Here is a 72089-nt window from a genome sequence, read left to right as displayed (position 1 = left end):
GGACTGCATAGGGCACTCTCCCCGGGTCCCCACGCCAAAAGCCTCCAGGCCTCTGCCCGGGCTGCACCTGCGACCTGAGCCACATTCTTGACTCCTTCTCCTGGCTGACTCTTACTCTGTCCTCACAACTGAATGTAGAGCCCATTTCTTCCAGGAAGTCCTCTCTGATAATGTCCTTTAGGTCTTGTCTGGGCTCTATCTATAGCAGCAGTACATGGTGACCAACTGGGTGTTTGCCCGCTCCTTTGAGACCACGAACCCTTGGGGACCACGTGGGAAGGAGTGAGAGATTACAAGACGGTTGAGGGAAGCAAAAAGCAGAAATCACAGTCCAAGTCCCAAATTCAAGGATACTTTCTCATAAAAAAGTATAAACTATTTCACACGTGTGCAATTTGGCTACTATTTTTGTGGCATGTGGACAGCAAGAACTTGGTGTTCTAGTCCAAAACCCAGGTTATATGCAAAGAAATGTATATATTCATATCCAAAGGAAACAAGAGCTGCTCAACAACAGTTTGCAGTTAGAACTGAAAGGAATTTTGATAAAGGCAACCTCTCTCTCTCTCTTCTTTCTTTTCTGGAATCATATAATTTTAGAAGTATTTGCGTGACCAACAGATGGCTACAGCCCGTGATTCTGCACTGGAGTGTTTGGGGCTGAGGAAGACCAGATTACATTCACTCTGTAAGTGCAATCACACCAACACACTGATAGGTGCCGTGGTCGTGCAGCTGATGTTCCAAAGCAGGCAACCTTATACGGTAAGAGAACTCTAAATAGAAAGGAAGAAATGCAATGTCCTTTACTGAATTTCATTTGCTATATGGGCCATTAACTGATAGTATATCTTGACTAATGAAACCCAAAAATAAATTGTCAAGTCGGGTTTCTTCATCTGACCGTTTTATGCTAACATCGGATATTAAATCCTCACTCCATATGGAAAGCTCAGGCCTACGCTGCAGCACGGTTACATCCCGTGGAAGAAAGCCAACCAAGGGAGAATTGGAGAGTTCCCTGTAAAAGCTGCGAAGTGTGGTTTTGAACCTATACATCATTTGCAACCACGTCATCTTCAATGGAGTTAGACGTTACCTCTGTGGGGCGAAAAGCACTGCATGCTTCAGAACCATCAAAGAACGCTGAGCTTTGTGAAACAGTCCTGAGGCACTTAAATCATACTTTTTCTGAAAGGCTCCTAATCTGACCCACTTCACCATTCCAGGTATAACAGGGAAGTACTGGAAACAGTAGAGAGAACATGCCCTTGAAGTCTGACAAGGTCCTGCTTGAATCCTGCTACAGCATTTACCAACCGCTAAACAGACCAATTCCTTAAACCCTCTGAGAAGGCTTCCCAATCTGCAAAAGGGGGCTGCCACCGCCCACCTGGGAGTCATGGATGTGAATGAAATACGCAAGTAGGGCGGCCGACTGGTACCTGACACGGGGCCTGGCTAGATTCCCTCCGCTGCCCTTCTCCCCCTTTAAACTAGCACTGATCCCCCTGGTAAGGATCAAGTCCCCGGAACAGACTGCCCCTATCTTCTGTGTATCCCTGGATACATGCCTTACCCTTAGGAGGCCAGAAAAACATCTGCCTCCTCCCAAGTCACTAATAATATTCTTAAGATTCTGGGTATTTTTAACTCTATTTTTCAGGGAGACTATTCCAGAACTTTCCAAGCACCATTCTCCAGGTTGGCTCCCCTCCCAGTGCCCATCCTTCTCACCTCAGATCCTCTGTCTGACTGCCTTCTGTTCATGGGAAAGCGAGTCCGGTAGGGTGGGGACTCCCTAGGCCTCCCTCCCTCCCTCACAGGTGACTGTGACTACCTTCTCCCCACTCCAACTCCAGCTTCTGAGGATTCTAACCTCCGGTATCCTGCAGCCTCTACATCTTCCCAAGACGCACAAGTGGCCAAGAATCTCCCTTCAGATTTCTTTCTGGCTGGCCCTGCCGACCCCCAGGCCCCTTAAGGATAAATGGCATTGCTCTGAAAATGGCAAACGCCGCTGACTGACACACCAAAGCTGCATGGTCTGGGCTTTCCTCCAACCCAGGCACAGCCCTGCCCCCCTCAGCCTCAGTCTGCAGCCCTCAAGAAGATCTAATTCACATGCAAGGCTGTGAACACTAGCTAAGAATGACGACTCCCAACGTGTATCTCTAGTCCGGCTCCTTCACTTGAGCCCCAGTCTCATAGAGCCGAGTGCCTCTTTGAAGTCCTAACTTGGATGACAATTGGCATCTTAAAAATGCCTCATGTCCACCATTTACTCTGGAATTTGATTCCTGGCAGGTACCTCCCAGACTCTTCATTTTAGTTACAGCCCCAGCACCCACCTAGATGTCTGAGGTCACATTCAATTTCCACTGTTCCCTACCCCCGTCCCTGCCCTGGAATCAGTCCTGTTATTTCCGACAATAAGCCCATCTCAAGTGTGGTTCTGCAGGGACCATGGCCAGAACCCCACAAGCTCACAGCATGGTGCACTGACTAACAGTCCTCCGTAGGGTGCTCCCTGGAGGGGGAGGCATCTCCTGCCGCTGGTCACCTCAGAAGGCATGGATTCTCACACAGGAGGCCCAGGAGAAGGGACTCAAGGTTTTCCCGTGGTCTGAGCTTTGAAGGGCCTGAGGTCTGGGGGAGCTCCTAATTAGCAGACACACTTGCCAGTGAGCAGATGAGGATGGGGGAACCCAGGCAAGGCTGTTCTCACTCCAACTCCTGGGCTCTCGGGAGCCATGGGAAAGGCCTGTGTCCAGGGTACAGCCCGGCCATCATAGATCCCAGCCTGCATTTTCCAACCCGGACAGCCTAGACTCCATCTACTTGAGACACTTATTTCTGTTCTGTTCCCCACCCAGAATGTGATGGACTCATTCAGATATTCTGGCCTGTCTCAAGCGAGACAAATTCAGTGAAAAATGAAGTGTCCACATTTGGACCAGAGCATGAAAGGAGAAACAAGGCCTCATGGTCAGCATGATGGTGGTGGCCAAACCCTTTCACCGGGTGAGATGAACTATGGTGAGGGTGAGAATCCAAGGTCCTAGGTCGGCCAAATCATCTTCCTTCACGGTTGTCTGGGGTGTTGGAGACTGACTAACACAAACTAACGACACCGCTATCAGTGGTGGACGTCAGCTGCAACAGAAACGGTTTCAGCTCTTTACTGCCAACATGGGTTAAAAGTAAATGCTGGGGCAGGGAGGTCTGCACGGCTGCTGGGGCAAACCACAGACCCAGCTCTGAATGCCCACTGACTGGAGCAGAGAGGAAGCTACGGCCCTTTTAGCAGTCCCTGTGTCCAACAGATCCAGGTGAGCCAGCTACTTAGGAGAAGGCCATGTATTCCTGATACTCAGAAAAACCAGCCTCGTAAAGGGAAAAAATAGTGGCATGGATTTTAGAACCTATTCTGCCCCTTTATGTAGGCAAAGTAAAGTAAATGGCACGGGGAAGTTGAATGCAAAAAGAAAAAAATTAAAGAACCAAACGGTGACTGCTTCCTCCAACAGCATCCCCTGCAGCTGCTCACCCCCGAGACGGCCACTTCCTCACCAGTGACCGCCAGCCAGGAAGCGACGTCACGCACTTCACACAGAGACAGCCAGGAATAGCGGGCCGAGCACGTTTCTGTAAAAGCAAGAATCGAGCAAGATGCTGCAGAATTTGACTTAACAAGTTTAAATACTCCATGAAAAGAATCCCTCAGCAGCCGCCTAATTCAATTCGCATCTCACTTCTTCAAAACAATCAAATTTAATAAGGACGCATTTGTCACCAAATAAAAGTAGGACCAAACAGGTTCCTCAAAGCAAGGATTTTAACAGGTATCAAACACCAGTGGGTAATGTGCTAACAAAGTAAATATTCCAAAATATTAGAAAATAAAAATTACTAGGATAATACATGGATCAAGACAGCTGTTAAGTTTTTGCTTTTAAAAGCGATTGAGACAGCACGGATGGTAATCTGTCTATTTCCAATGCAGGGTGTGCACAGCCCACATTTCCAGATGCAACAACATGCTCACTGGGCAGTACAAGTGAAAAAGGAATAAAGAAAAAGGAAAAGAGGAACAAGAGAAAATTAGAAACACACAAGAACAAAAATGATTTTGACAGCATGTACAAGAATTTACGTGAGTGTGTGAGGCCAGGAACGTGGGGATGGTGAGACTCAACCACACCTCCTGCTCCAGGGAAAGCAGGGGCCTGAGGGGAGCAGCGCTGCCCGTGTACCCCAACGTGTTCAGTGCCCCTAACCAAAATTCCACCTACAAGAGTCTAGGCAGATTTTGAGCTACAAATTGTGGTCGCATTTCAGTCTGGACCGTTTTACTCACTTCCACCAAGAGTAGCAGGAGAGAATTAGGCTCTGCTCCTGCAACATATCATTGTTTAAAAAACTAATGACTGTGGAATACTAAAAGCAACAATGGGGTAAAAGTGACTGGAGGAGAATGTGCTTGACCCGAGCTCACTGGCCGCATTATCTCACTGACGTTCAGATGCTGGCTGAGCTCTTATGGTACCAGAACAGACAGACCCAAGAGGAGGGAGGTTTAATGCGCTGCTGTATTTTGATGCCGGGAGCCATGCCTGGAACACGAGGTTCTGGGTAATCAATGGTGACAGTGTCAATCACTGTGGGCTAAGTACACATCCGGCTAATCCGCCAAGTCCCAAGGGCAGACTTCAAAAGACAAAAACAAGGTGGCATTCTCTGGTGGGTCTGCAGACTCAGAGACAAGCATTTGTTGAGCAAAAATGTCACCAGTGCCTCCTATGACAACAGAGGAGGCACTGGCGTGGGGGCTGGAGCAGGGTTCCAGGCTTCCACTGCTCACTCACCAGTCTGTCCAGGGGGAGAAGGTGGTCTCTGCTTACGTTGCACCGATGCACCTACCTTCACTAATGCCTGGGGCCTCAGCAGGGGTTGACAGGTGAGGGGAACGGAGCCAGACTCTGTGTAGCACGGTGCTGGCAGCTATGCCCTCAGCAGTGCCCAGGCTCCTAAACATGCTAGCTCATCCCCAAGAAGCAGATGGGGAGTGCAGGCATGTAGATCACAGGGCCCTGAGAGGACAAGTACAGATCATGGCCACGACATGCCTCTCCCCTTCCTTAAGCCATTGAGGTATTACTGGGAGGAACAGAAAATTCATCCAGAACCCGCTAGGTTGTCTCTCGCAGGTGGGACTCGTGTCCCCTGTGCTTCTCACTCACAGGGCTGGTCTAGACATTCTTTTTATCAATTCTCTAGCATCTTCTCCTCCAACTTATCAACAACCAGAAAGTAGGATCTGATCTTAGGTAATTTCAAGAATCACAGAGCACTTCCTTCACGGCGGGCCCAGCAGCATGTGCCAGGTTCTGCGACAGTTACCTGTGGGACCACCATGAGCCCTCTACAGACTCAAGGACAGAGGCCGTAGGCCGGGGTGACACAGCTTTCCTCACTCTCCCCAGCAAATGTGTCCATGTCTCGGCAAAGACATCTCACCCTCTTCTGCCCGAGGGACAACACGATAGATACACCGGGAAACAGAGCAGAAGGTGGGGGGGTAGGCAGCCCAGAAGAGCTCAGCTGTATTTCCGAGGCAAAGTGGGGCCTTTGACTTAATCACAGGAACAAACTGAGAATGAACATTTCCCTGCTCTGTCCCAAACACCGTGATACGTCTTTCCCTGCATAAGGAGTTCATTCGGAAGTCCCTGGCGGTGTTTCTGATGTCCTAACTTGACATGGTGGCTGTCGAGCAGGAAGAGAGGGTTTGAGCAGAACAGGTGATGGTCCTGGGAGGCAGGAGACACCGGCTCCAGCCCCAGCTCAACCAGCGCCTCGTTCCGCCTCTCGGGGTTCAGCATCTCATCTATAAGCAAAGGGATGAGACTGTCCCAGGACAGGCTGCCCAACAGAAATGAAATGAGAGCCATGTAAAGAAAGTTTCCCAGTTGCCACGTTTAAAATGGTAAACAAAGTAACAAACCAACAAACAAAAACCAATACGAGAAACTGATTTTAGGAACAGATCTTACTTAATCTACTGTATGTTAAATACTATCATTTTGACATGTAATCAATATAGGAAGTAAAGAGATAGTTTATATACTTTTACTAGACAAGCCTCAGCGTCTGATGTGCATTTGACCTACAGCACATCTCAGCTCAGTCCAGCCTCCTACCCAGTGCTCCTAGCATCCATGGATTTTGCTACTCTATTGGACAGCAACTCCAGGGTTCTCACCATGGTCCTGGCTGTGAAGCGGGAGTAAGCGTCCACACTAACCCTAAAAGGATCTCTCTGAAACAAAGGCGGATTCACTTTGAAATGTCTGTAAACCGGCGGGCTGCACCTCTCTCCCCCCTTGGCTACAAGACAGACTTCTTTCTTGCTGATCCCTTTCTGGATGTAGGGAAGCAATCCGGCACACAGCCAGGGTGGACTGTCCTCCAGGTAAACTTACCTGCTCTCTGTGTCCAGTCTCATGAATTCCTCCTTCTCAAACGGGATGCAGAGGAGGGGGATCTTGTCCCCAGAGTTCTTGGGGCCACCAGCCAGCCACTTGGACTTGAGCAAGATAAAGAGTGACTCAGTGAAGTTCTCGAACTTCTTCTCCACCACCCTGCAGTCCTCGTAGTTTGAAGGCAACGTCGGTGCGCGGCTGCTCGACTACCTCCACATGCAGTACAAAGACAAAAAGCTGAGAGTCATTATCGAGGTGCCATACAGCTCCTCTGCACGTGGAGCTTCTCGAAGGCCTTGGTAGAGAGACAGTTGGTAATGGTGACAAGGCCCACAACATAAAGCGGTGTGTCTGGAAGATGCTCCACCCAATGTTGGGCACATAGTGGTGCCTTTAGTGGATACAGAGTGTCCACTGGGAGCCGCATGGGCTGATATGGCTCACCAAGGTGAGTAGCTGATAGATGCAAAAGAAATTCTCCTCTGACATGATCTCTAAGTATTGGACCAAAACGGGACGAGTCTGGTGGTCCTCAGCACACTGCACGTAGTCAGGGATGCTCATGTTGCAGGCCCTGCCGAGAGGGGAGAGGAGATCGAGGTACATAATCTGCTGTGTGCTAAGGGCCCATCTGGGTTGCGGTGACCTGGTGTGTACCAGCCAGAAGGCAAGGGAAGCCAAAGCAAATCCGGGGGTACAGTTTGTCCTCAGAGTCTGCACATGGCTACTGTAGCTCGGATCACATTACCCAGCTTTTGCTCTAGGCTTCCTGCCTCTGCAGAGAAGGGTCACTTCTTATTTTATATTTCCAAGCACCTAGCAAGGCCCTGATACAAAGTCACTGCTCAAAAATGCTGAATAAAGAAATGAACAAAGGAAATGCTTTCCCCAACCCCCTTCAGCAGAATATAAAGAAAAGGACCACAGTAGGATCAAAAGATCTGGATTTCTATCCAATTTATTTGAACTCCTAAGCTTCATAATAATGGATAAGAAAACTTGCCTTGGGGAAGAGTGTACAGTTCAGTGGTAGAGCACATCCTTAGCATGTACGACGTCCTGGGTTCAAACCCCAGTACCTCATTTTAAAAAAATGACACAAATAAATACACCTAATTACCCAGCTGAAAAAGTATTTTTTAATTCAAAACTCAAAAAAAACCTTGCAATTGACACAACATTGTGAACTTGACTATACTTCAATTAAAAAAAAATCCTTGCCTTACAAGAATATATCTGGATTACGGATGTTTGAAAATGTAATATGCCTAGGGTACCACCTGCATAAAAGGAGGTGACTGTACAAATGTTCTATCCCTCCTTTATGAGCTATACTTCCTTTGGGGGGTTATAACCTCTCAGAGCTAATTTTCTCAGATTAAAAATATAAATATTACCTGATTCTCAGTAGTGCTGAAGAATCAGATAACCCTAAGAAAGCATCTGACCCACAGAGTTTACTCAATTAGTGTTTGTTGAATGAATGAATAAACAAGCAAAGTGAATGCTGCTCCCTGACACAAACCATAATGGTACTGCCTGGAATTCCCAAGCCCACGTACACCCCACTCTGCACTAACAAAGTGGGTGACCTGGGCAGGCCTGTGTTCTTCTCTAATCCCCAGTTTAATCATGAATAGAAATAAGGGCAATAACACAAACCTCAAATTGTTAGTGAGCCAGTAATGAATTGTACCCCAACACTGCAAGATGGAACCGTTAAGAAACCTGGGCAAAGGGTCCATATGCCCTCTCCATATAATCTCTTACTACCACATGGGAATATACATTACATCTCAAAATAAGATTTCTAATATTTTAAAGAGGTCATTGAGGTTAGGTGAGCTCACTGTCTCAAATAAGGAACACACAGTACAAATAGGATAATGCCCAGCCCATGAGATACACTCAGTTAACATTCCCACTGAACCCACTAGTCCCTCCAAGTTCACAGCAAGAGGATGGGTCCTCGTGGCAACAGGCCACAGCACCTGAATCTAACAAAGCTAATGGTGTCCACTTCCAAGAGCCCCTGTCACCACCATTGTTCTAATTTTCTATTTGTAAAGTAAAAACTTTTCATTAAATTGAAACTCCCAATTGCATACAATTCTTACCAGATATCATGATGGCAGCCCTTCAAAGCCTGACCACAGAGATCATGATGGCAGCCCTTCTTGGTGAAACAATAAAATGAAAAGCCATTTCCACAAGACCTCTGTGTAAATCTACTAGGAAACTTCATCCTGGACTGAGGAAGAGGACTGGGGAGTAGCGGGTAAACTGGGGTACGGAGAACTATGGGCCACCTGTCCCACGATGGACTTTAGACTCACCCTCACCCTACAGGAACTTCAAAATACACAGACAGAGTGCTATGGACAATAATTTTTTTTTAATCAAATTCCTGTATCCCTAGCTGATCTTGTTTCTACCGAGACACAAATGGCTAATGTGTATAATGTTTCACAAAAGCCTTAAAATATTATCACCCCAACTTGACCCATCAAGAAACTGAGGTAGAGAAGTTTATCACATTCTACAAGATTAGAGAGAGGCCACGTCAGACACCGTATTTAAATCCAAGTCCCTGCTCGAGTGCTCACACTAGAAAGTGTGACATAATGCCCCTTTCCTGCCCTCTCCCTGCAATCAATCTCTGAAGAGTCTTTTCTGTGTCACCTGGAATCAAAATCACATCAATTTTTCACAAAGAGCTATGTCACTCCTTGGAGGACTTATCAAAATCTAAAGGGTTGGGTTGAGAGGAGAGATTTGCAATTTCTGTTTCTCAAAGGAAACATGGTTTTAAAAGAAACTGAAAAGTACTTATCTAGTCTAAGCCCTCATTGTGCAGAGAAAGAAACGGAGGCTCAGAGGAGAAGATGAAACGGTGTTATTAACAAATATTGCCTCAGCGCAGCACCAAGCCAGCCCTGGGCACTTCTGGGGGAGGATCTGGAAGGCCCAGGAGAATGAGTGTTAGAAAATAGAAAGAGAAGAAGCATATAAGGCCCCGTCTCTACACCACCATACCATGAATTTCCACCAAATTAACCAGTGTGGGTGCAGCCAATATTAAGGTTGTCTAAACAGGTTATTGAAACCTGGAATTCTCAACTATAGTGGAAATTCCAGCATTTACTGTGCTTTTTTCCCAGTCCAACCATCAATTCTGTGGACACTCTGTACCAGGGACTACACGAGGCCTGGAGTTCTCCCAATTACAGATCTCTATTACCACGTGTGCAAACCACATAAAGGCTACCAGAAGAAAAGCGCCCACAGATAAGATGGAATTACTGAAACCTAAAGCATCCAAAGGGCATATATTACTAGGAAAAACGGTGCTCCTAGAAATGGACTCATGGACATAGAAAGCAAACTGTGTTTAGCAGGCAGGAAAGGGGGGATTAACAGATACAAATTAGTAAATATAAACTAAATGACAAGGACCTGCTATATAACGCAGGGAAATATATTCAATTTCTTGTAATGAGTTATACTAAAAACAATCTAAAACATATGTATATACATATGCATATGTTTATAACTGAATCTCTGCTGTACACCTGAAACTAACATTGTAAATTGACTACACTTAAATAAAAAATAATTTAAAAAATAAGTAAAAATAAAAGCAACGGCATTAAGAAAAAATAAAAGAACACTCTAATCCCCTTAGCTGTAGGTGGTGGAGAATTCTGGTTGTAAGCACCAAGTCCACTGGATCACTCCAGCACTAGCTGTCTCTCTTTCTGAACATCAGGGAGTCACTTGCTTCACTGAGGTTTCTTTTCTCTTCTGTGAAAGGCTACAGTTGCAACTAACGATGTATAGAATCTCATCATTCACAAGTATAACAAATAGTGAAGGCTTCCCATGGGCCAGGCACTGTACAGATGAGAAGATAGGGTCCCAGATATATTCATGAGTAGAAGAAGTTTATGCCATAAAGACATTAAATCTTCCTGTTTTGATAGACAGATTCATTGTAATTCTGATTAGAATTCCTTCAAGATTTTTCTTGGAATGTAACAAGTGAATTTATGGTCAGGAATAGCCAAGAAATTTCTTTAGAACCACCACTGGGGAGGTGTGGATGGGTCATTCATTTCCACTGCTCTTTCTGAAGTGATAAAAACGTTCTGGAATAATAATGGTTGCACCACTGTGAATATGCTAAAAGCTGCTGAATTGTACCATTTAAATGGAAGGACTTCATGGTGTGTGAACTATATCACAATAACGCTGTTATATGAAAAAATATTTCTTGACAAATATTTTTCTGTTTATACCACGAGTGTGTCCCACAATTTAAGAAAAATAAAAAACCAAAACAAACCAAACTGTGCCAGGAGCTTTTTAGGACTTCAATATCCCTGGGTCTCCAAGGCCTCTGGTGGTGCTGTTCCTGTTAACACACACTAGCTGGGCTGGGCTAGTTAGGGATTGTAACTATCTTTTTAAAATCGACGATCACTCCTTTCATCCTGGTAGAGGGAAGGAAGGAGGATGTCTCAGCCTCATACCTTCAGCTCATTTTTAACAGAACCAAGCGCTGCTTTCACCACGGTAATACCTCTCACTATAAAAACACGTGACATCAACAAGCACCGCCATCATAACTCCTGAAAGTGTTCAAAGTACTTACATGCAGCAGAAATACTGAGGGAGGAGACAGAAGCTCGCTCAGCACTGAGACTCCCTTTTCCCAAATCCAACTGGAGAAGCAGGGCGTTACAGCCTGAGGCTCTCAGCCCAGGGAGCAGTGCCTGCGCCACTGAGCTGGTCCTCCGGGAGCGGGAAAGGGAGAGAAGGGCAGCCCCGGGGTGGAGGGAAAGAGGGGGGGACGCGGGCTGCAGGCCCGCTCAGAGGCCAGCCCGAGACCCAGCCCCAGCCCCCCGCCCCGTCCGGGTCCGCAGTCCCCGCCCGCCCAGACACAGCCCTCCCAGGGGCGTGAACGGGCCTGCGGCCTAGGAGAGGAAGCCTGGGAGGAGAGGACTCGCGGGTGGGAGATAAGAAGGGGACGCCAGCCGCGGACTGAGGGGATCCCGGCTGGGTGAGAGGTGGCAGGTGCACACCTGGCCCTGGACAGCTGTGGCCTGGGCGCCGGGGCAGGTGGCGCTGTGAGAGGGGCTGGCCTTGGCAATTCAGCTGAACACACGCTGACTGGCGCCCTGGGGGACTGTGACAGGCTGACTGCCCTCCCGCAGCCGCCTGATCCCTTTCCCGGGAGCCCCCCTCCTTGCACTTCCACAGTCAGAGGCCCCGGCCCCAGGCAGGAACCAAAGGCCTAATGGGCCACAGAGTTGAGAAGCCTTTGGGCCCGATCCCCGGCTCGGATATGGAGCTTCCAACAAGCGGACCACCTGGCACTCCTGCGCATGTGCAGGAGGGCCAGCGATCCTCTCTGAGTTCTGCGAGAGAAGGTGGGACAGCGAGGGAGGGAGAAGATGGGAGTGGGTGGAGCAGAGGTGAAAAGTGGAGGGATACAGATGGACAGGATGAGCAGAGAGTAGGAAGGGATATGGAGAGGGGAGGGTGGTAGCGGTGTTGGAGAGAAAAAGCTTTACCTCTGGGGCACCCAGAGGTGGCAGACCTGCCTCTGTACCATTCTGTAACCCTTCAAGTCCCGCAGCTCAAGTTTTACCTCCCTGATCCAGCCCTCCAACCGATGCTTCTGCAGAAGCCCTATGGGGATCACACCCATTGCCCCCACGCGGACCTGGGTTTTCTCTTGCTCTGAGAACCAAGCACCCGCAGGTGTTGTCGCTCAGAACTACCTTGGGAAAGGTACATAATCCCCTTTTACACGCTGGGAAACAGGCAGGCAGGATCACTGCCTTAGCTCCACTGTCCCAGGTGTTGGGCTGGCGGGGAGCGGGATGGTACAAGATCAGAGCCCCAGAGAGAGCAGACTGCCTGAGTGTTGGTGCATAGTCCCCATCCCTCCTGGGTAAACCATACCCAACCCTAGTGGAAACATCAAGGGCTCGCAGTAGTTCCCTGGGTGTGGGAGAGCTGTCCTCATGTGAAGGAAAAGTCCAGCTGGGCTAACAAGCTAAGTCACAAATCTAAGTGTGATAAGTGTCGGTTTACTGATCTAAATTCTGCTGGGCTATCTCATATATCTGAAGTTTAGTGTCAGTTTATTGGGCTAACAACCTAACTCGTAATTCCAAGCACAACAGGTGTCAGTAATGTGATCTATTACAAATTGGTAAGCTCCAGTGTACTGATTCCTTGCTTTTTGTTCTTTGAGCCTTATTGGCTAATTCCCCCTTACTTGTAATTAAGCCTTTAAAACCTCATGTGCACGTCTTGGAGGTGCTCAGAACTTCGGAGCAGGAGCCCCTCTGAGCCCACCGGCATAATACTTCTGAGTACACCAACACCCCGATTGGTGCTTTTCTTGGCTGGCCTGTTTCCATAACACTCAGCTCCAGTGCCCAGCTTTCTAGGTAGATAGGAGTGTTACCAAGTCGAAATTCTTTCTCCTCAGTGAAGGACAGGACAATAAGTTGGGAGACCAGATGTTGGGGCACGGAATAGCAAGTTTCTTTAGACCTCGATGGCAATCTAATGTCCTGGAAAACCATCTCCCCAAGTCACAATTCAGGCTCCTTTCGTATGTGCTTGGTTGTTGCAAACTTCTTAGTGTAGGAATTCCTTCTTATTAGAATCCTTTGTTCTTGCAGCTATCTGCGTAGGTCAGATCCCTGCAATCCTCAAACAAAACAAAAGTTATTTTCTATTATGCAATTTGCTATCTTTTAATGAATGAAAAAGTGTTAAATATCCTTAAAGGTCAGAGCCTTCAGAATAGGATCTCCTGTTTATTTCAGGCTCTAGGCAACATTGTTTTAAAAGCAAGATGAAGCCTAGGAGACAGAGCATAGGGTTAAATTCAAAGGAACAGATCTAATATGGAGTCAGATTTGTTCTTTTCTATTACACGGCCAGAAGCCACTTGAGGATTTAAATCCCTTTAAGTTAAAAATAACTAAAATTTTAAACTAATTTAAATACATAGGTGGGAATGTGCAAAGCATATCTGGAAAAGCACCCAAAGGATAGTAAACAGTGGCATCTCCAGAGAAGGCTGAAAGAACAGAGGATGAGGGAAATCTTCTTTCACTTGTGTATTTTTGTGCTCTGTTTGAGTTTTTTTTTTTTAACCATTTGCTTGTATTTCTTTTTCAGTTAAAAAAATGTGTAATGGAGCAAAGAGTAACTAGCTTAGCAAATAGAGCAGCCATGGAATCACTGAGTCATCACTTTTGATTTAAGCCAGAAAGCATTTATTGACTCTCTCCAATGTGCTCAGTCCTGTTTTAAGACTTCTTTTAATATTATTATTATTATTATTACTACTACTACTACTACTAATATCACAATTACTCTTATTACTATTATTTTATGACATAATAACACTGTTTACCTCACCCCTGCCCATGGCTGGTGGAAAACCAACTGAGTTTTTATTGAGTTGTTTTCCAAGTAGTAGTGATGAGTTTATAAACAGAACACATCTTCAGGGTAAAACAGGCAGAGTGCTTTTCCAGCAGGCCAGACAACTATGAAGGGTTTTCTACAGAGGCGCCCAGAAGCTGAGAGAGAATGCCTCCAGGACACTACAAAAAGCTGACCAAACTGTCTTCTCCATGGCACTACTGAAATAGGAAAATACAAATCTGACTCCATATTTGATCTGTACCTTTGACTTTAACAAAGCCAAGTTAATATGCTCCGGTCTTTTCATGGGTTATGATGTCACAGAGGAGATGGACAGGTCAACAAGGAACCACTCTGCCGTGATTACGGAGCTGGGGAAAGGGATGGGCTGCAAGATGTATGACGCAGCGGCAACTGTGCCCGTGCTTCTAGGCAGGTATCCAAAATCACCTCGACAAGGTGTCAAACAATTGTGCCCACGTCCTCATCAACAGACATGTATTAAAGACAAATGGAAACATATAAAAGGCCAATACCCTTGATGGGTACACCGTCCAAAGAGCAAAGTCTCAGTTTGACAACTGGCCATCTCGGTTCCCTGGGATTCATTCTTGAAGAACCTTAAAAACCACTCCTCTGTCCTCAAGAAGTGCTGCATATTTGTCCTATCTTTGGCTCAGGGATGGAGCACGTTCAAGTGAACTTTAATGTCTGCACAGATTTGACAGTCTTTCTCCAGGTTCCCTTGTCCATTCCAAAGAGGCCTGAGCTAAGTCCATCCTCCGTAAGATCTATTCCCTCCAGGGACAGCTCATTGAGCCTGCAATTAAAAGCCAAGTGAACAAGACTGTCCTCAGCTAAAATGTTCACCCACCCTTCACTGTTTTCTTAATCTCCTCTCCTGGCTAATTGCAACAGACTAACACCTCCCTCCACCAAGATACCCAACTATGTCATTTTGTCTCCCCAAAGAGAAAGTAAGGTCCGTAAAAGAGGAGACAACTACATAGTCACCTCTGAATTCCTAGCATATAGTAATGTCAATAAATAGAACTCAGATTATTGATAGTTTCCTTTAAAACCTTTCTGGTTATTTGAATGAGACCTTGGAAGAGAGGTGTTTGCTGTCCAGTATCTTGATCCACAAGACTCTGGAGGCCTTTTTCGGAATGGCTGTTCACTGATTCATTCAAAACACAACTTATCAATCAAGGAGTAGCTGTGGTTTTCTGCCAGGAGGTTGTGGTCACTCTAATGCCAGAACAGCTTTAAACTATATCCTTACTTTGGATTTGTTATTTTTCCCTACTTCCAACAAAATTGACTTTCCTTACTTTCTTGCCTTGAGGAATTTTTTTTCCTCTTTCACCCTTTAGTAAACCAAGATACTCAGGATTGGCTAGGCCCATAATATGATCACCCATCCAACTCCTATTTTGAGAGGCCTGGGGCTCATCTCCTGTCCTCCTGTCAAGGCAACTGAAAATAAGTCCAGAAGCCAAGCAGCACCCCACGGCTTCTAACGCTCACATATCTCCCAGAATCCCTGCTTTCTCGTTTGTCTTGGCTTCTGAGAATTTCCCCTCACTTTCTTGACAATTAGTTGTGCAGGTTGAAAGATGAGGAAGGAAGGTTTTATTTGTTAATCAGCATTTTATAACACTTGTCTAATGAAGGTTTCTAAGAGTTTCTAGAACCCTCCATTGCCGAGACAGAAACCACACTAGACATTTTCTAAATTTAGCTCTCATGTGCATTTTTTCTTTGCTTTTGTTTTCTTAACTGCTAACAGACATTATTTAATTAAAAAAATATAAGGCCCCACAAAGGATATAACACTGAAGGGGCAAACAAAATTAAAGGGCAAAGACAGAAAATTGGTAACTACTCTACAAAGTTAATATAATACATACACTATGTATCAGATCAGCACTTCTCAGTAACAGCTAATAGAAACATGACCATGTGGTAAAATTACTCTCCTGTCAGGACATGGCCAACAGAAAATACAATTAAACCAACACACTAATATCCTAAGTCTGGCAAGGTACAGAACGCTACAATCTAAATGTGTCTACTTCTTGAAATGAGGGAGACTCACCAGCTCTTCTCTGTGGAGCCTGATCGCACGGGAGGACGGTGAAGTGAGCTCTGTAAGTACCCAATTAGCAAACTGAGTGATGAATAAATAGACGTGAGCTTTGATGACAGAGATGATACTACTATTCATTTGTCCTTTAAAGTATGACTTCACTTTCAGTGATCAATACTTCGGCGTCTTCAGGACTTGAGATTTTAGGAAAATGCACAGCCTGGGCCAAGACCTCATATTTAAGCTCATGACACTGCACGTAGATGTTTCAAGGGCACCTCCAACTCCACCTGCAAAGAGCTGTCTTCACGGTGCCCCTCCCATAGCCGTCCTGCCCAGGGCCTCTGGTCGGGGGGTAAGGTCTCCCTGCGTTTACCAACTCAGGCCCATCACTCACAGATGCGAATGGACCCCTCCTTCAAGGACCAGATATCCTCAGTCACCGAGTCCCACCACCTTAAACTGACCTACCAGATACTCACTGGCACTCACTCAGCACTGACTCTGTGCTGGAAACCATGCTGCACACTGCAAAGTGTATCTCACTGGATCTCCACAACAGTCCTGGGAATTGGGTACATCACTGCTTCAATTGACTAGATAAATTGTTTCACTTCCTTGCCTGTGTCATTCAAACTGACACGGCTACTAAGCCATAAGCCTGGGCCTGAAAACCACTTGAAAATTGAACACTGCTACACCTCGCAGCCACCCTACACTGACTCATCACATCACCTCCTGCCAAGCCTTCTAAATGTTTCCAAGCATTCTACAAGACAAATCTGAACTACGAGAGCACCCCACTCTCCTACTTAAAATCTGTCAATGATGGTCCACTGCCTTTAGGAGAAAGCCCCACCGGGCTTGAGCACAGCCTAAGGCCCCAGCATCCGCGTTCCCTGCGTGGCCGCGCTGCCTCACCCACCACGCAGCCCTACACATACCGTGTCCAGGACAGGGATGCTGACTCCGCACAACCCAGGGCTTGTCTCACTCGAACAAAGATCACTTTCTTCAGTGTTCATCTTCTTCATTGCTGACTCTCACAAAAATATTTTCTCATGATGAATCAATATCTTTTTCCTTACAAATTCTCATCATTGATAATGAGCTCCCCCCAAAAGAGAGAAGACATAATTCTCAGTCTCCTTATTTGTAAAGTGAGAATAACAAGGAAATATGAGAGGTTTTAAGAGAAATAATATTCATGTGAGGCTGAGGGACAATTCCATCATACAGTAAGCACTCAATATGTACTTACTTAATATTAATAAGAATATATTGCATTCCAGCAACCTTCAATCAATGTTTTATGACATTGTCTAACAGACTACTGACAAACTGTTGGACGAGCCCCTTAGAGCAGATCACCACAAGCATACTGGGAGAGGTAAGCGCTGACTCAGTTACAGCTGCAGCCACCCAGCACTACGGGGCGGGGGCAGTTTGCTCAAACTCTTACATATTGCTTGAGCATTTAGTTCTCGTTATTGAATAAAGACAGGTGTTCTTTAGTCAAATCTCCTGAAACATAAATCTTCAAAGATTGAGGCAAATTAGGTTTCAAGTACAACACTCTCACTAGAATTTATCTGAAAATTATAGTCTTAGCTACTCCACACATCAAAAGGGCATTTTCTTAATGTATCTGACTAAATACACTGAAAGGGTTGTTTAAAAGAAATTAAGAAAAAGCCATTCTGAATAAGCTCTCAGTACCATCTGCACAAAGCCCCACCCAAGGGTCTCATTTCTCACTTCCACATATGTGTTTTCAGGTAGCTTAACTTGGGTCTTGGTTTCTTATATCATGGGGCGGGGAATAGTTGTGGATAGATTTATGTAGCAAATATATACCTAGGGTATTTGCTGTGAAGGACTTCTAGAAATAAGAAGATGGATATATAGTCCCACCCATAAGAAACTCAGCCTTTGCATTAAAAATAAAGTGAGAGATACATTTAACAAAAATTTACAAGATTTGTACATTGAACTTTTTGAAGTATCACCAAAATAAATTTTAAAAGATCTACATATATGGAAGACATTCCATTTTCTTGGAATGATTGACAAAATTATTATAAATGTTAAGACTCCTCAAAGTGATCTATATATTCAGTGGAATCCCTATCAAAATTCCAGCTAACTTCTTTGCAAAAATTGAAAAACTGATCCCAAAATTCACATGGACGTGCAAGGGGCCCAGGACAGCAAAAACAACCTTGAAAAAGAAGAGTAAAGTTGGAGGACTCACTTTAAAGTGTACTAAAATGCTATAGTACTAAGTCAGTATGATACTGGCATAAGTTTGGATAAATATATCTAAGAGACACAATAAAAACCCACGGGGAAAACTTACATTTACAGACAGTTTTCCACTAGGGGGCCAAAAACACTCCATTGAAAGAATAGTCTATTCAACAAATGGTTCAGGGACAGCTGGGTGTCTGCAGGTAAAAGAATCAATCTGGAATCTGAACACCCATATTTTATATAACAAATAAAATGAATTCAAAATAGATCACAGACAGAAATGTAAAAATTAAACCTATACACTTTCTAAAAGAAAACACAGTATAAATTTTTGTGGGCCTAGGATAGGCTTTTGGTTCATAGATACAAAGCCAAGAGCACAAATGATAGAAGAAAAAAGCAGATAAACTGGACTTCATCAAAATTAAAACCTTTTCCTTACAAAGGACATCATCAAGAAAGTGAAATGACAGGGAAAATGGGTATCTCAAGTGAGAGAGTGCATGCTTAACAAGAAAAATAAAATAAATCATTACATAACTACCTCCCCTGTAAAGAAATTGTTTTAATGTTTAAAAAAAATATAGTGAAAGGACAATGTGCAGAATAGATGAAAAATTTTGTAAAGCATTTATCTAATAAGAGAGTAGTATCCAGGATATATAACGAATGCTTTCAACTGAACAATACAAGGAAATAGGCCCAATTTTTAAATTTACCACGAATTTAAATAGATATACAAATGGCCAATAAGCATATGAAAAGATGCTCAGCATCACTAGGGAAATCAAAAACAAAATGAGATCTCATTTTACACCCACTAGGATGGTTATAACCAAAACATGGACAATAACAAATGTCATTCAGGAGGCAGAGTAACCTCTTATGCGGCCAGAGGAAAGGGGCAATGGTGCAGCTTCTTTGGAGAAGTCTGGTATTTCCTCAAAAGCTTAGAGTTATATGGCTCAGCAATTCCACTCCTATATGTAGAGTCATCCCTCAATACCCTTGGGTGGTTGGTTTCAGGAACCCCACACCCTGGATACCATAATCCAGGGATGTTCGAGTCCCTTTACAATCAGTCATCTGGATCCATGTAGTGGAAACTACAGATATGGCGGGCCAAATATACAGCCAACAGAATGAAATCATATTCTCATAAAAAATTTCACATCAATATTCATAGCAGTATCATTTAGAGTAGCCAAAAGTTACTAACAATATCCACCCATCAATGAACGGATAAACAAAATTATCAAGAATAGGCCCACAAGCTTTTGGTCATTGAAACTTTGACAAAGGAGGTCAGAGCATAGAATGGAGTAAAGACAGCCTCTTCAGCAAGTGGTGTAGGGAAAACTGAACAGCTGAATGTAAATCATTGAAGTTAGACTACTTCCTCACAGCATGCACAAAAATGAATTCAAAATGTGTTAAAGACTTAAACATGTAGACAAGATAGTATAAACCTCTTAGAAACAACCATAGGCAAAACATCTGACATACATCTCAGCAATGTTTTCCTAGAGAAGTCTACTCAAGCAATAGAAAAACAACCAAAAATATACAAGAGGGATCTAATTAAACTTACAAACTTTTACACAGCTAAGAAAACAGTAAGCAAAACAAAAAGACAACCAACCTATGGAATGGGAGAAAATATTTGCAATAAATGAAACTGCTAGGGGCTTAATTCCCAGAATATGTAAACAGCTTTTATACTTCATAAGAAAAACAAAAAAACAATTCAATTCAAAAATTTACGGAAATCCTAAAGCAACATTTCTCCAATGAAGACGTACAAGTGGCCAGTAGGCACATGAAAAAATGTTCAATATCATTATCAGAGAAATGCAAATCAAAACTGCAATCAAGTGTCACCTCTCACCAGACAGAATAGCCATCTTTCAGAAGTTCACTGACAATAAATACTGGAGAGGCTGCGGAAAATTGGGAACCCTCCTACACTGTGGTGGGAATGCAGTTTGGTGGAGCCATTGTGGAAACCTGTATAGATGTTCCTCTAAAGACAAAACATTGACCTCCCATATGAACTAGCAATTCCACTCCTGGGCATATATCCAGAAGGAACCCTAATTCAAAAAGACACCTACACCCCAATCTTCACAGCAGCACTATTTACAATAGCAAGACATGGAAACAACCGAAATGTCCACTGACAGATGGCTGGATAAAGAGGTTGTAGCATATTTGTCCAATAGACTACTATTCAGCCATAAAATAATAATAAAATAATGCAATTTGTAGCAACATCAATGGACATGGAAAATGTCATTCTAAGTGAAGTAAGCCAGAAAGAGAAAGGAAAATACCATATGAGATTGCTCACATGTGGAATCTAAAAAAAAAGAAAGAAAGAAAAAAAAAATATCTACAGAACAGAAACAGAAACAGAGACTTAGAAACCAAATTATGGTAACCAGTGGGGAGAGGGTTTGGGAAGGAATAAATTGGGAGTTCAAGATTTGCAGATACTGAGTATGTAAAGAATAAACAGCAAGTTTATACTGTATAGCACAGGAGAATATATTTAATATCTTATAGTAACTTATGTTTAAAAAGAGTATGAAAATGACTACAGGTATGTTCCTATTTAACTGAAGTGTTGTGCTGTACACAAGAAACTGACAAAACATTATAAACTAACAAGACTTCAATGAAAATATTTTTAAATAGACCAAAAACGAAAAAAAATGGAAAATGATAATATCAAACAAAAAGAATAAAGAACTGATTCAGGCTACAATATGGATGAACCTTGAAACTTAATGCTAAAATAAACCAGACACAGAAAGCCAAATAGTGCCCTTTAAAGTGAACTCTATCTAAGCATTTATTTTACTACTCCTGTAAATTTTCCAGAGGTTTGAAATCTATCAATATCAAAATAAAAAGTATTATACATTGAAAACTTAAAACGCTTCCTCACAGGAGGGCTTTTATTATTAAATGCAGAAACGCATATAAAGCTCTTGGAAAAACACTTTGCACCCCCACACAAATTCACTGCTGTCACTGCCACTCAGAGGGTGGTGCCAGCACTGATGAGAGCTGCCTCCACTCGCTCCCGTGCAGACAGTTGTGAAGGCCTGAGCTCTGACAGGCAGGATGAGCGTGAACCTGGGTCAGACACAGCCACGTCCCAGGCTCTGCGTTACCCAACTTTCTTATACAAACTGCAACATGTAATGTAAACACGCTAGATGGATGTATCTTACAACACAGGGAATACAGACAATGTTTTACAGTAACTATAAATGGAGCATCTATTGTACACCTGAAACTAATATCATATTTTAAATCAGCTATATTTTTATAAAAAATTAAAAAATATTTTTTAAATGCTATTACTTTAATATTTAATTCAGTTTTTAAGTAACTACTAAACAGCTCAGAATGTATAAAAGCATTTAATTGTGCTGTTTGTTTACATATTTATTTACATTCAGCCTCTTGCTAAAAGAGAATTTAAACAATTCTTTTATAAACAGCTTAAGAACCATAACAACAAAAAGGCAAAACGGAGAGTGAAGAGAAAATGGATATTCAATACTTAAATGAAACCAGGGGGAGATAAACTCATAAAAATGGATTCCATGAAGTCAGGGCAAGTGTTAAAGGCTGACTAGAAATTCAGCTGTAGGATTCTTGGCAGCTAAACCAAAAAGAAAAGATGATGGGGCGGGTGGTAGAGCGTGTGCTTAGCGTGCACGGGGTCCTGGGTTGAAGCCCCAGGGCTTCCACTAACAGATAAATACATCTAATTACCTGCCCCCCAAAAGAGCCCCAAAGAAAAGAAAAAGAGAAATTTCTTTCCCAAAAATCCCTGATATTAAATTTGGATTAAATATTTAAAAAAAGAAAAAAAGAAAAATACAAAAGATAAGTGACACTGTGAAGGAAAACCACAGCTGGTCTAACAAGCTAAGTCACAAATCTAAGTGTGATAAGTGTCGGTTTAGTGATGTAAGTTTTGCTGGGCTACCTGGTAAATCTGAAGTTTAGTGTCAGTTTACTGGGCTAATAAGCTAACCCGAAAATCCAAGGTCAACATTTGTCAGTAACGTGATCTGTTCCAAATTGATAAGCTTCAGTGTACTGATTCCTTGCTTTTTGTTGTTTGAGCCTTATTGGCTAATAGCCCCATACTTGTAATTAATCCTATAAAACCTCATGTGCACATCTTGGAGGTGCTCAGAGCTTTGGAAAAGAAACCTCTCTGAGCCTGCCAGCGTAATAAATCTCAGTACTCCAACCCTCTGTGTGATTCTTGTTTCTTGGCTGGCCTGTTGTTTCCATAACAACACAAGGGATAATGCCCGTGAGATAAATCTGGGGAGGCTGCTGGCAGATCCCCATGTCTCATGTGAGAAAATCTGAAACATCCTTCTCACCACTCAGAGTCATCATAAGCCCACCCCACACTTCCCGCCGTTAAATGCAGAAGCACGGTTAGGGCCCAGCCTTTACTGTCTTTGTGTCATCACAGTGATACAGGATGGAAGGGGGAAGAGCACATCCATTCAAGGAAGGCCACAGCAATTGACATCAAAATGGTGAAGGATTCAACCCCCAAAAGGCCTTGAGGCTCAGGATGAAGAGATTTAACTTCTAGCAGATCTTGAGATTCAGTAAACACCCATTGTAATAGTAACGTGGTGAATAACATGCCCCAGGCACATGGCAGTCCCAAAGATAGCCACAAAAGGTCAAAGGGTGGGAAATGGCCAACTCCCTGGGAATCCCAGCCCCTTGCCCTAGGGCTGGTCCTTCTACTTATTAGCATATGAAACCACCAAGCCCAAGAAAACAAGCAACACAGCGCCACCTCGCGGTCACCACTCTCTCTCCCTCTTTGGAGAAGGCCCACACTCTGTCTGTGGAGTGTGTACCTACTTCTAATCTGTGCATCAAACCCCCACACCTCGTGACGTTTCTCTTGCATTTCAATGTATCTCTCTGAATATATATACCTTTACTCAACACTGGCTTGCTCTTGAATTCTTTACTGCATGAAGTCAAAGAACAAAATCTGTTGGGGCACATCCCAGGGGCTAAACGTAAGCGTGGGGCACAGCCCTTCTCATGCCCAACGCTTTTTATTCTTGTATCAACAGGACTGGGCTGTGAAGCGAGGTCTGAGTCCCCAGCTAAGGGACAGAACCAGCCTCCAGGGCTCCAATTTGCGGGCAGCCTCTCGCCAGCTTGGGCCTTGGGGTCTGCCAGGATCTCTGTGTTTCTCTGTTGTGCTGACTCCCCAGCCAGACAGCGTAATCCTAGGCCTGTCCCCACAAAACCCTTCTCTCCAAAATACAAGCACATCATGTCACAATCCTCTTGTTCAACCAGGAAATGTTCAGCCCACTTTTTTCTCCCCAATAAAGTACCCAGCTGTCCTCCCTCCCATCACATCACTTCTTTATTTGTGAGAACTCTGCACTCGCCACACCCCATCCTGAACACAGGTGTCTTGTTGGCTGTGACCGAGATGTTTCTTTCTCAAACAGCCTGCGTCCTTTCACTTTCCCCTTGTTACCTTAAAAAAGCCTTTCCTGAGTCACCCACCCCTCTGATTATGAACTCACATTGTGCTGAGGTTGCAGTCACTGTGCATACATCCCAGTTTTGGTTAGGTTTCCATCGCAAGATCTTCATTAAGGAGCTGCATCAAGAAGTTTAAAGAGGCTATTCTTACATCTGAGTGGAGGAGCCTGCAAAAAATTTAAATGGCTTTGAAGAGAGAGTTAACCAGGGACAGAGATGTCGTGGGTCCTAGTCAAAAGTGTCATGAGGAAAAATGTTCTCCCAAGGCTCAGAGTGGCTTCTGAACACGGAGTCGGCAGGGAGGAGGTGACAGGCAGTGAGTAGGGTGAATGATACAGGTTACGCTCCCCCAGCTGGGGAAGAATAAGTTTTTCCCAGTTTTCCAAACAATTTCTTACTACCTTTTTCTATTATTGCCACATACCATTTCCAACGAATTAAGCATATCAATGTCAGTCATTTGGGCCACTTGGGAGAAGCTACACGATGCCATTCACAGGGCTGGGGCATGACAGCCACACCAGTCTAGATTGAAAGAACAGTTGGGGTATTTGCAAGGTAATCACGGGCATGCAGCAAACTCCCCGGGTTCAATGACCTCATCTCAAAGCTGGGGCAAATAAAACTTCCAAGCAATGTGCGTGATGATTATGGCCCACATCTGTTTACTAGGTAAGTGCCCGTGAAAGCTGCCACTTAATGGGGAATGAGTACGATCAATAAGGCCCTGTCTACCTACCCACACGCGCCCTGCCTTCCTACCTTGCTGCAACAGCAGAGCTTGTTTAGCTGAGATGAACGCACCCAGACCAGCCCAGAAGGGAAAGCTCCCAGCTCTGCACGGCGAGATGTGTTCCTTTCCTTCTCAGGGCTGATCAGTTTGCTGTCGTCTGTTTTTATGTTTATCCCTTTTGTAACTGCCTCTCCTCCGGAGTTTTTGCTCAAGCAGCACAGGGCCAGGGGTGTCTTGCGGCCTGCTGGATATTCTGGGCAGGGAAACAGCCAACTCCATATCTGGCTCTGGTGCTGAACGGAGAGAGCAGAAGGCCCAGGGGCCCATGCTGAACCGAGGCCACTGAACCCAAAATTATGGTCTGAATTTGGGCAAATTACACAGTCTTCTTTACCCTGAGATTCCTCATCTGTCCATGAAAATAACTGCCCATGTCACACAGAGTTACAAGTATTAAAGGAAATCAGCAAATTCACAACCTAGCCAAGGGGCTACAAGTGCATCCTCAACAGACAAATGCTGCCTTTACGGCTCTGACACACGCTAAGCGGGGCGGCCCCACACAGTGAACACTGCTAAGTGCCAGTGTGTTAAATGCTTCATGTGTACTATAATACTCTTTAGATCTTACAACAATCCCAGGATGAAACGAATATTATCATGCCAATTTCACAGATTCACCAACAGGTTAAGAGAGTATGCATTCTGTTCCAAGGCCCTATGTTGAAGAAATGGCGATTTAAACCAGAATCTGGGCCCAGGCCTTGGCTCCATCTCTCTCCCATCCACCTGACCACTTGCCTATGAATTCCACCTGTCCAATATACAAGTTTGCAGCCGGCCATCTCTTAAATGCAATGTGTGCCACCATTTGTCAATGTTGTTTAATTACCATAAAATGTTCTCAGAAACCACTACAGTAAAGAAAGGTGGACTTAAGGAATTCTGCATTGCGTTCTCCTGTAATGTGCAGAATCCCTTCCCTACACCTCCAAATCCAAGTATATGCTTCCTCCATGTTTATGTTTGCACACGGCTTATTAAAGCAGAAGGTATCTGCAGTAATTCCATCTCGGTTGCTTTCCAAGGTTGCAGATTATCCATAATCGGTCTGTGAACGAAAATACTACAATGTGATTGAGAATACTGCAACCATGTCAGTAAACAAAGAATACTGATACCAAGTCATTAAAGGCTGCTGTCACCCCCCAGCGAGGACAGGCCTGGAGCCCAGCCACAGCAGCAAATCACAATGGTGCCCTCTGAGCAGACTCAGAATAAGAAAGGACGGGCTACTGGCCTGAGATAGCTAGGTGCTTGTCTAAAAAATGAATTCAGTGAGTCCTAATATTTGCTTCCTCCCATTCATACAAAATCACTAAATTCGTGAACTTGAGACACCTGGCTTTCTTTAGATAACAAGTAATCTTTTATTGTTCCAACAACCTGGTCTTTGTTGTAAAGCTCCTATGTATCCTAGCTCTTCCTCAACCTCTTGGGAGCAGTCCCTCAGAGAGTTCTGAAAGGCTGTCATCCCGGCTCGAGTCCTCCCGCCAAATAAAACAAAACTCTTAACTTTTAAGCTGCACATGTATTTCAGTCAACAGTTTTGGACACCATGAAGGGACCCACAGCAGATTTCTCTCCACCTGAACTCTCCGAGTAACCGAAGCCTTGCTACCAGCACTGGCCCTTTGTGCCCATCCGCCTCCTCGGGGAGTCCAGATGAATTTTGCTGAGTCTCTCCTGGTTCTCAGATCTCACATATTGGTTGATGATCCTAAGTTTTATCTGGCGGTGTATCCAGGTGCGTGGCCCTCCAGTTGAAAGAAACTGAGGTGAATTACCCACCCAGTGGAGACATACTGGGTGGGGCCTGTTTGAAAGATAACAGGAAATACCCACCTTGAGGATATGTCCAAAGTGGGGCTGGTGGAAACATATGAGGAAAATACTCACCCAGTGGAGACATCCCGAGTGGGTCCAAGTTGAAAGACACTGGGTTCAGGACTGAGTGGTTAGGTAAGTGGCTGGTCTAATATTTTCCTCAATTTGGTTACCTCCATTGAATTTTTCAGGATAAAAGTAAAACTCTTATGAGGAAATTTTCAACTCCAAAATTCGGACCATCCTCCTGGCTGGTAACAGCATTCTCGGGTGACAGAGAATCTTCCAGGAGTGGTAGAGACAAAGGCTTCATGCCACAGAGTTGTCCCTGTGGGAAATCTTACTAGCAAATTTATTCTGAGAACCCGACCTTACAATGGGGAATAGAACTTTCAAAAAAAATAAAGAACAAAAAAGAAAAGAAAAAGAAATGACAGATTGCCAGTCTCCAACTATTACCCCAGCCAGATTTATGTACATACAAAACTTACAACATTAATCGGGAATAAGAAAAAAAAAAAACTCACTCTGAAAATAACCAGGCCTGATAAAAACATTTTTTGGAATTCTGAACTTATAAAAACAAAATCCCCTTTAGGGGGAACTTGGATTTCTCTTCCTGTGTCCTTGAAATGTAAATGTTTTATCTTTCTCTGGGTGTTTTAAGTGTGTGTATGTAAGTATATATATGTTTAGTTTAGTTTTTAAAGGAAACCTTGGACTCTGCCGTACAAAAGTTTCAAGTATTGTGTACATATGGTGGCCACACAAATAAATTGGGATTCTAAGCAATTCTTTGATTGTACCAATTTTCAGATATTTTGCCATCTTAAACTTTGCTGCATCAGCCTGGACCACGAAGGCTTTAAGCTTTTGGAGAGTAAACCTTTGAATTTTATTTAGGCAACACCCCGACTCTCATGTGGAAGGGCCTCTTCATCTTATTGGTTTAAAATCACTATATATATATATATATATATATATATATTTGTATATAATTTGATGGCCATATGATGGATTTTTTAATTTGGAAAAACTTTTTAATTGGTGAAAGTTTAAAGAGATCTCATTATAAACAGCTGTTTTATTGGTACCTATTAAAATAAAGTTTAAATGCAGAAAAATATATCTAATGGTTAACCTAAGAACTCAGATAAAAAAATATAACTGGTTTGAAAAGCTACATTTGTGTTTTTCCTTTCTGATAAATGTTTCTAGGGATGCTAATAAAAACTTAGAATAATTAATGTTATGTAGGTTGAATAACTGGAAAATTGATTGTAAAAATGTCGAAAAAACAGATAAGTAGCTTATCCCAAAACGATAAATATTTTTATATGGTTATTTTGAATGAGATAAATAAAATGGACATTTTTGGATTTACATACAGGGTTTTGATACTACACTATGTAAAGTTAAAAAAAAAAGGGCCAAAGAGATCACCTACTCCCCCCCAACAATAAACTTTAAACAAGTCCGTTTTATTTACCACAGTTTAAAATATATTTATATGTAGACTGAAATACTTGATCAATGATTGGGACAACAGACCAATTAATGAAATTAAAAATCGAGAAGGGCCTAAGCTCTTTGGCTGAAACTTGGGCATCCTAGAGACTTCTATAAAATTATATATAATGCAAACACACAAAAAAAAGTTTTCTGGCACTCCTTCTAGAAATAAGAATTATTGATTAAACTTAATAAATATAAAAATTAAAGTTATAAGATTTAATAAAATTGAGATAAAAGTTTGTGAAATTGGTATATTTAAATGGTCTTTGTATAAACCTTTTGCTTATGTTGTGGGATAGATATGTTTCAGTGGAAAAACGCTTCCCCTTCTTGGTATTATAAGGCTGGGCATATATCTGTCCCTCTGAAAATATTAATTGAACAAATTAAAGGAAACCAATATAGTTACATGAGCCATCCAATATAACGTAAAACTAAAAGCTAATTTGAGTGGCTAATAAAAAAATATAGGTTTACCCTGGGTTTAACTTATAACTCAAGGAAAAGAGACCTTAATAAATGCCTTATGCAAGCTTTGGAAGACATAATAAAGAAAACCTTAAAGTTTTATTACATGGAATTCTTTGTTTACAGCTCTTCTCACTGATACAAAAATGCCAATTAAGGAGATAAAATTGGGTCTGGGTGACAGAGCAGTTCTCTGGGGACATGGAAGAGAGTGTCTTTGTCTTGAAGATCAGAAATATAAATACAACAAACAGTGACCTAGGACTGAGCTTAATTAGCTCAACGAAATAAAACTTGAGGCCAAGAAATTTTTGGCATTTTAGAACTCAGAACTCTGACGGGTCCTTCAGACTTTGTGAAGAAATCTTAACTATCTGTTTCATAAATAGTAAGCCTTAGTGATTTGAGCAAGCAAATTCAGCTTACTCCAACTATTATTATAAATATCTTATAAGTAAGTTTTTAAGTGAATCTATGAGATCTCTAGCTTTTGTCTTTTTATAAGCCTGCGTACAGATTATAGAAGTGAGATATTTCTACTGCTAAAAAAAAAATTCAAAGTCAAAGAGCTCTGCTTAATTGATGTAAAAATATACGAGCTTAAAAATGAAGTATTTTTATAATAAAAACTTAACAAATTGACTTTCAGCGTCATGTGAATTGGAAAATATTCAATATTAAGATAATATTTGTTATTGTTTAGTTTAAGTATGTTCTAATTAATATAGACATCTTTAAAGTCATCAATATTATGTATAATACCTTTACTGTACCTAGGTTTAATGAAAGTCAAATAAGATCCTGTTATATCTGTTGCAGATTTGTCAAAAAAAATAACAGTAATGTGCTGTGGTAAAATTTTAAGTAAATTAAATGCAAATGAGATGAGAGCTTTGGGTAAATATTTAAAATATATTTTTAAAATGTATGCTTAAATAATCTCTAAATGTTTGATATCTTTAAATTCTAGAGTTGTGCTAAATTAAGTTAAATGACAAGATTTTATTAAATATCTATGCCATTGTCAGATAAAATAAGATTGAAATATGAATTACTTAACATTTAACTTCCTCTTACAGTGAAACTAAAGGTGTTTAGAAATATTAATCAATGGTTGGTGCCACACAGAAATGGTCTCTATTAGTAAGGGAATGATCTCAGTATCCTAGGAAAGTAATATAAATGTGTAAAGGAAGATGTAAGAATGGAATTATACTTTGTTAATGAAAAATAGTGAATTTCTCCTGAAGCTGGTTACTTCTGAATGGAAGACAAAATAAGGGACACACTAATATAAGTATAGAAAGCTGTGGAAGGCTTGTGGAAAAGGAACCCTGAGGAAAGTTTTGTATGAGGTCAGAATTGGCTAAGTTTAGAATCAAATTGGGCAACGTAAATGAATCTTAGAAGTAAGCTGGTACAAGATTAGATTTGGTTTTCTCTCTGTTAAGAGGAAAAAATTTTCTTAAAATATTAATCCACCTTCAGTAACAGATTGTAAAACTTCTTATACCTCTTAGCTGACCTGTTCTGCCTTTACCTTTGACATATTTTCTTGTTAATGAATTAGTACTACTTTACAGTGATCTATATGTTTATCTGATCAAGTGTTCTGAAATCTTTCAAAAAGCTCCCCAAATATAAAATTATAATTAATTACATTAAAATTAATTTAATTAATTAAAATTCTTTTAATCTCTAGTTAAGTTTGGGATGCTACAGAAGGCCCCTGAAACATCCCAAAGAGAGATTTTTAACTATAAAGTTTCATTTGGCATTTTAAATAACATGGAATTGTCAAATGAATCATAAAACTTCTAAGGTTATATTGAATGAGAAATATTATTAATATAGGTATTGTAGAAATTATATGGACTCCCTAAAATTCTGGTTTATCTGAAATGTTACCAGTGATAATTATGGGTATAGTGAACAGGTTTCTTTATTGATTATAGTGTAACGGTGTTTAACCATGCTTTTAAATATTTTATCATTTATAGACAGTTAATTGTTTTCTTCTGATGGTTTTGCAAAATGCTTTCTCTTCAAGGAGATTTACTGATTTCTAATAAATTTCAAACTACAGCACTGAACTAAACTGGGTAAGAAATTTTAAAGTTCTAATGAAAACTCTCATTAAAAGAATTAGTTACATGGGACTGAGTAACCTGGTGAATATGGTTATAATTTTTGATTTTGTTTCAAATACTACTGGCTTTTAACCTGTTTCCAAGACATAAAGAATCTCTTCTCCTTAAGCTAGTTATGGTTCACAGCAATTTGATAAATTATACCTATGTATACAGACTTGGAACAGTTATCTTTTCTCTCTATCTGATCCCTCAAAAGACTAAAAATACTTAGGTCCCCAGTGGCTCTATCAGACAAATTAGAGAGATCATCTCCTAAGAGATATAGGAGTATAAAGGTATTTTAAGGATTTTAAAGAGAAAAGAATTTACCTAAATCTGTAAGGCAAAAATTCATGAAAAGCCTTGACGTGGCTTTCTTGGTCTTAGAAAACCTCATTAACATTCTACCCTGAGACTCCGTATTAAAACTTCCAACACAGTCAATTTAAAAAGCCTATATGATCAAATAATCAGATTTAACTTGTAAAGAAATTAATCTTGATTTGGCTATATTTGAGAAAACTGAGGGCAACTTTAGAGAGAAAAAAATTATATTTTAGTGGATATTAAATTCTAGTTTTTTTAATTGAGGTCCATATTTACTAAGACACTTCCCAGATCATTCCTTGCTGTTATGTCACTTTACTGTACAGTTTAATTGAATTATGAAAAGAATACTCTAGGTTTGTTTCTGAAGCTCAGTAATCTATCCTTGGGTAAAGTTCCAATGCCCCATGTCCTGCAGCCAGGGGATTATACATACTGCAACAGGCATGACTTAAAGAACTGTCTCCAACCTGAATGGAAAGACCCTTTTTCAGGTACTCTTAACTAGACCATACAAACCAAAGCTGAAGGAAACGGAGTCTCGGATTAATTTCCTATCTGAAACATCCCCTGCAGTGCACTGGCCTATAGAGCGCTGCTCACCTTAAAACAATGCCCAAATGGAGAAAAAGCTTCCAGACCAGGATGAGAAGAAGACGACATCTGAGCCAGACAGCTGTCCCAAGACACCGGACCAGGACTGTATAAAAATTACTTTGATAATTTCTCCAACCTTTGATTATGAACTACTCCACTTGTTAAGTTTATGATAAATTACCTATGTCTAGTACTTCTGTGTTACCTTGGTGGGTTTCCCTACTCCAAGGCTCTAACTAGATAGCCCTCAGAAACGTTATTCTAAAAAGAAATTATAGTTCTGTTTAGGCCACTGTTGATCTTACAAGGTGGGAGATTTCACCTGGCCAATTAATACCTGCCCTGACCCTGACCATAAATATGAACTTTCTCATAGGATCAAACTCAGAAACACAAGCAAAATTTTAACCCAAAAATACAACTTCTCGACTATTAAATTCTTACTCATGACTTTATTAACGTTACTAGCTTTATTACTTATATCCTGTCTATTTTATAAAATTGTTGTCTGTTACATTTCCCAATGTGTAACTAGGCCCACAAGATTGATGATGGCTAAACATCTTGAAGAAACAGATAAAATTTATAACCCTGAATAAAATAAATATAATAGTGTGATTCTAGGTATGGAAATGAGCAAAGAAGGTTAAACACTTCCTGGATCATAATAGACTAGTAAGACAGGTGATCCAGAGAACTTTTAGTATCAACAGGGCCTGATAAAAAAACTAACACCTTGAATGGCAACTCAGAAGATTTTTCACCTGAACTTGGAATGAGCCATCCTAGCACCGTGGGACAAAATTCGTCATGAAATGTCTCTCAAAATATTGGTCGAATTTAGGACCAAGGGGGAACACTGTGAATGAAAATACTACAATGTGCATGAAAATACTGCAACCATGTCAGTAAACAAAGAATGCTGAATCCAAGTCAAAAGCGGCTGCTGCCAACCCCCAGCGAACATGCCTGCAGCCCGGCCTCTCAACCACTCAAAGTGGTGCCCTCCGAGCAGACTCAGAGCAAGAAAGGACAGGATACTGGCCCTAGATAGCCAGGTGCTTGCCAAAGGAATGAATTCAATGACCCAAATGTTTGCTTCCCACCATACATAGAAAAGCAGTAAATACTTGAACTTGAGATATCTGGTTTTCTTTAGATAACAAGCAAAATTTTATTGTTCCAATTACCTGGTCTTTGTTGTAAAGATTCTATATATCCTAGCTCCTCCCCTACCTCCTGGGGGCAGTCCCTCAGAGTGATCTGAGATGCTGTCATCCCGGCTCGAGTCCTCCAGCCAAATAAATCAAAGCCCTTAACATTTAGGCTGAACGTTTATTTCAATGACGTTCCAGAATAGACACAACTCATCAATTCTGTAATGGAACACACTGAATCAGGAACCAAAAGCGTGTTTTAGTCCGGAAAATCTCCAGGTTCCTATTTCTTCCTGTCATTATACAATCCCTCCAGAACTCATTACTTTGCTGTCTGCTCCTCTGGCAACCAAACTCAGAGAAGAGTCAACTCAGCAGAGCACCATGCTGGGGAGAACCCCCCGCAGAAACACTGCAGTCTGCCTTCCCTCCCGCATGCTCTGCTGATCCTTGGTGTCCTCCATGGAGACCAGGCCAACAGAGCTGTTCCCAACAGCTGCAAAGTCGCACACGTTAAATAAATCATTTTATTTTATATGATATTTTACGTATATACCCATCTCTGAAAACAGCTTTGCCAGAAGCCCAAATCTTCAACAATAATCTGCAAAGGCAAATCAGGTCCCCAAGGGAAAACATGTCTTAAGTCGATGCAAAGGCCTCCAAAGTCCTCTCCAAGAATATAAACCAAACTGCCTGCAGGTCTGCAGCTGCAGGAGGCTACATGTCTGCTTTTAAAGCAACCCCTTCCTGCCCTCGGGTGCTACAATGCCCTTTTATGCCCTCCCATCGCAGGGCAAGAGCAGCCGCTGCAGAACCTTGCAGGGCAGCACTGACAGGACTGGACAAAGGGGATCAGAGCTAAACTAAGCATTCTGATGACACGAGCTTGTCACTGTGTCACTTTACAGATGTAGATATATATACAGAGAGGTGGGGTGATATTGCTCAAAGTCACACAGCTAATAAGTGACACAGTATATAACTCTGCTCCTCCCTCCTGTGTGACGCCCAACTGGGACACCCACAGGGTTCTCTCGTGGCTGCCTGAACAGTCTTTTCCTATCACTCATGACACACCACAGTGTCTGAACTTAGCATGCTTTTGCAGCCTCTTTTCCCTCCAGTTTCTCAGGAACAAGGCTGTTCGGGCCTGTATGAATTCCGGCTTCCTGAAATCTCCATGCTCAGGCTGGTCTTGCCTGTGCATCTGGCATGCTGCTCAGAGGCTCTTCCTCCCCTGCAGGAGGACGTTTCTAATCTTCACAGGGACACAACCTCAGGAGAGCTCTCCTCTCGCCCTCAGCACGGCAGGTGTCCCAGACCTCATCCCGAGCAGCCCCATTAGGACGGTGTCTGCCCAGCTCTGCTAGTCAGAACAGCAGCCTCAATGCCAGAGATTATGCCCAGGTCACACTGCAAACCTACTGCCCGACTCACAGCCCCCAGCCAGCAGGTCACCTGGAAGTCACAGCAAGTGCCCCACCCAATCCAGAAGTCTCTTCTTTTGCCAGCACCACTGATGACTGGTTTCCAACCTTTGGTCAGTTTCTCACAAAACAGCACCTTCTACAGTGAAGCGGGTGGTTTTTCTTCTGCGCCTCATCCTTACTGGAAACGTAAAGGGAAACCAAAAGGCCTTTTCTCAACCCTTTTCTGATGAAACCCTCCCACCCACAATACTCATATGCTCAAGAGCTTTGGATCCACATGATTTTCTTTCCCTTACGCTAAGTGGCTCAAAAAACTGAGGGATTCTTTCTCCTTTGAGGGTATTAGCACTCAGTTTCTCGGCTTTAATCTGTTTTTGTCTCTCTCTTCAGTGACCCTAGCAGTTGCCACCTCTTACTCCCTTCAGCAGCCTCCCTCCCAACATCTAGTCTAGGAAATCAGCTGTGATGAGGGGCCCGGGGCCCGTCACAGAAGATGCAACTAAGGCAGATAGAGGCTACATAATTTGCCTAAGAAATCACCTTGAACCACCAACAGAGTGTGTCACGTCCCTCTGTTTAACTCTTATGCTAAGCAAGTTAACTTTTTGTAGATTATGTTTATAAACAGATGAGGTATGAAAATACATACAAGGGCACACATCAACTCTAAGATATTCATTAACTCCACTATTTTGTTTCTATTTATTTTATTTCTATTAAAAAATTAAGAACCCCTGCAGTCAATATAGCAAAATGTTACTGGCTTTTAAATCCAGAATATAGAGGGGTTGTGTCATTACTCATTCTTATATGTATATTCACAAGACAAAATGATTTGAAAGTCTCTCTCCCCCCCACCCCCTACTCACTATTGGCTCTTACCAGAGCTCCCAGACCACGCATCTAAGAGCCTTTCACTTTACCAACAGCTGAACTCATCAGTTTTCCCCCAGAACTCCCTCTGCAGCTTTCCCTCCTCAGAACACAGCAGGACCATTATTTAACTCATTAATCCACCCAGAAACCTGGGCCTTACTCCATCCTACCTTCACAGAAAGCATTGACCCTTTCCTCTTTACCATCTAAACATGCCTTCAATATGTTCGCTTTTACACACTGACCGTCCCACCGCTCAAGTGGAAGCCAACAACACTGCCCACCAGGACTCATGAGTCTCCCAAGTGGCCCCACAGCCACTCTCCCCTCCTTGAGACAAATGGGATTGTGTCACTCCCACGCTTTTTGGACTCTTTTCAGACCCACTGTTCTTAGAAGAAACTTCAATTTCTTCACCTGGTGAAGGTCTTTGCCATGAAAATATCAGCTCAGGAAGGGCAGGGCACGCCCTCGTTCCTCGGCCCCACCATCTGGCAGAGCATCAGCTTGGGAGGATTGAGTTCTTAGCAAACTAATTCACTTATCCATACAAATCCATGGTACATTAGAAAGATTTTAGATGTTGCGCTCGACTATTAATTTGGGGATTTTGCACTGGCAACCTGCAAGTATATATTCTAAAGTTTGTGTCTTCTTAAAACCACACCCAGATTAAAGGAGTATTTGTGGAATGTCTTCGGAGTAAAAGGGACTGTACTTTTACAGATTTTATGTTTTATACTATGAACAACCCGGACAGGGTCACAAATGGAACCGCCTCACAAGTGACAGAAGACAGGTGAGACGCATATAGCAACAGGTAACAAAGATGGTAAGAGCAAAGTTGTTTCTCCAACCCCCGAAAAAATTCCTCCAAGAACTGAAAACTAAGAATTTTGAAAGTAAAATACTATCATCTAAAGAAAGAAAATAAATAATCCTCTTCATCAGGGTTTCTAGATCTGACTGCAGAGTTATAAGCAGGCCATACTGAATCCTAGCACAGAAAAATCTGATGGGCTAGTGGTAAGTTCCAGGAAAACGGCAGTAATTCCTCCACTTGAAAGAGGACACACACTCACTTGTTGAAGGTGATTGTAAACCACATTCTGCAGAAATTCAGAAGATTCAGGCACCGCTTCTAGATGGTGATGACACGGAAGGATGGCTTGGATGCATGCTTCTAACTGAGTCACCGGCATTCTTACACTGCAGGGGGAAATGGAGGCCGTCAGCCAAGAGCACAGATGTTCCTGTCATGTATCCCAGGCCGTGCCTCGGGGACTCAGTGTCCTGTAGCAGTCCGTCCCCAGGCGAGGACCCGCAGCGTGGCCCAAGCAAGCAGGAGGGGCACTGTGCTTGAGAAATCCCATCCCCCATGGGGGCAAGAGGGGCTGGTGGGGTTGTGTGAACCTATAAATGCTCATAGAAATACACCTGCATACATTCAAGTGATAAAATTAAAAGTAGCAGGCTATTTAACAAAATTTCAATTGTCAGTGTTAATTTTACCATTCCATTCCGCTTGTCCCCTGCACTCTGAGACAGGCTTAGGCTCTCTCACACCTGCAGCTCTGATGCAATAGTTGTGAATTTATTTTACTTTGCTGCAAGTGACTTCCCTCCCAGTGTCACTGTGACTGTCGTCTCTTAACACAGTCAGATATCTTCCTGGATCTCTCCCTGAGTTCCTTGCTTCTGCTTCTCAGATCCTGAGATAAAGAACAGGTGAAGGCACATGACTGGAAAAGTCAATGTGGACTTGAACAAATTCCTCAGTGAATCCCTAGGTGAGTGCTGCCCACCCCTTACCTTCGATTCTCAAGGTTCTGCCCAGAGTGACATCCAGACAGGAGAGAGTCCTGGGCCCTATTAAAAGCTGTGTGGCTTGGGTGCAGGGAAAGCAGCAGGAGCTGGTTCCGTAGCCGGTCCCATCCACACCTCTGCTCCTCTCTCCCCTGAGGCCCCGCTGCCAAGCCCCCAGGCTCCCTGAGCTTCTGTCCTTCTCTTCTACTCTACTTCAAGCCCATTTCCTCTTCCTTTATTCCCTGATTATCCCCAGCTGGAGTGATTTTTCTATCATAGAATCTGAAAAAATTTCCTGCAGCTGAAAAAGAGGTGCCAGAGTTCAACGCCCATATGGTGGTTCCTGAAGAGAGCCCCTGGTTAGGGGGACCCTCACCAACACTCACGGGGCATCAGGCATGTTGCAGGGTCGACCACCCCCAATAAGAGTTTGCTGTGACCCCAAAGCACGCACAGCATCAGTGCTCACTAAAATATAGTTGTAGTCCTTTATTAAGAAGCAAAAATAAAAAAATTACTCATGTTTCTTAGTAAAATTATTTATGAGGGAGAAAAAGAAATTGTAATAGAAAGAACAAATTTCACTCCATGTTAGATGTGTTCGTTTGGCTTTAATCCTGTACCTTGTTTTCTAGGCTCAGACTTGATATTTCTGCACCTTTTGTAAAAGAAAGTTGCCTTTAGCCTGAAATATAAAGGAGGGCCTATTCTCCGGGCTCTGATCTTTAAGAATATTTGCTCTTCTACACTTATGTATAGATGGCAAGTTGTAAAATACTGAATAACCTTTCTTTTTTTTGGAGGTTATACGGGGGCACCATAATTTGACCCACATGGACAGCTGCAGGAACAAAGGATTTCAAGGACAAACAATTCATACAACAAGAAGTTTGCAACAACCAGCCACATCCCCGCCCCTTTTTGGTATAAAAGGAGACTGAATTCTGCCCTGGGGAAGAGAGTTCTACTGGATAACAATATGCCATTTTCTGGGCCTGCCAGCTTTTCAAATAAAGTCTCTTTTCCTTACTCCAACATCTCATCTCCCGATTTATTGGCCTGTCATGCAGCAAGCAGAATGAGTTTGGACTTGGTAACAAATTGACTGCCTTAGAGGTAGTATGTCTCCCCTGTTTCCTCATTTCCAGTATGTCACAACCTATCAATTTTATATGCTTTTTAACAACACGAACAAAAAACCTATTATAAGGAATTGATTCCACAGAAATAAAATTATTTCTACTCCTTCAAAACTTTTTTCTTTTCTATTTTATTTTGTTTTGCTTATTCAAAAGAAAATAAATTCAAATCATTTTATTTCACGTATTTTTATAGCTAGATATTGTAAATACTACAAAGATATTTAAATTGCAATAAAAATTGTTCATATATTTGTATAAAGATATATACACAATCAATGCAGATTAGGAAAGGAGTAGATATTTACTAAAAATCCACTGCACATCCAGTCTTTTACAAGCGTATCCTGGAATATAAGCTCTATTATCCAGGGTCCCCCACCCCCAATCTCACTGTGGAGTCCCTTAGTAATCAACTACCAAGGCACCAGCATAGAACCATGAGATCACTATTTTAGGTATAAATGAGAGTACTAGCTCATTCAATTCTAAAACAGAAACCTTAAAATAAATACTGAACTTATTTACAGATAAACAAATTTGGACACAAAAAAGTACAGTTTCTCCCCAAATTCACAAAGATAATAACTGGTAAAGGCAAGATTTGAACTCATCTGCCTTGAATATAAAGCTAAGGTGGTAATCCCCTTCGACTGTGGAGAAACAGCAGCACAACCTGTCACCCTATCTTTGTTCGGATCTGGCTTTAGACAGCCTGAGACAGCACCCCATTCCTATGGAACTCGAGGGCAAACAATAACAATAAGTATTTTATATTCAGTAATTTCTTAGGTCTCAATTATATAAAGTGTCAGCAGGTCAGCAGAAAACTCTGGGAAATATGAGTGGCTCCAGAGCTTTTTGCTGATAAGAAACTCAATCTATCAGGACAGAGTGACCTTCCCATGAGAGGCCTCATGGACATAAACTAAAGGCAGCTGAGCAATGAAAACTAGCAAGAACATGGAACTCAAGCAAGAAGGATCCCTACCATTCCCTGCCCAGTTGCCTCTTCACCCTTGTGGACAAGATGGCAGAAGGTCCAGGTTCTTGTCCAAGTTACAACATCATGGATTCTCACCCATAAAATATTACGACTCTATTCTGTCTTAAGTCCTTTCCAACTAAAATATGATGACACCAATATCTCAGCAGAATGTCTATGTCTCCACTTTCTCTCTTCTATTAGGAGACTATATCTATGGCTACAAAGCAGAAATTCAATTAAAAACACCATGCACGAAGCCTGGTGAACGTCTGTGTAAGAGACACTGTTCTCACGCTCAGTGAGTGAAAACTCAGAAAAAGTGATCCTTCTCCCTCTGCAAGTGGGAGGGAGGCTGATTGTGTGTGTGTGTGTGTGCACGCGTGTGTGTGTAAATCAAATACAATGTATTCTGGGATGTGCACAGATTTCCTTTATGTTACTATCATTTCATGAGGATGAGCCAACCTTTAAATTAATTTGAATCTAGTATTCTGAGAGAGTCTCAGGCTCTTTTGTTGGAGGACGGCAAAGGGGAAAGGAAAGGAGGAAAGAAGTAAATGAAGCAAAGCTGTAAGAGTACTGCTAGGGAAAGGCAAGTCATTAATTCTGTTCCTACTTGCATCACACACAAATTAGGGACTGGCTTTCCCCCATGTCTTGTCAAGCACTGAGTTGCAGAAGAACAGCCGACAGCCCATTTCTCACTGAGCTTGTGACTGTACGTGGCATCTTATAGACACTAATTATTTAACCTAACCAAACAATCTAGCAGCAGGCTGTAATTCTCCTATTTTGAGAGATAAGAAAACAGGAAGTGAAAGAGGGTATATAGCTTGAACAAAGTCAGAGGACAAGTAAACTAAAGAGGATGAATTCAAACTCAGATCTGAATGCAGAGTCTGATCTTCCCACTCCCAGGGCTGGAAAATCCTTAACACACAGGGTCCCCAGCTCCTCTGCATTGTTCCTGGCACCAAGCATTTCCCATGGTGATATTCTCCAGTTCTCAGACACAGCGCTCTGTGCAGCCAATAACCTCCATTCGACCTTGATCATCTACCTGCCATGCCCACCAGGCTTCACCAGGCAGGAAAGCTGGCTTTCAACTGCATACAAAGCCACCCCTGGTTTATCCTGGACTCTTCAGCAGCTTTTCCAGCATAAAGGCAGCCATGAAAGTGCTCACAGTTTGTACATGAGCCACACTACCTCTCTCCATCTGTCTCCTCACCTATACTACTTAGCTATGACCATTTTGAGAATCTTGGAAACAAATTTTTAAAAACAGAAAAGAAAGGATTCTGTAACAAGTACTTAAAACTTACAATTTTAAATGAGAAGTCACAAAGTGAGTATTTACAAACCGAATCTTCCTTCCTAGGTGTCAGTTTTAACAGTTAAAAAATATAATAGCAAAAAATTCTCACGTAAAAAATTAACAAAATCATCAACAATAATCTGGAATAAACTCAAAAACAATGCCCATGTTGTACATGGAGAAAGTACAGGACTGTACTGAGGGGTAAAGTAAGAGGTGTGAAAGTAGAGACATCAACATTTTGTATGGAGGAAAGCAGTTTTGAAAAAATGTACGTTCTCCTAAAGATAATTCAAAATTACTAAAAAATCCCATGACAACACTTCTTTTTTTTTTAACTTGAAAAATTATATTAGAATTCTTCAGGAATAATAAAGTCATAATACTAGCCAAGAAAATTTGGGATGGTAAAGAGAATCAAAAAAATCGCACTGTCAGATATTAAATAAATTTTTACAATATGTAAGATATAGTGCTAGAGTAAGAAAGTAAGATTGACAGAAATAAACCATGAGCTCAAAAAGAGACTCTAGTGTACATAAGTATTCTTTACAGGTGGGATTTCAAGTTAAAAAGCAAAGTATGAATTCAATAATTGTCTTGGGACAATCAGAGAATCCCCTGGAAAGAACAAATTCTATTCCAGTCATATTGACCGCAAGAAAAATTACAGAAAGTGATGTGAATATTAGAAAGTACTAATAACAGCGAATATAATTCTTTGCTCATATTAATTCAACTTCTCCTCACTATAACAAGTACCATTATCATCTCCATCTTAGAGATTAAAAAAACCTACCGAAGAAATTTATACCATTATAAGAAAGCATTTCTAAGAATAATATCAAGGATAAAACCCAAAAAGAAGACATTTACTCTCTTAAGATTATTTTGGGCCACAACAAAAATGAACCTACTGAACAAAATGAAAGGCAAAAAATTACAAGGAAAAGCTCTCTGATACATCTTGATGAAGACAAGGGGTTAATGTTCATAATATACATAGAGCTGTCACAAAACAACAAGAAGCTCCCTCACTTAAATGTGTTCAACGGACAAAAGAGATCATTCACTTTTTAAAAGTCAGATGGCTAATGAGTGAAAAATGCTCAATACCTCACTGGTCATCAAGTGTAAATTAAAACAATGAAAAAGCATTTTGCTCATCATATTGGCACATATGTTTAAAAGATATTCTAGCTAGTGTCCATCTTTGAGAGAACAAACTGTGAGCGATCTTTTGGAGGACGACATGTCAATGGATATGTAAACTCTGAAAAACGTGTGTACACACAGGCTGAACTCCACTTTTAGGAATTGTTTCATTTAGAAAAAATCAGTTCAAATAGATGTACTCATCAGAGCATTTACACAGCACTGTTTAAAATGGTGAGAAGAAAAGCTGAAGTGAAATCATATCCAGCGATAGAGAATTGGTTACATAAGTTATTCTACATCTTTTCATTCCCCACAGGAGAAGGAATTTCTAGATTCACTTGAAAGGAGCCTGTGATTTATGTAGTTGTCACATCCAAGGACTAAATTTCCAGAAACTTTAACTAAAGAAATACTCATACAAGATCACAGGAATGTTTGTATAAGAAGGATTCCAGTCAAACACCCTTTCTGACAGTGGAAGATGGAGAAAACTTAAGTGTCTACCATCAAGACAATGATGCGGTAAATCACGGCGAGCTGTGGGCACTTAAGTTCCGGCGTTTCGGCGTGGTCCAAGGCCTTGTCCACAGTACTCTCCCACGAAAGGTGTCCTTACACAAGAGAATAAACCTGCACATCAGGAAAACCCTCTACTCTATCTGAAAGGACCGGGTGAGTCTAGAGGGGGAAGAAGTCAATGATATATACCTGAGTGAATAAACCGAGCTGCAGAAAACATATAGTATGGCCTTATTTTTCAATAAAGCATATATACACTCACATATACATAGATTTCTCATATTCGTGATATATATATGACATAGGCATAAAGGTCATGAAATACATACTCCACATTGTCAGCAGTTTTTACTCTCTGGAAATAAGGGGAAGGGAAGTAGGGGACTTTCGGTACCACCACAGTTCTCTTTTCAGTATTTCAGTTAAGTATACTTGGAGTTTAAAAGTTTATTTAAGTCCAAAGTAAAATGGACGATGCCTCCACAAGACAGAATGCTATACTGGTCATTAAAAATCATGCCAGTGGAGATAGAATATTGTAGAAAAATGTGTAATAAGCCGAATGGAAAATGGAGGTCTCCATACAGTAAACAGGCACACAGTGCTCGCTGGATTTTATGACAGAGGTAATACACACTGATGAAAAGAACAGAAAATAGATTTTAAAGTGTTAATTATTATCTCTGAGTACTGGGAACAAGATAGACACTTTTGACACTTCTTTCAGACTTTTATATTAAATACACACTATTTTTCACCTGAAAAAAGCATTTTTTGATGTCTAGTACCACACATTGGAAAAAACACACGAGTACTTACAGAAACAAATAACTAGGAGACACCACAGCACCGTCACGCAGTGTAGAAAGGGCGATCCTGAATAACACCACGCAGTTACATAAGGACCCACAAAGTGACAGCACCCCCTGTAACAGGGCGCCCCCCCTTCTATTTGTCAGTTGTGTCTTCAGGGCTGAGGCAATTAATTCTGAGCACGGCCAGTGTCAGTGCTGATGTCTGGATGGATGCCACTGGAGGTGAAGGCACCTGCAAGCCGAGAGGAAGAATAGAAATCATCCTCTGCTTTTTCTGTCTTGTTTCTTTGTTACTTTTAAAGAGAGGCGTAAATAAGATAAACTGAATCTTCCCTACTGAAATTTCAGTAATGAAACCGTTTTTAAAGTGTTCACAACTTATATTCTGCCTATGACTGTCTTTTCAACAAAGCATCATATTTATTAAATGTTAATTAACTCAGTTAATTAACTACTTGTTGAAACCAATTAAAGAACATGAAATGCACTACGTGAAAGCACCAAGCCTGCAGTGACTAGCTCAGCTGTCTTCACGTCAGTGCAGTCAAACCCCACCATCCCGTAGCCCTGAGCTTCTGATGCTGGTAAGAGAGCACGCTGCTTCCTCAGATGGAGAGAAACGGTGAAAGCATTTTCTGAAATCTACAGCACTGAAAAAACATAACTGATAAATCCCAGGCTCCTTTGAGGCTGCCATTTTCCGTTTCTGGCCAACACCCGTCAATGAGCAGAACCACCCCATTCCCGAGTCATGGGACTCACGTGGGCAGAAGTTTTGGAGAAATTTCCAGGTATAGAATGTAAACCAACTATACATAAAACTCTGAAAAAGAAAAGATGCAATACTTTGATTTTGGAAGACACTAAAATATTCTCCTAATCCTTAGTATTTGGAAAAGCTGGGCTTCTAATAAGCCACTTATTTATTTCACAGCCAATGAGCATCTTCCACAAACCCTGTTTCCCTGTGTCTGCTGGGAGCTTCAGGCACATTGATGCTGTCTATCTTATAAGTCACAAGGCAGAGGCGTGTGTCTCACGCCTGCAAATCTCACACAGGCTCAACTCCTAGCCTCACTGTATGAACTTGGCCCCATTTTCTCACGTGTTTATTTGGTATCTGTTCTTCTGTAAGCTGCCTGAAATGCTTCTTGGAACAAGTCAGAAGAATGAGTGGGTAGAGAAATGGACAGATGGACAGGTGAGAGATGGGCAGACAAACAGAGAGTCTCCAAGAGAAGGGGAGCAATCAAAATTACCTATGCAAAACCCTCTTCTAGTCAGGGAAGGAAACCACCACGGAGAAGTGTGAAGAGGCAGGTAGCTTAGGACTGTTTCCTGGATTCCATGAAAAGTCACACCAAGAGATGAGAGGGTAGAACTATAAATAATAAAAGAAAAAAAGCATGCATGTTTGAAAAATATATCTACATTATGTACTTTCTAAAGAATAGAGTCAAATCAGCAAGGCCCAATAACACAATCCTTGGGTATTTACAGAAGTGAGAATCCCATCTCCAATCCGCAACGCATCCCTTTGGAGCACTGAGAGTCTACACGGTGTGGTCATAAAGCCGTCACTGCAAAAGCTATGCTATCCTGCACTTACGAGGAAAGAGCAGCTGTGCTCGGTCTGCCTACACGCGTTTTTTACAGCCCTCAGCACCTCTACGGGGGAGGGACGCCTAGCGAGCCCCATCTCTGCAGGACAGAAAACAAGTCCAGGAGAGGCTAAGCCGACCCACCAATTCTCCATCTCACAGGACTTGTCACTCCAGACCCGGACTTGAACTCGGACCCACGTTTGTAACCAAAGTACTACCGTATTTTATGTGCTTTTTGTGTGTATAATACATTTGTTTCTGGCATGAAAGGGTATTTAATAAATGATCGGTTGTCTTGTCTATCTCATTAGCTCACAATCTTTATATTTTTGTATTGTACTCTTCCCCTGGAGAAAGGAACGGAAAGAGCGGGGGTCAGAATGAGGTGGGGCTCCATTCTTTATCTGTTACCTCATCTCATCCAAGTCCCCAAACAGGGAGAAAGAGCAAATGTTCTCTTCATCATTTAAAGAGAGGGCTCCAGTGATGGTGACTTACTCAACTCCAAAACCAAGTCTGGGGGAAGGGCACATGTAGCAACGAGAACAGTATCACCTGTAGGAAGGCAAAAAGAGCTCAGGGGATGGCTCAATGGGTCAGCCTGATTTAATTTCAATCGATAAAACAATAACACACTCTAAAAATATTAGCATACAATGGATTTGCTCTTTCTTGACATCTAGCAAGTTTCCACATCTCACATGTAACTTTATCATGAACTAGTGAAAGGAAGAGTCCACAGACAAGGAAAATCAATGCCACAGGCAGGCTGAAACACAGGCTGGAGGAAAGGAAGAGAAAGGGCATAGTTAAGAAGAGGGGAAATTCTGGGAAAAAGACATCATCACAAGGACTCTCAAGCATCATCCAGCAATCATATAATCATTCTTTCAAGAGAGAGTTACTTAGGTCCTATTTTGTGCAACATTGTACAGTGGGCGAAGCAAGAGCACAGCGTCCGGTGGCAGCAAGTTGCGGAGCTCCAATACACTTCTGATCCCGGTACCTTGCACACTTGTCCTCAGAATAAAGGCAAAAAATATAGTAAAATAATCCAATGTAAACTCTATGCAATGCTGAAAAAAAATTAAAGAAGACCTAAATACCTGGACAGACACACCACGCACATTCCTGGATCAAATGACAGCATTCTTGGGATGGCAGTGCTCCCCAGAGCGATCCATATATTCAACGTTGACTCGATCACAATCCCAGTGGGTTGCTCTGCAGAAACTGACTATCTGCTGCTACAATTCATATGGGAATTCGAGGATCTCAGTAACCAAACCGTAGTTGAAATAGAAGAACAATTTGAGAGGACTTGTAATTCTCAATTTCAAACCTTACAACTGTATCTCCAGGTGAGATTAGAGGCCATTTTTAAGTTATAATTGTGTTTATCCTTATTTTCTAAATTCTGTACAATGAATATACCTGTTAGAATAAGAAATATAAAAAGTAAGGTATTTTTTAAAACATGCAAACCGATTCATTCATTGGGAAAAAACTATTTTGACTATAAAGAAGAAAACAAATATCTAGTGAAAAAGGACTATTTAAAAACAAGAGTGCATTTACATTTTCCTAAATTGGAACCTGAAAAGCACAAACACATCAAGTTTCTAGGGAGAGTGTTGCAACATATTAATTGTTATTTCCAAAATTCTAATTGAACAATGAGAACTCAAGAAAGGGAAAATCTTGATTGACAGCCAACTGCAAACACATGGAGATCAAAGGCCTAGAAATCATAGTTCCTTTAACTCTGCTACTAACTCAATAGGAGAGGAAATTCCTCACAGAGGGGACAGTGGAATCCCATGCATAAGAAAGGATACACAGTACAAACTGCACTAGAATTGGCGGTGGTTTCCTTGGAAGAATTCTAAAGTTACAACATTGCTGAAAAACTATAAAAACACTGACAGACAGATTAAAACACACAGTCATATATATTATATAGAAAGATATGAAGTCTGCTCCCATGTTGCATAGAAATACGAACATATTTGTTCATTTATGGGCACTGATTACTTTATCCCAGGTAGAATATTTCAACTAAAATAGATAATCAATAATACACTCCTCTTGTCAAGGCTAGTTGATAAGTTACTCTGCTATGTAAGCATAATGTGTCTAAGATAGATTTTAAATTAGTGAAAAAGATTTTTGTATGGTTTCTTGAACCCTTCTCAAAACACCAAGCTTAATTTTAAAATAAATCTGAGCAGTATTTCTATATGATCTTTTCCCTCGTGAAATGAACAACACAGTCTGTTGTCAAAATTCTTTCCTTACAATGATTCATGAGCACCGTATACTCACAAAACTGCTGGACAGCAAGGCACTATCCAGACACTGTGACAAAAGAAATGAATCACAAGGAAGACAGTGACCCTATTCTGCAGGGCTAATAATCTGTTCCAACACCGGGTTTTTATTTGATTGGTTTGATTGGTTAGAAAAATAAAATCACTCAAGTACATTCTTCTTTGAGCATTATGTAAATCATGACTCTCTTTTTAGTGTCATGAGCAGGAAAGACTTGAGCATGAATTGATTAGATCAACTAGGCACAATCATCACTGGAGCCTGAGTAATAAATAAGTACATGAGACCTAAAATAAACCTACACAGATCTCTACAAGGAAAATGAAGAGGTGAGTTCCCCAATGAGAAAACAAACAATCAAGAAATCAAAAAAGGAAAACTTTTTCATTAACGATTCCAGGCAGTAGTGGAGCATGGTGGTGAAGATCACAAATGCTGGGGACAAACATGAGGGTCTGAAATCCCACAGCACTGGGTAGCTGTGACACTGATATTTCAGTGAAATTTTCTGCACCTCAGTCTCCTATCCATAGACTGTGGACAACCACAGCACCCATCTCCTAGAACGGTCTTAAGAATTAAGTTATTTTTTATATAAAAGTTTAAATAAAATACCTCAGATTTTAAATATTACCCCAAAAGCTCAAGGAACAAAGAAAACAGTGATAAATTGGAGTTCATCAAATGTTAAAAATTTGCTTCAAAGGACACCATCCAGAAAGTGAAAAAACAACAGAGAGGAGAAAATTTTTTCAAATTATTTAACTGATTAAGTATTCAGATAAAATAAAAGAAAAAACTCCTACAACTCAACAAGAAAAAGAGAACTCAATTAAAATGTGAATAAAGTATCTGAAAATGTATTTTTCAAAGAAAATACACAAATGGCCAATAAGCACAATCAAACGATGTTCAATATCATTAGCTGTAAAAGAAATCAAGTCAAAACCACTAGGAGAAACCGCTTCACACTCACTACAATAGGTTATAATAAAAAAAAGTGTAACAAGCACTAATGAAGACACAGAGGAAGCGGAGCGCGCAGCCCTTACTGGTGAGGATGTAACACAGCGTGGCCACTTTAGAAAACAGCCTGGCAGGTCCTCAGAGAGTTGAACATTTGGTTTATGAATGACCCAGCATTTCTGCTCTCTGGTCACCCAAGTAAGAGAACTGAAAACAAATGTCCACATAAAAACTCCTACAGGAGTATTCACGGCGCCATTACTCTTCACACCCAAAAAGCAGAAACAACACAAATGACTATCACCTGATGAATGGGTAAACAGTGGGGCCCGGATATACAGTAGAATATAATTCAGCAATAGCAAAGCATAGAGTACTGACCCAGGCCACAACCTGGAAAAACATTGAAAAAGTTACTCAGTGTGAAAGAAGTCAGTCACAATAGACAGTTCCATTTACATGAAATAACTTGTTTTACATGAAATGTCCAGCACAGGCAAATCCACAGAGAGAGAACAGTGGCTGCCTGGGGCTGGGGGAGGATGAGGAAGATGGGAATGACTGCTTGTGCATACAGGGCTTCCTGTTGGGGGATGAAAATATTCTAAGATTGACTGCGATGCACAATTCTGGGCATTGAGTAAAAACCGCTGTACATTTTAATGGGTGAATTGTATTAAAACTGTTAAGGACAAAAGCACCTAGGGCCAGAACCTTCAAATAGTAAATGCAAATTGCTAACTTTTATTACAGGAAGAAGAAACTGCCCTCAGCATGAAAGCAGGAGATCGGCAAATGTGGGTTAACAGAATTGGACAAGAGCATTTCACTTGAAAGGGTTGCTGAGTGTACACGAAATATTCAGAAATAGGAAAATCAGCTTGACATCACGAAGAAGCATTCTGCTTCAAATGCAGATCAAGGATTCGGCAAGCCCAGCTGCTAGAAATAACCAGAGAAGAAACCTGGTTCTTAAAACAAGCACCAGAGCCAACAAGGAAATGGTGGTGAGGAAAGCAGGCAGCCAAAAATCTGGAACAGTTTGCTACAAATAATTTCTCCACTGAAAATTCAAAAATAAAATGAAAGTGATGCAATGCTGAGCTGGCCTCACGTTAAAGGGCTTCCTCTGCTGCTCGACAGTTCTGTAACCCCGAATGTGAGGCTCAGGAGAATCAGCATGGCTCCTGGCAGTCCCCAAGTGACTGCCCACCAGCATGCTTACCACCATCACATCTGCCAGGGTTGTATTGCACAGAAGAGACCAACTTCTAAAAGGCACAGGAAATGTTTACCAGGGAAGAAAAGGCTGCTGTCAGTCCTGGGACAGAGGCCCTGTGAGCAGAGGCCAGAAGGCTGCAGGTGAACTGGAGTAGACCTGGGGCAGGAAGGGACCACGGAAGAGCAGATCTCAATTTTCTACTCTCTCTCCCTCGGGTAGGAGAGATAAAGCCTGCATCCTTCTCACCTGGAACTGTGGGTTCTGGCTGGCAGAAGTCTTACGTACAGGGAATGAATACTCAAGACTCTGTGGAAAAAGTCAAGAAAGCGAGAGGGCGTAGGGACCCAACTCCACGAGCCTCTCAAATGCTCCCATATTTATTGTGTATAATCAAAGGAAAACGTCATTAACAGTTGAGTGATAGTAAGCAGGAACTTGGGGAAAGAAGGATGAGACAGAGATTGTAGAATCCACCATGAATACAAAGGCTTAGTGTATCTTTAGCGAAGTCATGGTGTGAGAGGAATAAGATACATCCTTTAGACATGTGAATTACAAAGCAGACCACCAGACCAGCTAGGTCCTTGTTTGGGGGATAATAGAGTATCTAACTGCACACAAGCCCAGCCTTTATAGCTGAGGGCCTGGGTCATTGCTTTGCGATGAGCAGAGTGCTATCCAAAACCTCATCTACGCAAGCAAAGCATTATCTCTGCTTTTTAAGGCAAGGAGACAGGAGTGAGTATGCACAGGGCCCTGCTTGCAAAGCAGTTACTAAGCATACGTTTTCTTCTTAAATTTGACAGGCGGCTGGGGTCTGTTAAAATTTGTTAACCCAATCATGGGCTCCCACATGGAACCATTATGAAGGACACCCTAGGGTGACAAATCCTGGCTCTGGGTCTTTTCCTGCCAGCTTCAGCCACTCTAGCAGAGTCTAGGCACATTCCTGAATAATGATCATACAGAACCACCCACACTGTTAACTCCTGGTGCTTGAAACTTAATTTTAGCTCTACACAACTTAACGTAGAAAAGTTTCAGAAATAAAAGATATTATATTTATTTTATATCTCATCATAGGACTGATTTTTCTGATTGCTCTAAGCTGCTTCTTCTTGGTAAAGCACCTAATTCTGCAGGTGAATTCAGTACTTTCTTTGGGCATAACTAGCCAGTTTGGGCTCGCTAACTTCTATTGGTCAAATACCGATACACTTAATTGATTTCATTGTTCATCAATTTCAGCTGGGAGCAGAGGGAGTGTCACTCTGTTCCTCAGCCCACCCTCAACTCTTTATCATCAGCAACTCAGGCCTCCGGAAACCAAAAAAAGCTTTTGTTTCCCTTCTACAGTTTCAACAAACCCAACAGGATACATAAGCCTGGAGAAAGAATTCAAAACAAATGTTAAAACAAAAATCAATAAACCTGAAGCAACTCCATCTCCGAATCATGATACACAATGACATGAGATTAAGTGTGTCAGGCACAAAGCATGGGTGAGCCTGACCACCTGATTTCTATTCTTCAAAGGAAGGAAAGTTTTCTTATTTTTTATTATCACTCTGTCATTGTTTCTGATTAAGCCAAAAACCAGTTTATGAAATAATTAAGCATTGAAATAACAGATTATTGTTGTATCCATTACAGAAGGCATTCAGAGGTGTTAGGAAAAACCACCTCTGTAAAAAATGTCTTCCACTGTGAAGAACACGTATACAAAATGCAACAGAGAATTCAAGCTCTTGTGGGGAGTAAAAGCCACAGAAACAAAGCAAAGTCATTACTATGAGTCAACTCAAAATTCACTGGACAATCATGTTCAATGCATTCAATGAAATTTAAAGGCATACTGCAAACCATATACTCAATGATCTGCAGGCTAGAGGAAGAATTTCTCTCTTTAACAGACAAGATTAATCAACAGGGTGCCCCACCAAACAAGGACCAAAGAACAATCAGGTTTTTAACAGTTCTGATAAATCAGCATTTTCTAAAGATCAAAATCCAGAAATTTTAAACATTCATTCACACCACAATGAAACAAGCACTTAAAAAAAACCCAAAGAAAATAAGCACATAGAACATGTACATAGATCAATGAGAATTTCTTGTGACGCTGGAAGAAACAGGCTATAGTCTTTTACTTGAGAAATAAAACTACTTTTAAAGATAAATGCTAAAACACATTTCATCATTCATGTTGCCTTGAAAAATCTGAGGCACTTGTATCTGATTAGAAAAGCAATTCTGAGTAATAGTGTGTTACAATTCAGTGCCAGTTTGCTTTAGAAGAAAAGAGAAAAGAAAAGCTACTGTTTCTCATATCCTGCACAAAGTGTGAAGTGTCTCCCTGCCTCTTTCTCCTCCCGTTTTCTAAGCTCATGCTTCCCAACCCTTCTGAAACAAGTATGAGAACCTCTTATTCCCGCCAATATGCCAAATGACAAAAGAAAATCAATTTATTTGTGTAAGTATATGCTTATACCTTGAACTGGAAGAGAAAGATATCAGAAGTCTATATGGAACTTATTTCTACATTCCTGAAATCACACACACAAACGTTCACACAGACACAGACACAGACACATACCCCCTGGATTACTGGGAAATTCACAAGGTTATGATTTCCATCTTCTAGAAGATAACTTTGTAGTTAGTCTAAAATACAAAACTGTCAGCTTTGGAAAGCCTTGATCACCTGCTAAAGCATCCAAATATCAAAGAGACCCAATTAGCCTTCTCGGTAGAATGTAATTTCCCATGATGGCAAAACATACCCTAAGAAGTACTGGATCCAAGTCTCGTGTTTATCACTAGCTATGATCGCTTTTAAGCACATTAACAGATTCAGAAACGTATGTCTCAACAGCATTTATTCTTATTGAAATAGTATACGTGTTCAATTGCCTATACAGAGACCAGGTCCCATGATGGAGTTTAAGAGCTATTTTGTGTATTGCAATATTTATTTTTAAGTGCAGACAAGGAGGGTGGGTATTACTCAGTTGTAGAGAACCTGCATAGCATGCACAATGTCCTGGCTTCAGTCCCCCGTACCTCAAAAAATATAAATAAAATAAGGGCATATTTAAAAATGAGTAAAGTTATAAAAAAAAATGCAGACTAAAAACCACTGCAATCTAGGAGACACAATTACAATAAAAAAACAAGAGTTTCTATCAATTATTGGCTATTTGCCAATCGCAGAGACAACCAGAATTCACACCTGATAACCATCACGTGTGATTCTCAGCAACCCTACTAAGTAGACACGGATGAGAAACCAGGCTCTGCGGATGAGGAGACGGAGCTCAGAGGAGCCGGGGACGCTGACCGTCCTGCTTCCCGTGACACCACATCAGCCCAGGGCAAGCGCTGATGGAGCTGCTATGAGGGGACACCCAGCTGCATGGAACCTTGGGGCACTGGGGAGTCCCAGAAAACACTAAAAACTGTTCAGTGAAAAACCAGCTCAAATATAATACACTGTGCCACATTGTTTAAACAGGGAACATGACTGAGACCTTTTTGATGCCTCCGTGTCCTTTCTGCCATCGTCAGTTACTTGCCCTCACAGCGTGACCAGTGATGAACTGGACCCCATATGAAGTGCACTCAGATGGCAGAGCATTTGAAGCTGTTTTATGAAGTTTGTAAGACTCTGTGCCTCACACAGGCGGTCATCCATCACTTCTCACCGGTGTGGACGTACCACCTGAAATCACTCCTTTCTGCTTTTTAAAATCCCTTCATCTACTCCAGACTTTTCAACAGCAAAGAAGAAGCTAAACCACAGACAGTGGACAGCTTTTCACCAAATTTCTTGAACGGCCCATCAGACTACCTGGAAGCCCTTTACTTTTATTAAACCCACTTCCAGGTACTTCATCATTTTCTGATTGGTGGACTTGGCCTCTGACTGAGCTACTCAGAGAGCTCCCAGCCTCACATCCGTGAGAGGACCCTGCTGTTGGGAGAAATCAGTGAGAAAGGCGTACATCCCCTAGTCAGGTCTGCACGGCAAGAAGTGCCACAACGTGCTAAAAATTTATACCGTCATAACCCCTGGGCTCCCATGGACTGGTTTCACATTAACCAAACTCATGAGACACTGATACAAGAAAACCAGAAATTTAACTTATTAATGTAGCAGAAGACGTGAAACTATGAACCAGACTGCAATATCAGAGTTCAACCATGAGTATATGTTCTCCTCCACGGCCCAATCACGGGCAGGCAGTCACATGGCAAGTGTGGACAGAAGCAGAGCAGGAAGGATTTCTAGATTAATTCAATGGACTAAATTTCTGTTATACCAACAGATCTGCTGCCTGGAAAACAATTAATGCTAATCATGGTGCACTCTTCGTGGACAGTTGCCGAGACACGATTGTGAGCACCTGTGTAACTCTCCTTTCCCTGTCCTTTATGGGCTAATTGAGGCACAGACGTACAGAAATCGAGGGATGCAGATACATCTAAACACCCAAAGCCCATTCTGGGAGCCACAATACCATACAGCCAGGGTTAAAATACTTGCTCTGCCACTTACTGGTTCTGTGACCTTGGCCAACTTACCCTCTGTGTGCCTCAATTTCCACACTGTAAAACTGGGATAACAATCAAACCTTCCTTACTCGCTTGTTGACAAGATTGAAGGATTCATTTCTGTAAAACGCTCAGAAAAGAATGTAGCACATTTTTGGTGCTCAACAAATGTCAAATTAATATTACAGTGGTTTACAAGTCTCCTTCCTAATCATCTTCTGTGTTTCCTGGCTAGACTAATACCCAAAGGAAATTTTTATTTATCCTTTTATAAACTCTTGGGGTGCACCCTTCTGTTCCATCCCACCACCTGTTTAAACTGATGGAAGGGATACCTCCTCCCCACTCCTCTGGGCCATGCAGAGTGCTACTCCCTTCACAGCCCTGACCCCTGGCCCACAGCTAGCCCTCCTCACATTAACAGATTGAGTTGTGATTCCAGGGAGACAAGCAGGGCATGTGAAACCCTTCCTTTCCCTCCAGTGTTGGCCACCCTAGGGAAGCACCCTGGATGCTCAGCTCCATGGCAGAACAGCCCTGTGCATGATGGGGCAGATTCTCTCAAGGGAAGGCTTGTTGTGGCCCAGAGATACCTGGGACAGGGTGAGTCTCTACTTCTGGGACACAGTATCATGACACTCATTTACCCACAGCCCTGAAGTTCATGGAGAACGTGGCTTCATCAGTAACAAAGAAGACATTTAACGCCTGCCTACTCTTTTGTGTCATCTCTCAGTTGGCTGCTGGAGACAACATGTGTATAAGTATTGGTTCCCCTTAGGCCCCAACATATATGAAGTAACAAAAATTTCTGTGGCTTAACGTTGGTCCAGGGCGACTGTGTAACAGTTCTGACTCTGCTGATGCTAAATTATGGGTGTAGGAATTATGGAACCTCCTCAAATATCTTTCATCATAAAATCAGCTTTTCTTATTTTCTTGTTTCTTTGTAATTACCAAAGACTATAAAATGATGGCTTCACACAAAACAGCAGCTAAAGTTTATGAGCTCTCTTGACATACCCACTGTGTTAAACACGTTACATAATTACTAATTCTCACAATTCTACAAAGCAGATATGAGCGTCCCCTTCTCACAGACAAGGGGAAAACTCAGAACGAGCTGACTCAGGATCACGTGGTTCAGTGGCAGCACGTGCAGGCAAACCCAAGTCAAGAAACTACACCCCTTCATATATGTACCAAATCAACTGCCACCAATTAACACACAGCGGCGGGGTCAATACTCAGGGAACTCAACACACTTTTCAGCTTTATGGTGCTCCAGAGGCAGCTTCTAGCTGTTTTATAAAATCCCGGCTCACTGGTTTCTAACACTAGAAGAAAAGGCCGATTTTGCCATTGTTTGCACAGCAAGTCTGAAATGTTCACAGCGAGATAACAGAATAAAACTATGATATAAGCAGAAAAATTTTTCCAGGTAGAAAGACATAATGGACATTGTGCTATTCTGAAGCATTAAGCAAAGAAATCAAAATAAAATCACATTGTTTAAGCTTTATTTTACAAACAGAAAAATTAAGACTGTAAAAAGTTGCAACAGCGCCACCTATGGCTAAAAAGACCTTCCAGGTTGCCGGGAAACATGCAACACAAAAATTGACTGTAGGATGAGAAATGAGAATCAGATAACTAGAAGCTTATGTAGCATATACTGCACTTTGCTTCGGGGGAATGGACGGGTATTCAGTATTTAATCTGATATTGCTAATACTCCTAAATATAAACAAAATACATAGGCTCATGGAAATTCATCTTAGAAGTGGAAAGATTCCAGTCCAGCCACTTCATTTTACATGAGGGGAGACTGAGACCTGAGATCTGTCCTCCTGGCAATCAGCAGCAAAGCTCTCCTAGGTCTCATGTCTTGCACTGTAGTAAAAACCAACAGAACTGTACTACGCCTATATTCATAGAAGTCACGTCTGTATTTCTCCAACAGTAGGTAATCTAAGTATCTTGCAAAATAGTTCTCAAAGAGCCAGAAAATGATACAAGTTTGTTGAAATACAAAAACTTTTATTTACATATTAAAACAGCATGAGCTTTATTCTCTCTATTAAAAAAGTGACATGTCAAATCAAAATTTTGAAATTTTAAAACCTGAAAAGAGTGCAGAAAAAAATCAAAATATTCTTTAATCACAAAAGAGAGAAGCTTATTCCCTGAAAATAATCAATGTGGATTTTTCTAAACTTAATGGTTCTGGTCAGAATCCCGAGAAATTAAATGTCTGATGGATGGTTACACGGCAACATGAATTCTGAGCTGTAACAATACACATTCTGTGTAAATAATCTTCAAGGTCGTCTGCTTAAGGCAATTTAAGTAGTCCCTGTCTCACTAGAATGACACAGATTTCAATAAAGCTTCATACTGCACTTATAAAAAAACTGAATCCTAGTTTCTTTAAGCCATATTAATGTATATCATATATATACATATTGAATATGCATCAGAAATAAGCTACATTTTTAGTATTCAGAGTTGATACTTCTAAACTATCAGTCACTGTGACAGCACATTTTTATTAAGCACCTATACGGTGCTTTGTATACAAGGCGTCCAGCTCTCACAGTCAGACAAGGTAAACCATATTACTCAAATTTCACAAATGATGAAATATACTTAAGCCAGGTAAACAACTAAGATATTCATCATCAGGAAAGAAAAGAGTAAGGATTTTACTTACAATACTCACTGATAAAGTTTTCTTTCATACTAAGACTACATAAAACAAATTCAGTGTTTGGAAATTTTTCAGTAAATAAACACCACTAGAAAAAACAAGTAACATCATTAGCAACAGTTGGACTTTCAAAGACCACTTCTCTCTTGCACAATAGTTATTTTAAATGTTTTGTTTTTAGTTCTCACAAAGCACTAAATTAAAAAAATATTACCTTTAAAGTCATTACCTGAGAATAAAACATTTGTGAAAATGTACAATTTTAATTTATGTCACTCTGCCTCACATTCTCACTGGTGTCTCTCCTTTGAAGACCTCATCAGGCTGAGATAGCTAAAATCGGTCATTTATGGACTCACAGGAGTTCGGGAAAACACTCAACGGGAGGCTGATTAGAGGAGCAATTGAGAATTCATCCTGTGCAGCCTGGATTCCAGCATCGAGCTAGCCACCGCCAGCTGCGTGTGATTTGGGGCAAGCTGACCCATCTCTCAATCCCTCAGCTACAAAAAAGGAGACACTGATACCTACAATCAAACACCTGCTATGAAGTAAAATATGAGCAAAGCATTTTAGCCTCAGTTAGGCGTCCACTCACAGCGAGTTTGGTCATTATGATGATGAGGATGGCAGTTAATAAATTAAGCTCGACCAAACAGGAGATATCACCTTAAAGGAGAAACATTCTAAGTCCATGAGAATTTCCTTTTGGATGGATTGCAGAATATTCTATAGATTTTTTTTTTAATAAACCAAATTTTGTCCATTAATTGTAGATTTACAGGTTCATGGACAAGTCTCCAGAAAAAGAATTAGAGGCCTCTAACCTCTGAAAACTAAGATGTAAATTTTAAAAAAAATCAGGGAAGAGATTATACCTCATTTGGGAGAGTATGTTCTTAGCATGCATGAGGCCCTCAGTTCAGTCCCCAGTAACTCCATCTAAAAACTTTGTTTTGTAAGAAATAGAGAATTAAAGCAAAAAGATGGAGGAATAGGGAATTTTTTAGAGACTCATCTCAGATTTAAGATGGGGAAGAAACCATCCAATTCTCAGAAGAAATCTTGAGGACTATGTAAACTGGATCTGAGATGTCTAGTCTTTTAACATTATTCATGAAATCATATTACCAAGTCTTAAAACTACCTGATAAACCACAGTGGTGATACTGATCATAACAGCTACCATCACGTATCGAGCTCCGGCTAGGACTGCTCTGTTCTGACATCTCTGCACCTCAGGCCTCACCAGGCGGAGAGCACTAAATTCGGTCATTTATGAGCATCTCGTGTAAGTCCTCCATTTGTGCTTCTCACTCTCCCCTCACCAGCTCCTCTGAGGGAAGCACTGTTATCATCTTCCCCACCCACAGATAAGGCCACTGAGGCACAGAGACTAAACCTGTTCCAGGCCACATTGGCATTAAAGGACATCTGTATTTCTGCTATTTTGCTTTTCACAAAGGAATCTGAGATATCAATTCAAGGCAGACTGTTAAATAATCAAGTCTGTCAGGTCTTCACCTCAAAGAGCAGATACTATAAATTCCTGATGTAGGATGAGGCTGCCGCCACAAACTGACTCAGCTTGAAATTAATATCCAAGATGAAGCAGCGGATACACGTAAATATTCACGATTGTCAACTCTGCTCACGGGTCTGGGCCCTTCACTGCCTGAAAGGGGGTGAAATCCCCACCCGTGTCTGGGAGGGAAGCCCGGCTCTTCCCGGGCTCACCCAGGCTTCATGGGCTATTTACCCCCACAGACTAGCCTCAACGGTTAAAAGCTCTCAAGATTTTTACACCAGGCAAAACTGAAAGACATTTCTGCAGATGGAGCACTTTCTCAGGCTTAAATTTTTTTGCCTACACTCAGCCAGAGGGAGAAAAGGAACAGAACTCTACAAAGTCTCTGACCCTCACCACTCACAGGAGTAGAATGACCACAGCAGAAGATGGCACTTCACATTGCAGAATGAGAACAAAATAAAGATGCCCCAACGACAGGCACTCCCAGACACAGCGCTCAGCAGTCTTCTGCACAATCACGGTTGTGCAGCCCTCATCACCTTCTATTTCCAGAACACTTCATCAGCCCAAAAGAATCCCCCTATCACTAGCATTCACTCCCTAATCCCCCTCCACTCAGCCCCTTCCAACCATCACCTGCTCTCTGCCTCTGCATGTGCCTATTCTGGGCATTTCAGATCACTGAAATCAACAATTTGTGACCGTTTGTGTCTGCTTCCTTTCAAATAACAAGCTGTTATCAAGGCTTGTATATTTTGAAGTGGTATCAGCATCTCTTTCTTTTTTTTTTTTTGGAAACGTTAAAGATTATTAGAAGGTGGTAAGTACTATCAAAAAGAGTAGAGTGGAGCATAAGTGATTGGGTTTCAAAGGGAAAAGTGTGGGTTGAACAGTCAGGGTGGACTTCCAAAAACAGGTGGCCTTTTTCATTTTCCTCTTTTTTTTTTTTTTAATTCGTTCTTACGTGTGAATAATGTTCCACTACATGGAGATACTACATTCTGTTCATGCATTCAGCAGCTATTTATGGACGAGGTCCAGAAAAATGAGTGTAAGAGGTGACTAGCATGGATGGCATTTAAGCAAAGGGCAAAATGTGCTTTCAAAAAAAAAGCCAACAAACAGAGGCACAAGGAAATTCAGTGCGTTTCTGAGCAAAGTGCTTGCTTGCTTCGGCAGGACTACCGTGCAGGGCTGGGGCGGATATTGGCAGGAATCACGGTGAGGGAGTCACCTGAGAAGACACCCCACTGCAAGCAGCTCAGCCAATCCTCCTCCCTCATCCTGTATTGTTAGAGCAATGTGTCTAGGTTACTCTTATTTCAATTAATAGCACTTTAACTGCACATCTGATCATCTCCATCAGACCACATTACCTCCAAGTCACAGAAAATCATTCACTGACTGGAGCAGCACCAGGACATAACGGTGATGGATCAGGGAGTCCTACAGCATTCCAGCCTGCAGGCACAAACCCCACATGTGCCCTGGTGATGTCCAGAAAATAAAATGCATGGAAATATCTCACTGCTGGTACACGACATCTGACCTCAAATTGCCCGAAAATCATGCTGGCAAAGCACTACTCAACCTTCTCAGTACAAAAAAAAAAAAAAAGCTAAGAAGGCAAATTTAGGCTCTTCCATTGAAAACCAGCAGCCACCACTGCCAGTATTTCAGCTGGAATGCTCCTGACTTTGAAAACCACTGCGCAGTTACTTTTCAAGCGTGAAACTGATATATATATACCACGTAGATGATATTGCAGTAGGATTTTTCTTTTCAAAATTTCCAGTTGCAACATTAGCACAAGAAAGTTTATGTTTAGGCTTTAAAAAAAATCAATTATCCTCCACTTTCTTAATTTTGAACTTATTATTATTTTATAAATGGAGCTATGGTGCGTATTTAAAACCTTTTGATTTCTGAAAACAAGACCTTTATGACCTCACTATTTCAGAGCAAACTTTAACGATTCTGAGAGGTGGGGCCTGGGGCGCTCACTAACAGCTCTTTAAATACTGGCAAGGATGTGCTATTAAGTAATGCAATGGCTCTAACTCCACATTAGCTCAGAAAGCAAAGAAACCACACCAAAGTCTTCCTTAAATATTTTTATATTCCTATTCTTTTGAATATTAAAGTTCTTAAAATATATGATGTTTTTTGAAAAAGACAACAGCTGTATTAATTTTCCTCTCACCAAGAAAGCAGTCTTTATCAGGAATAAAAACCCCTATGGAAATCAAAATGACAGGACGTTTCTAGCTAAGTGAACATCCAGATATGAACACAAACCTAAATCCTACCAGATCTCACTCGAAGGAGCTCAACAAAGGCCTGGGCAACCCGGGAGATTAGCTCTTTTGTTCCAAATGTTGGCTGAGCTAAGATCATCACACTAGGCATGGAAGGAGAGAAGAGGAATGTCCACCTGGCGGCCTCCATCCGTTTCCTTCCAGCCACAAGGTGCCTCTAGGGCAGCCCCGCTAACAAGCCCCACATAAGGAAAGCCGGCATCCACACTGCCCCTGCCGTCCCGAAGTAGCCCCGATGCCCATATCCCAGCCTGTGAATGGTCTTCTAATGATCCCCCAGTTGGTGGCACCCTCCCCCTCTTCCCCGCTACACACAGATACACAGAGCCATGACAGCCTTCCCAAAGCACAAATTTGATTACATCAATCCCACTTCAAACACTTCAGAGGCTCCCTGGTAGAGTTCTAGCCCCACCCCAGGCCCTGCTTGCCCAGTCTCATCTCAGGACATAGGTCCCCAGTGACCTCAGGAGCCCCCAGACCTGCTCCTACTTCCCACTTGCCTCCAGGCTCATTTTGACTGTTTCCCAAGGAAGCCTTCCCTCCCTCCAACCTCCACAATTTGTTCCTCTCTTCCTAAAACATTCTAGGCTAAGTCAACTTCTGACAATGCTAAGTTCTCAAGAAGCAAATACATTTTGCTTACTAATGTGGCTACACTCTGTCTCCCCTAGACTCACTGAAGTGCACGTGTTATGAATAAATGAATGACGGGTTGGGTCTCAAAGGGACCGACATACCTGCTCTCGCCCGTCCCGACCCTTTTGTCTGTAGTATATCTGAAGCAAAACCAGAAGTACCTTTCCTTAGGGTCACTTTCTGTTGACACCCTTCACTGCCTACTGTGTCAGTTCTAGTAAAACTCAACTTCTTCCAAAGCCCTACACCACGGACTCTCTCCAGTGTCCTCCCCAGCAGGGGCTCCCTCCACCCTGGACCGCACAGGGCACTCTCCCCAGGTCCCCACGCCAAAAGCCTCCAGGCCTCTACCCGGGCTGCACCTGCGACCTGAGCCACATTCTTGACTCCTTCTCCTGGCTGACTCTTACTCTGTCCTCACAACTGAATGTAGAGCCCATTTCTTCCAGGAAGTCCTCTCTGATAATGTCCTTTAGGTCTTGTCTGGCCTCTATCTATAGCAGCAGTACATGGTGACCAACTGGGTGTTTGCCCGCTCCTTTGAGTCCACGAACCCTTGGGGGCCACGTGGGAAGGAGTGAGAGATTACAAGACGGGTGGGGGAAGCAAAAAGCAAAAATCACAGCCCAAGTCCCAAATTCAAGGATACATTCTCAGAAAAAATGATAAACTATTTCACACGGGTCCAATTTGGCTACTATTTTTGTGGCTTGGGGACAGCAAAAACTTGATGTTCTAGTCCAAAACCCAGGTTACATACAAAGAAATGTATATATTCATATCCAAAGGAAACCAGAGCTGCTCAACAACAGTTTGCAGTTAGAACTGAAAGGAAATTTGATAAAGGCAATCTCTCTCTCTCTCTTCTTCCTTTTCTAGCATCATATAATTTTAGAAGTATTTGCGTGACTAACAGATGGCTACAGCCCGTGATTCTGCACTGAAGTGTTCGGGGCTGAGGAAGCCCAGATTACATTCACTCTGTAAGTGCAATCACACCAACACACTGATAGGTGCCGTGAGTGGTGCAGCTGATGTTCCAAAGCAGGCAACATTATTCTGTAAGAGAACTCTAAATAGAAAGGAAGAAATGCAATGTCCTGTACTCAATTTCATTTGTAATATGGGCCATTAACTGATAGTATATCTTGACTAATGAAACCCAAAAATAAATTGTCAACGTCGATTTTCTTCATCTGACCGTTTTATGCTAACATCGGATATTAAACCCTCACTCCATACGGAAAGCTCAGGCCTATGCTGCAGCACAGTTACATCCCGTGGAAGAAAGCGGATCAAGGGAGAATTGGAGAGTTTCCCTTCAGAAGCTGCGAAGTGTGGTTTTGAACCTGTACATCATTTGCAACCACGACATCGACAAAGGAGTTAGACGTTACCTCTGTGGGGCGAAAATCACTGCGTGCTTCAGAACCATCAAACAACGCTGAGCTTTGTAAAACGGTCCAGAGGCGCTTAAATCATACTTTTCCTGAAAGGCTCCAAAACTGACCCACTTCACCATTCCAGGTATAAAAGGGAAGTACTGGAAACAGTAGAGAGAACATGCCCTTGAAGTCTGACAAGGCCCTGCTTGAATCCTACTACAGCATTTACTAGCCGCTAAATGGACCAATTCCTTAACCCCTCTGAGAAGGCTTCCCAAACCGCAAAAGGGGGCTGCCACCGCCCACCTGGGAGGCATGGATGTGAATGCAACACGCAAGTAGGGCGGCCGACTGGTACCTGACACGGGGCCTGGCTAGTTTCCCTCCGCTGCCCTTCTCCCCCTTTAAACTTGCACTGTTCCCCCGGTAATGATCAAGCCCCTGAAACAGACTACCCGTGTCTTCTGTGTATCCCTGGATACATGCCTTACCCTTAGGAGGCCAGAAAAACAACTGCCTCCTCCCAAGTCACTAACAATGTTCTTAAGAGTCTGGGTATTTTTAACTCTATTTTTCAGGGAGACTATTCCAGAACTTTCCAAGCACCATTCTCCAGGTTGGCTCCCCTCCCAGTGCCCATCCCTTCTCACCTCAGATCCTCTGTCTAACTGCCTTCTGTTCATGGGAAAATGAGTCCGGTATGGTGGGGCTCCCAAGGCCTGCCTCCCTCCCTCACAGGTGATTGTGACAAACTTCTCCCCACTCCTCACTCCAACTCTAGCTTCTGAGGAGTCTATCCTCCCGGACCCTGCAGACTCTGCACCTTCCCAAGACGCACACTTGGCCATGACCCTCCCTTCAGATTTCTTCCTGGCTGGTCCTGCCCAGCCCCCGGCCCCTTAAGGATAACTGGCATTGCTTTGACAATGGCAAACGCCACTGACTGACACACCAAAGCTGCATGGTCTGGGCTTTCCTCCAATCCAGACACAGTCCTACCCCACCTCAGCCTCAGTCTGCAGCCCTCGAGATGATCTAATTCACATGCAAGGCTGTGAACAGCAGCTAAGAATGTATCTCTAGTACGGCTCCTTCACCTGAGCCCCAGGCTCATCGACCCGAGTGCCTCTTTGAAGTCCTAACTTGGATGACAAATGGCATCTTAAAAATGCCTCATGTCCACCATTTACTCTGGAATTCCATTCCTGGCAGGTATCTCCCAGACTCCCCATTTTAGTAACAGCCCCAGCACCCACCGAGGTGTCTGAGGTCACATTCAATTTCCACTGTTCCGTCCCCCCCAGCCCTGCCCTGGAATCAGTCCGTCAATAAGCCCATCTCAAGTGTAGTTCTGCAGGGACCATGGCCGGAAACACACAAACTCACAGCATGGTGCACTAACAGTCCTCCGTAGGGTGCTCCCTGGAGGGGGAGGCATCTCCTGCCGCTGTTCACCTCAGAAGGCACTGGATTCTCACACAGGAGTCCCAGGAGGAGGGACTCAAGGTTCTCCCGTGGTCTGAGCTTTGAAGGGCCCAAGGTCTGGGGGAGCTCCTAATTAGCAGACACACTTGCCAATGAGCAGATGAGGATGAGGGAACCCATGCAAGGCTGTTATCACTTCAACTCATGGGCTCTCAGGGGCCACGGGAAAGGCCTGTGTCCAAGGTACAGCCCGGCCATCACAGATCCCAGCCTGCATTTGCCAACCCGGACAGCCTAGACTCCATCTACTTGTGACACTTACTTCTGCTCTGTTCCCCACCCAGAATGTGATGGACTCATTCAGATATTCTGGCCTGTCTCAAGCGAGACAAATTCAGTGAAAAATGAAGTGTCCACATTTGGACCAGAGCATGAAAGGAGAAACAAGGCCTCATGGTCAGCATGATGGTGGTGACCAAACAATTCCGCCAGGTGAGATGAACCAGGGTAGGGGTGAGAATCCAAGGTCCTAGGTCTGCCAAATCATCTTCTTTCACGGTTGTCTGGGGTGTTGGAGACTGACTAACACAAACTAACGACACGGCCGTCAGTGGTGGACGTCAGCTGCAACAGAAACGGATTCAGCTCTTTACTGCCAACATGGGTTAAAAGTAAAGGCCGAGGCAGGGAGGTCTGCACGGCTGCTGAGGCAAACCACAGACCCAGCTCTGAATGCCCACTGGCTGGAGCAGAGAGGAAGCTACGGCCCTTTTAGCAGTCCCTGTGTCCAACAGATCCAGGTGAGCCAGCTACTTAGGAGAAGGCCATGTTGTCCTGATACTCAGAAAAACCAGCCTCGTAAAGGGAACAAAATAGTGGCATGGATTTTAGACCCAATTCTGCCCCTTTATGAAGGCAAAGTAATGTAAATGGCACGGGGAAGTTGAATGTAAAAAAAAAAAAATTAAAGAACCAAACGGTGACCACTTCCTCCAACAGCGGCCCCTGCAGCTGTCACCTCCGTGGCGGCCACTTCCTCTCCAGTGACCGCCGGCCAGGAAGCGCCGTCACGCACGTCACACAGCGACAGCCAGGAACCGCCTGCCGAGCACGTTTGTGTAAAAGCAGGAATCGAGCAAAATGCTGCAGAATTAAACCTTACAAGTTTAAATACTCCATGAAAAGAATGCCTCAGCAGCCGCCTAAATCAAATCGCATCTTACTTCTACAAAACAATCAAACAAATTTAATAAGAGCGCATTTGTCACCAAATAAAAGGACGACCAAACATGTTCCTCAAAAGCAAGGATTTCAACAGGTATCAAACACCAGTGGGTGATGAGCTAACAAAGCAAATATTCCAAAAAATTAGAAAATTAAAAAATGACTAAGATAATAGATGGATCAAAACAGCTGTTAAGTTGTTGCTTTTTAAAGCGATGGAGACGCACGGAGGGCAATCTGGCTATTTCCAATGCAGGGTGTGCACAGCCCACATTTTCAGAAGCAACAACATGTTCACTGGGCAGTACAAGTGAAAAAGGAATAAAGAAAAAAGAAAAGAGGAACAAGAGAAAATTAGAAACACACAAGAACAAAAATGATTTTGACTGCATGTACAAGAATTTACGTGAGTGTGTGAGGTCAGGGACGTGGGGATGGTGAGACCCACCCTCACCTCCTGCTCCAGGGAAAGCAGGGGCCTGAGGGGAGCGGCGCTGCCAGGGGACCACAACGTGTTCAGCGCCCCTAACCAAAATTCCACCTACAAGCGTCGAGGCAGCTTTTGAGCTACAAATTTTGATCGCATTTCAGTCTGGACAGATTTACTCACTTCCACCAAGAGTAGCAGGAGAGAATGAGGCTCTGCTCCTGCACCAAAGCATTGTTTAAAAAATTAATGACTGTGGAATAGTAAAAGCAACAATGGAGTAGAAGTGACTGGAGGAGAATATGCTTGACCCTAGCTCACTGGCCGCGTTATCTCACTGACGTTCAGATGCTGGCTGAGCCCTTATGGTACCAGAACAGACAGACCCACAAGGAGGGAAGTTTAATGCGCTGAACCACTGTGGGCTAAGTACACATCCGGCTACTACGCTAAGTCCCAAGGGCAGACTTCAAAAGGCAAAAACAAGCTGGCATTTTCTGGTGGGTCTGCAGACTCAGAGACAAGCATTTGTTGAGCAAAAATGTCACCAGTGCCTCCTATGACAAAAGAAGTGGCACTGGCGTGGGGTCTGGGGCAGGGCTCCAGGCTTCCACTTCTCACTCACCAGTCTGTCCAGGGGGAGAAGAAGGTCCCTGCTTAGGTTTCGCTGATGAACCTACCTTGACTAATGTCTGGGGCCTCAGCAGGAGTTGACAGATGAGGTGAACGGAGCCAGACTCTGTGTAGCACGGTGCTGGCAGCTATGCCCTCAGCAGTGCCCAGGCTCCTAAACATGTCAGCTCATCTCCAAGAAGTAGATGGGGATTGCGGGCATGTAGATCACAGGGCCCTGTGAGGACAAGTACAGATCATGGCCACGACATGCCTCTCCTCTTCCTTAAGCCATAGAGGTATGTCCGGGGAGGAACAGAATATTCATCCAGAGCTTGCTAGGTGGGCTCTCGCAGGTGGGACTCGGGTCCCCCGTGCTTTTCACTCACAGGGCTGGTCTAGACATTCTATTTATCAATTCTCTAGCATCTTCTCCTCCAACTTACCAACAACCAGAAAGTAGGATCTGATCTTATGTAAGTTCAAGAATCACAGAGCACCTCCTCCAAAGCGGGCCTGGTAGCACATGCCAGGTCCTCTGACCATCACCTGTGGGACCACCATGAGCCCTCTCCAGACTCAAGGACAGAGGCCGTAGGCTAGGGGGACACAGCTTCCCTCACTCACCCCAGAAAAGGGGGACCACGTCTCGGCAAAGGCATCTCACCCTCTTCTGCCCGAGGGACAGCACGATAGATACACTGGGAAACAGAGCAGAAGGTGGGGGGGAAGGCAGCCCAGAAGAGCTCGTCTGTACTTCCGAGGCAAAGTGGGGCCTTTGACTTAATCACAGGGACAAACTGAGAATGAACATTTCCCTGCTCTGTCCCAAACACCGTGATACGCCTTTCCCTGCATAAGGAGTTCATTCAGAAGTCCCTGGTGGTGTTTCTGATGTCCTAACATGGCATGGTGGCTGTCGGGCAGGAAGAGACTGCCTGAGCTGAAAAGGTGCTGGGCCTGGGAGGCAGGTGACAGCGGATCCAGCAGCAGCTAAACCAGCGCCTCGTTTTGCCTCTCGGGGTTCAGAATCTCATCTATAAGCAAAGGGATGAGACTGTCCCAGGACAGGCTGCCCAACAGAAATGAAATGAGAGCCATGTAAAGAAAGTTTCCCAGTTGCCACGTTTAAAATTTTAAACAAAGAAACAAACCAACAAACAAAAAACAAATACTAGAATGTGATTTTAAGAACAGATCTTACTTAATCTACTGTATGTTAAATACTATCATTTTGACATGTAATCAATATAGGAAGTAAAGGGATATTTTATGTACTTTTACTAGACAAGCCTCAGCGTCTAATGTGCATTTGACCTACAGCACATCTCAGCTCAGTCCAGCCTCCTGCCCAGTGCTCCTAGCATCCGTGGCTTTGGCTACTTTCTTGGACAGCAACTCCAGGGTTCCCACCATGTTCCTGGCTGTAAAGCGGGAGTAAGTGTCCACACTAACCCTAAAAGGATCTCTCTGAAACAAAGGCGGATTCTCTTTGAAATGTCTGTAAAGCGGCGGGCTGCACCTCCCCTCCCCTTGGCTACAAGACAGACTTCTTCCTTGCTGATCCCTTTCTGGATGTAGGGAAGCAATCCGGCACACAGCCAGGGTGGGCTGGCCTCCAGGTAAACTTACCTGCTCTCTGTGTTCAGTCTCATGAATTCCTCCTTCTCAAACGGGATGCAGAGGAGGGGGATCTTGTCCCCAGATATCTTGGGGCCACCATCCAGCCACTTGGCCTTGAGCAAGATGAAGAGTGAGTCAGTGAAGTCCTCGATCCTCTTCTCCACCACCCTGCAGTCCTCTTAGTTTGAAGGCAACGTCGGTGCGCGGCTGCTCGGCTACCTCCCCATGCTGCACAAAGACAAAAGCTAAGAGTCATTGAACGAGGTGCCATACAGCCCCTCTGCACGTGCAGCTTCTTGAAGGCCTTGGCAGAGAGACAGTCGGTAATGGTGACAAGGCCCACGACCTTGCGGTGGGTCTGGAAGATGCTCCACCCATTGTCGGGCACATAGTGGTGCCTGTAGTGCATACAGTGTGTCCACTGTGAGCCGCATGGGCTGATATGGCTCACCAAGGTGAGTAGCTTATAGATGCAAAAGAAATTCTCCTCTGACATGACCTCTATGGATTGGACCACAACGGGACGAGTCTGGTGGTCCTCAGCACACTGCACGTAGTCAGGGATGCTCATGTTGCAGGCCCTGCCGAGAGAGGAGAGGAGATCGAGGTACATAATCTGCTGTGTGCTACGGGCCCATCTGGGTTGCGGTGACCTGGTGTGTACCAGCCAGAAAGCAAGGGAAGCCAAAGCAAATCCAACGGTACAGTTTGTCCTCAGAGTCTGCACATGGCCACTGTAGCTCGGATCACATTACCCAGCTTTTGGCCTAGGCTTCCTGCCTCTGCAGAGAAGGGTCACTTCTTATTTTATATTTCCAAGCACCTAGCAAGGCCCTGATGCAAAGTCGCTGCTCAAAAATGCTGAATAAAGAAATGAACAAAGGAAATGCTTTCCCCAACCCCCTTCAGCAGAATATAAAGAAAAGGACCACAGTAGGATCAAAAGATCTGGATTTCTATCCAATTTATTTGAACCCTTAAGCTTCATAATAATGGATAAGAAAACTTGCCTTGGGGAATAGTGTACAGTTCAGTGGTAGAGCACATGCTTAGCATGTATGACGTCCTGGGTTCAAACCCCAGTACCTCATTTTAAAAATGAAACAAATAAATACACCTAATTACCCAGCTGAAAATGTATTTTTTAATTCAAAAGTCTAAAAGCACCTTGCAATTGACATAACATTGTAAACTTGACTATACTTCATTTAAAAAAAAAATCTTTGCCTTAGAAGAATATATCTGGATTACAGATGTGTTCAAATGTAAAATGCCTAGGGTACCACCTGCACAAAAGGAGGTGACTGTACAAATGTTCTATCCCTCCTTTATGAGCTATACTTCCTTTGGGTGGGTTATAAACTCACAGAGCTAATTTTCTCAGATTAAAAATATTAATATTACCTGATTCTCAATACTGCTGAAGAATCAGATAACCCTAAGAAAGCATCTGACCCACAGAGATTACTCAATAAATGTTTGTTGAATGAATGAATAAACATTCAAAGTGAATGCTGCTCCCTGCCACAAGCCATCATAATGGTACTGCCTGGAAATCCCAAGCCCACGTTCACCTGACTCTGCACTAACAATGTGGGTGACCTGGGCAGGCCTGTGTGCTTCTCTAAGCCCCAGTTTAATCATGAATAGAAATAACGGCAATAACACAAACCTCAAATTATTAGTGAGTCAGTAATTAATTGTACCCCAACACTGCAAGATGGAACCATTAAGAAAACTGGGCAAAGTGTCCACATGCCCTCTCCATATAATCTCTTACTACCACATGGGAATATACATTACATCTCAAAATAAGAAGTCTAATATTTTAAAGAGGTCATTGAGGTTAGGTGAGCTCACTGTCTCAAATAAGGAACACACAGTACAAATAGGACAATGCCCAGCCCATGAGATACACTCAGTTAACATTCCCACTGAACCCACTAGTCCCTCCAACTTCAGAGCAAGAGGATGGGTCCTCGTGGCAACAGGCCGCAGCACCTGAAGCTAACAAAGCTAATGGTGTCCACTTCCAAGAGCCCCTGTCACCACCCTTGTTCTAATTTTCTATTTGTAATTTTTTTCTTTTCATTAAATTGAAACTCCCAATTGCATAGAATTCTTACCAGATATCATGATGGCAGCCCTTCAAAACCTGACCACAGAGATCATGATGGCAGCCCTTCTTGGTGAAACAATAAAATGAAGAGCCATTTCCACAAGACCTCTGTGTAAATCTACTAGGGAACTTCATCCTGGACTGAGGAAGAGGACTGGGGAGTAGCGGGTAAACTGGGGCATGGAGAAATAGAGGCCACCTGTCCCACAATGGACTTTAGACTCACCCTCACCCTCCAGGAACTTCAAAATACACACAGAGAGAGTGCTATGGACAAGAATTTTTTTTAAACAAATCCCTGAATCCCTAGCAGATCTTGTTTCTACCGAGACACAAATGTCTTATGTGTATAATGTTTCACAGAAGCCTTAAAATATTATCACCCCAACGTGACCCATCAAGAAACTGAGGTAGAAAAGTTTATCACATTCTACAAGATTAGAGAGAGGCCACATCAGACACCGTATTTAAATCCAAGTCCCTGCTCGAGTGCTCACACTAGAAAGTGTCACATACTGCCCCTTTCCTGCCCTCTCCCTGCAATAAATCCCTGAAGAGTCTTTTCTGTGTCACCTGGAATCAAACTCACATCAATTTTTCACAAAGAGCTATGTAACTCCTTAGAGGATTTATCAAAATCTAAAGGGTTGGGTTGATAGGAGAAATTTGCATTTTCTGTTTCTCAAAGGAAACATGGCTTTAAAAGAAACTGAAAAGTACTTATCTAGTCTAAGCCCTCATTGTGCACAGGAAGAAATGGATGCTCAGAGGAGAAGAGAAAAGGGCGTTATTAACAAATATTGCCTCAGCGCGGCACCAAGCCAGCCCTGGGCACTTCTAGGGGAGGATCTGGAAGGCCCAGGAGAATGAGTGTTAGAAAATAGAAAGAGAAGAAGCATATAAGGCCCCGTCTCTACACCACCATACCATGAATTTCCACCAATTACCCAGTATGGGTGCAGCCAATATTAAGGTTGTCTAAACAGGTTATTGAAACCTGGAATTCTCAACCATAGTGGAAATTCCAGCATTTACTGTGCTTTTTTCCCAGTCCAACCATCAATTCTGTGGACACTCTGTACCAGGGACTACACGAGGCCTGGAGTTCTCCCAATTACAGATCTCTATTACCACGTGTGCAAACCACATAAAGGCTACCAGAAGAAAAGCGCCCACCGATAAGTTGGAATTACTGAAACCGAAAGCAGCCAAAGAACATATATTATTAGGAAAAACGGTGCTCCTAGAAATGGACTCATGGACATAGAAAGCAAACTGTGTTTAGCAGGCAGAAAAGGGGGGATTAACAGATACAAATTAGTAAATATAAAATAAATGACAAGGACCTGCTATATAACGCAGGGAAATATATTCAATTTCTTGTAATGAGTTATACTAAAAACAATCTAAAACATATGTATATACATATGCATATGTTTATAACTGAATCTCTGCTGTACACCTGAAACTAACATTGTAAATTGACTACACTTAAATAAAAAATAATTTAAAAAATAAGTAAAAATAAAAGCAACGCCATTAAGAAAAAGTAAAAGAATGCTCTAATCCCCTTAGCTGTAGGTGGTGGAGAATTCTGGTTGCAAGCACCAAGTCCACTGGATCACTCCAGCACTGGCTGTCACTCTTTCTGACCATCAGAGAGTCCCTTGCTTCACTGAGGTTACTTTTCTCTTCTGTGAAAGGCTACAGCTGCAACTAACGATGTATAGAATCTCATCATTCACAAGCCCAACAAGTAGTGAGGACTTCCCATGGGCCCGGCTCTGGACAGAGGAAAAGATAGGGTCCGAGATATATTCATGGGTAGAAGAAGTTTATGCCTTAAAGACATTAATTCTTCCTGTTTTGATAGACAGATTCATTGCAATTCTGATTAGAATTCCTACCAGATTTTTCTTGGAATGTAACAAGTGAATTTATGGTCAAGAATAGCCAAGAAATTTCTTTAGAACCACCACTGGGGAGGGGTGGATAGGTCATTAATTTCCACTGCTCTTTCTGAAGGGATAAAAACGTTCTGGAATAATAATGGTTGCACCACTGTGAATATGCTAAAAGCTGCTGAATTGTACCATTTAAATGGATGGAATTCATGGTGTGTGAACTATATCACAATAACACTGTTACATGAAGAAATATTTCTTGACAATTATTTTTCTGTTTATACCACTAGTCTATCACACAATTTAAGAAAAACAAAAAACCAAAACAAACCAAACAGTGCCAGGAGCTCTTTAGGACTGCAATATCCCTGGGTCTCCAAGGCCTCTGGTGGTGCTGTTCCTCTTAACACACACTAGCTGGGCTGGGCTAGTTAGGGACTGCAACTATCTTTTTAAAATCGAGGATCACTCCTTTCACCCTGGGAGAGGGAAGGAAGGAGGATGTCACAGCCTCATGCCTTCAGCTCATTTTTAACAGAACCAAGCCCTGCTTTCACCACTGTAATCACTCTCACTATAAAAACACGTGACATCAACAAGCACAGCCATGATAACACCTGAAAGTGTTCAAGGTACTTACCTGCAGCAGAAAAACTGAGGGAGGAGACAGAAGCTCGCTCAGCACTGAGGCTCCCTTTTCCCGACTCCAACTGGAGAAGCAGGGCGTTACAGCCTGAGGCTCTCAGCCCAGGGAGCAGTGCCCGCGCCACTGAG

At 42.5% G+C, this 72089-nt stretch overlaps 2 long non-coding RNA genes across 2 annotated transcripts; both read right to left on the bottom strand.

Moving 5' to 3' along the window:
• Positions 1-3550: 3550 nt before the first annotated feature.
• On the bottom strand, positions 3551-24886 carry LOC140699594 (uncharacterized). The gene is made up of 4 exons (XR_012077801.1): positions 24616-24886; positions 23895-24020; positions 6486-6691; positions 3551-3648 (listed from the first exon to the last, which is right to left on the bottom strand). It is a non-coding gene; the product is annotated as an uncharacterized lncRNA (long non-coding RNA).
• A 9130-nt stretch (positions 24887-34016) lies between these two features.
• On the bottom strand, positions 34017-67511 carry LOC140699584 (uncharacterized). The gene is made up of 8 exons (XR_012077787.1): positions 67302-67511; positions 65738-65907; positions 45432-45599; positions 44737-44880; positions 43981-44102; positions 42726-42953; positions 36061-36187; positions 34017-34280 (listed from the first exon to the last, which is right to left on the bottom strand). It is a non-coding gene; the product is annotated as an uncharacterized lncRNA (long non-coding RNA).
• Positions 67512-72089: the final 4578 nt, after the last annotated feature.

The sequence above is a fragment of the Vicugna pacos genome, chromosome 11 (genome assembly GCF_048564905.1).
Source record: "Vicugna pacos chromosome 11, VicPac4, whole genome shotgun sequence".
Classification (NCBI taxonomy): Eukaryota; Metazoa; Chordata; class Mammalia; order Artiodactyla; family Camelidae; genus Vicugna; species Vicugna pacos.
This window is presented reverse-complemented; position numbering and strand designations above follow the sequence as displayed.